At 34.1% G+C, this 72,089-nt stretch overlaps 3 protein-coding genes and 1 long non-coding RNA gene across 4 annotated transcripts; 3 read left to right on the top strand and 1 right to left on the bottom strand.

Moving 5' to 3' along the window:
- Positions 1 to 14,879: 14,879 nt before the first annotated feature.
- On the bottom strand, positions 14,880 to 16,169 carry LOC117911983. Its single transcript, XR_004650958.1, has 3 exons — positions 15,906 to 16,169; positions 15,668 to 15,741; positions 14,880 to 15,148 (listed from the first exon to the last, which is right to left on the bottom strand). It is a non-coding gene; the product is annotated as an uncharacterized LOC117911983 (long non-coding RNA).
- Positions 16,170 to 17,808: 1,639 nt separating this feature from the next.
- On the top strand, positions 17,809 to 20,697 carry LOC117912136 (GDSL esterase/lipase At5g33370-like). Its single transcript, XM_034826618.1, has 5 exons — positions 17,809 to 18,128; positions 18,288 to 18,415; positions 18,528 to 18,770; positions 19,397 to 19,649; positions 20,247 to 20,697. The coding sequence occupies exons 1-5, from the start codon at positions 17,876 to 17,878 to the stop codon at positions 20,477 to 20,479; spliced, it is 1,110 nt and encodes a 369-aa protein (XP_034682509.1). The 5' UTR covers positions 17,809 to 17,875; the 3' UTR covers positions 20,480 to 20,697.
- Positions 20,698 to 24,770: 4,073 nt separating this feature from the next.
- Positions 24,771 to 29,455, top strand: LOC117912156 (GDSL esterase/lipase At5g33370-like). Its single transcript, XM_034826646.1, has 5 exons — positions 24,771 to 25,257; positions 25,372 to 25,499; positions 25,603 to 25,845; positions 27,367 to 27,619; positions 28,998 to 29,455. The coding sequence occupies exons 1-5, from the start codon at positions 24,960 to 24,962 to the stop codon at positions 29,228 to 29,230; spliced, it is 1,155 nt and encodes a 384-aa protein (XP_034682537.1). The 5' UTR covers positions 24,771 to 24,959; the 3' UTR covers positions 29,231 to 29,455.
- Positions 29,456 to 45,745: 16,290 nt separating this feature from the next.
- LOC117913568 lies at positions 45,746 to 53,782 on the top strand. Its single transcript, XM_034828567.1, has 3 exons — positions 45,746 to 45,782; positions 51,456 to 51,742; positions 52,913 to 53,782. The coding sequence occupies exons 2-3, from the start codon at positions 51,474 to 51,476 to the stop codon at positions 53,547 to 53,549; spliced, it is 906 nt and encodes a 301-aa protein (XP_034684458.1). The 5' UTR covers positions 45,746 to 45,782; positions 51,456 to 51,473; the 3' UTR covers positions 53,550 to 53,782.
- Positions 53,783 to 72,089: the final 18,307 nt, after the last annotated feature.

The raw sequence follows: 72,089 nt of genomic DNA on the forward strand, positions 1-72,089 counted from the left end.
TAATAAGCTCTAATTAACTAATTAACTCATACTACAAAGACAATTCATAAAATCTAATGCTCCTTGACATTTTTATCAAAATGCCTTTATGAATACTTATGAACTAGAAACCCAAATCCCTTAAAATAAACATGTCTTTATGTAATAGGAGCTCAAACAGGGACTATTGGGACCCAGAGAAAAATACTAGGTCCCTCAAAATCCAATTTTGAAGTTGATTTAACTTCAACTAAAGAGACTTAATTACATTCTAATATCATATGAAATTACAACGAACATAGCTTGGGTCCATTATCATTGGATCTTGACTCCCCTTGAACTGATGATTGTAATATAATAAGGTAGTGCTGTCACCCATCAAGATTACCACTCTAATCCATGAGTTCTACATCCTCCTTATTATGTGATCAATTGACATACTTTAGTTCAAAGGAGCATTTGACAGATTTCCACTAAAGAAAATGTTATGACCATTGTCTTCTTGATCACATGTCATTTGGATCACCTAAGAGGATACATCGTCTTAATATCATGAGATATCATGGTGTCTCTATTAAGAATCTCTATTATCACCAGCCTTCATCAACAGTGATCCAATCCATAAGACATATGACTACTTTAGGGTTTCAACCATAGGTTAAAGATTTCTGTTGATTTTGGCATATGCTTAATACTCTCTAAGGTTAAGAGTCCATGTGCTATAGTAGCTTGGTGAATCATGTCAAATGATAGTCTTATGTCATGAGACATCATAGGTCCTGCCCATTGTGCACCACATACACTAGTACACTCACCATGGGAAAACCATCCTAATGACCAAGACAAGTCATCTCTCAAATTAGGAGGTCATGCACTACATTTTCAAATGGATTGTCCAAATCCATGAATCGAGTGTGGACTACTCATCACTCTGCAAGGAACTTTTGGCTTGGATTTTCTATGCAACTCCTAATGTGCCCAAGTCATGTATAATGCAAGTGATGTGAGTATGTATGCTCAAATAACCAATTAATGCATATGTGATAATAAATAGGAAACCAAGACACAGATAAATAAATGTATAAATGAATATCAATTTATTATATCATGCCATTCTTTCTAGGGTTCAATCCTAACATCAACATCAATTGATGTTGCAATCAAAAGTTTCCCTATTTATGTTCTATATAAAAAAGTACCATGCATTTATTTACATTATTGGTTTATAATGCTTAAATCCTTCAACACATGCCTTAAAAGCCCAAAACATATGCATGAAACATACATTTCCATTTCAACCTACTAGTGTTGAGGTGTTCTAAATGACCTTAATCCCGAGTTTGGTTAGTTTAAGAACACTCTTCAATGTAGGTAAAGCTTGGTAAGATTCATCCCAATTACCGAATATCCTTATGATTGTTTTTCCTCTTTCCTTCCCTAATCCCCCATAATGAACATTATAACCAAATTTATTTTTCACTATTTGATGCATGTAATGCAACAATTGAAGTGGTGTGATCACCTTGGACTACATCTTAAACTTTTGGTGCAATTAATATGGAGTCTAATTGTAAGTGGTCTTGTGATAGTTTAGGATAAACGTAAGTATGAACACCTATGTACTTGGTTATCTGAAAAAAATCATGAGTTTTATGTTGACGTCCACGAAGCCTCTATTTAGACTTCATTGCCCACATATCTAGCTCCAATTCAATGACAATCAACTATTGATTTCTATGCATGAATAACATTCAACAACATATTGTAAGTTTGTCATGCTCTCAAATTGCAAACCCTTAAACAATTCATTTAAATCATTCCAAAATCTAATGGGTGCTATCAAATCTTTATTAGTCATGGAGTTAAATATCACATCCTAATTCAATTGTCTAAATATTAAGGAAGGAATATCATATTCACCACCACCTTGCAAGCATGCATCATTTTCTATATTTTCATTATTCTTATTACCCTTCATATCCACAATATTCTTCTTAACACCATTTTCATCAAAGAGCTCCACATTGTCATCATCATTTCTAGGTAAGATATCAACATAATTATCAACTATCATCATAACTAATTCAGTTATCCTTGAAAAATCTACCTTAATTATAGGTTCCATTGTTGGCATCTTAGATCTAAGCAACGAAAACAATACCAAATTTTCAAAAAATTGATCTTTAGGGTTAAAGTATTAACCTTTAGGTTTGGATGTTCTAAAACCTTAAATTCAAAGTGTTGAAGACAACCTTAAAGTTATTGGAAGTCTTGTAAACTCACGATCTTCTGCTAAATGACTCAACTTTGTTTTTGGCACACTTTCGATAGGGAGAAAAAAAATGGTGAAAGCTATCTTTCTCTATTTCTCTGTAGATGGTGGAAGACAAAAGTGATGGAAACCCTCACTCCTATGGGGAATTTATAGGGTTCCTAACTAGGTTTAAGTGACTTGAGCCTACATGGGCTTAGGTCACTTAATCTAGCTCAAATTCGATCATAATTTATTAATTAACCTAATATGACCTACTAATTAATCAATTAGCCTAATCTAAAGACCTTATTCACTTACCCCTGTGCAATCTTGCATAATTACCAAAACACCCTTATACACAAAAGTGAACCTAAAGTTAATTTGACCTTCATAATCCAAGCCAACAAGGTATATGAGCTCATAATGGGGATCACTAGGACCTATAAGAGTACTGACCCATTTAAAATCCAATTTTGAAGTTGATTCAACATCCCACTATAGAGAATCAATTGAACTCTAATATCTTATATATGTAAATAACAACAAGAAACTATGTGCTCAGGTTTGTGACTTGCTACCCATTGCATTCAGTATCCTCATGAACTAGTGTTTGCAATTTAACAAGGTGAAAGCTATACCTCTACTGTCCTTGAGTTATAGATCCTCCTTTGTGTGTTCAATTGACATGTCTAAGCTCTTAAAGAGCTTATGTTAAGTTCCACTTAAGGAACTACTATGACCATAGTGTCCATGAACATGTCTAATTAGGATCTCCCAAAGGGATACACTATCTCAATCCCATGAGATATCATGCATGATGCCTTTATTAAGAACAACTATTGTTATTAGGGTCAATCTTAGATTGTGGTGCACTTTTAGCATATGCTTCCCTCACTTAGGTTCTTTTTGCTCTGTGAATTGCCAAGTAGGTTGTAAATGCATCAAAAATGCCTTAATCCTACACAAAATATCACAAAACGAATCAAAATAATTTTTTCTAAGGCACTAGCATAAAAAATGAAGCATTGGAGTTTTTATGAGTGCTTCAAACACACTAAAATAAACTCTTTAGAGCCAGAGAGAGGCATAGTTCATGCAAGAATGATAAGGTAAGAATCAAAAGTATCCTACTTGGCTAGTGCTCTATTTATAGTTTTCTTGTTTCCTGATCTTGTTTTTCCCTCAAATCTTTTTAAGGAACTCTTACTTGCTTTCAAGAGTTCAACTAGCTCCAAACTTTGAGGATTATCTTCTTCAGGTTTATATTTGCCTTTGGATTGTGAGACTACTGATCATTTTACATATTATTGTTAATTCTGTTTCCTTTTATATTCAGAGATGGGGTTAGTGAGGGCATGTTTGAGATGGTGTTGCTGAAAGGAATGAATGTCATAAAAAATATGAAGGTTCTACTTAAGACTTAAAAAGCATATAATATTGTTGTACAAGGTTCATGTGACTTCTATACGTATTTTGCAAGGTTGATTGAGAAAATAATTGTTGCTTGTTTTCTAGAGAAAATTAGAAGCAAACTCATTTGTTCAAATTATGGCCATTATTCTGAACATAGCCACGAGCTGTAAAGAGAAAACTGAGAAAATCATGAAGTTTAAATTTCCATATCGATAAGTAATGAGAAATGCTAAATCTAAGTTTAGAAAGAAAAAATTTTAAAAATTATAATTTTAATATTTATAATAAACTTAAAAACTAGTATTTTTGAAGTTGTTGCTATCATTTGGTAGTGGTGGTGGTGTTGTAGTTCTCCAACTTCAAAGCTAATATTTTTGCCTTTATTTATTTATTTATTTTTATTTTTGGGTTTTTTTTTGGCTGTTTGCATTTGTAGAGAGGAAAAAAGACAAAGCTTTTCTTTTATTGTTGGATTAGATTTGAATGAGTTAGCTCTAGGACCATTCAACGAGTCCTTGATCTCTTCTTTGAGTAAACTTTTTTCTTCACTTCGTGATTTCTCAATGTATGAATGATTATTCATTGTTGTGATTGTGTATACCACCTTGTCACAATTCTATTCCCTTTATCTCAATCCACTTTTTAGAAGTTAAGGCTCAAGAACTTGAGATAGGAAATATCCTTGGAAAAGAAATGCACCTTAAAATTAAAAAAAGACTAAGATGTGTGACATTCTATATGTGACTATTGCAACCGACTTCAAGTCACTTCTTATGCTACACTATGAAATGGAGATTTTTATTTTTAATAACCAATTTTGATTTCATTTTGGGCATCTTTCAAGTTCATTATTCAATTATCTATTATCTTTTTATCATTAATGAAACTAAAAAACTGGGATAAAATGAAATTTATATTGATCATGCAACCCACTATACCTGCTTTTGGAATAAAGGCACCATGAGTAGGAAACCTTGGACACATTACACAGATTTCTAATAAGCTTGTTTAGTTGGGAAGCAACAATAGTTGCATTCAAGCCTTTATCCAAGTTGGCAATAAAATACAAAGAAGGTTTCGAGTTCAAGCTCCTCTAGTGAGTCTATGTGGTGTTTATTTTTACTTTTTATGGTCTTTGAATTTTTCAATTCACTCATTTTCGGAGATACCCAGATGAAATTCGTATTGAATGTGCTATTTTTTGTGAGAATTTTTGGAATTTTGGGAGCATGTGCTTGTGGAGATTGAGTGGGTTTCTTTCTTATAGATACCTTTGCTCTAACATCTTCTTTTGCACAAACATGAGACTCTTCTTCATCCAATGATAATTGAATTGACTAGCATATTTTGTGAGTTTCAAGAATTTTTATTTTCCACATGAATGTCTAGACGTCTTTGGTTGACTATAGTGGTAAATTGGTTTCAATTTGTAAAAATGAATGTTTCTTCTATCCATGGCTTGAATTTTTCAACTTATGTTTTTGTAAAGAACCATGCATACAGGAACTACAACTCACACTTTTTTTTTAATCTTTTGGAGTTTCCTCATTTTCACTGAATTATTTACATTGGATGAGTGATATGGGCTTTAAAATTGATTCATGTGGATTGGATGAGGTTTAAAAATTAATTAATTTTTTTTTAAAAAAAGTGTCCTATGGAGGTGGCCAAAATCAAACCCGTTATTGAATGTGTGTGTATGTGTGTATATATGTATATATGGATGACCTTATGGAGGTAGCCAAAACCAAGACCATCACTAAAAGTACTCTATGGAGGCGGCTAAAACCAAAACCACCATTATATGTGACCTATGGAGGTGACTTGAATGAAAACCACCATTGAATATAATCTATGGAGGTGGTGCCATAAAAGCCCCCACTAAATAAGACCTATGGAGGCGATTAGAACCAAAACCCACATTAAAAATTCTCTATGGAGGCGGCCAGAACCAAAACCCCCATTGAAAGTTCTCTATGTGGGCAACCACATACATAACCATTGATGAATGTTTGATATTTCGTAGTAGGAAAAACACACCTGAAACTATATACTTCCCTTCTTCAAGTAATTATAATAGGGGAAAATGTTCATGGCTACCCTTATACCTTTTGTTTGTACCACCTATTGAGATGCTTTATTGTGGCCAAATTTACTGCAACAATAAGGTATGATGGCAACAATTTTATCTATAGGTGCGAGTCTTGACCACCTCTATAGGCACCACTTCTTGTAGTGCCTTAAAATCACCTTAAATTGAATACCTTTGTTTTGTTTAAGATGTAGAAAAGACTCGTTACCTTGTAAAGGATCAACTCTTGGATCTCCAAGTTATTAAAAGTAGTAGAAGGATATAAGAGCAAATAATGATTAGCGTTGTCAAACACTATATATAGAAATAATGTTTCCTTCAAATTTTTATTACTTAACACTCTTAAATAATACATATTATATTATAATATGTATGAAAATAATATGGTATTTTTTAAAATTATAAGATAATAAGATATACAACTTTTAACATGTAGATAAAATTAAATATTATAAGTTTTCTTTCATCCTAAATATAGCTTTATATTAAAATATCATACTTGTTTTATTTAATAAAAATTAAAATATTAATATATTTATATTTATCCTTATCATTTAATTTGATACAAAAATGAAATATTTTTTAATCTTATTTTTTTTATAAATAATTTTAATTTTGTATAAAATATAAATTATATATTTATTATATCACTGGTTTGATCAAAGTTTTAACTACCAGTTCGACCATTAAACCATGAATAAATAACTTTTCTAATTCAATAACCAATTCGGTTCTAAAAATAATAATCATGATTACTCATAATAATTATATTAAGTTAATCTTCATTCTTTCAAACATAAATCTAAAGTCATTAATTTAGATAAACCTACCTAAGACATAAACTCATATAAAATCAACCTCACGCAACCTAGATTAAAGTCCTCCCAAATTTACCATTAAAGAAAGAAATATTTTTAAGTTGAAAAGAAGTGAATTGGAGACTTGTGGAAAATTCTTCTTTCTCACTCTTGATCATTATGCACTTATTATACCTTCTCATTATTTTTATTTTATTATTATTTTTTATTTGGACCAACTTTTAGACTCTACCAAATTTTTACTTTTATTTTTAAATAATAGGTCATGTACGTAAAATGGTGAAATTACCCTTTTCTTCACCCTCAATTTAAATTCACCCTAGTTTTAATTCTTCATTTGTTTCTTATTTCTCTTTCCTATCTTTTTCCTTCCTCTAACTTATTTTCTTTCTTTCCCTTCATTAAAAATTCTAAAAAAAAAGAAAGATAAAAGATAAAAAGAGCATGAAAAAAAAAAGAGCAACTATATATGCCGATAGGCTATGACTACAAATTGTACTAGTGGCTATGGTTGCTCCATTTTTTTAATTTTTTATTTATTTTTGAATTTGAAGTGGGTAAGAAGATGGGATGAAAGAGAATGGGAAAAAAGGCAAGGGAAAGGAAATGGAAGGGAATGATTAAGCTTAGGATTTTCTAGTTCGTAGTTGTGGATTAAGATTGAAGAAGGTAATTTCATCATTTTTCGTTCTTGTTTATATTTTAAAAAATGGATGAGCTCTAAAGGGGGTTAACATGGTGTTGAAAGATATTTTTAGTCTTTATGAGAATGCATAATTCCTAAAAACAAGGAGGAAAAAGTCGGAAAATATCGGCGAAATATCGCCGATATATCGCGTGTCAACGGGGAGCGAAACGACATATGGAGGAGATAAATCGGCGGGGCGATTTTTCGCCAAAAATCGCCAAAAAATCGGTGATATATCGGCGATATATCGGCGATAGGCGATAAATCAGCGATTTTATGAATAAATCACCTGAGAATCCTGTGTATCGCCGATTTTTGGCGAAAAATCGCCCCCATATTTGAATCCCAACATTAACAAAGAGATCCAACGACCAGATTGCTTCCAAATTGTGATACAATGACCAAAATTAATTTTGAACGGTAACTTAAGGTTCCAACGACTATTTTGGCCCAAATTTCATCTATAAATAGCCAATTTTGCATCAATTTTATCCATTTTTGCTTTGATTCTTCATTTGCTCTCTTATGACTCCAAATTTTTCCAAGATTGCTCAATTATTCAATCATTTTAAGGTATGTTTGTTTGAAATTATAATTAATTTTGTTTGCAATAATTAATTCATGTATTTTTAATTAATTAGTATGTTTACATTCAATTGTAATTAATTTGTATATTTTTATTGAATTAATTTAGGTTATGATATATTTATTTTAGATGATTGTTTGTGATTTAAATTCGCATTTAGAATTACATTAAACTAATTAACTTAGCTAAATTATTTAATTAATTTAATTAACATAGTAAATTATGTAATTAATTTAATTAACATGATTAATTATGGAATATTAAATATGCTCAATTTTTTATATTATCGCGATTTATTTTCATATTCAATTATGATTAATTTCAATATTTAGTAAATTTGTCATAAAATTATATTTAGATTTAAAAAATTAACTTAGCTAAATTATTTAATTAGTTAAATTAACATGAACTACTATATATGGAATATTAAATATGCTCAATTTTTTATATTATCGCGATTTATTTTCATATTCAATTATGATTAATTTCAATATTTAGTAAATTTGTCATAAAATTACATTTAGATTTAAAAAATTAACTTAGGTAATTTATTTAATTAGTTAAATTAACATGAACTACTATATATGGAATATTAAATATGCTCAATTTTTTATATTATTGTGATTTATTTTCATATTCAATTATGATTAATTTCAACATTTAGTAAATTTGTCATAAAATTACATTTAGATTTAAAAAATTAACTTAGGTAATTTATTTAATTAATTAAATTAACATGAACTACTATATATGGAATATTAAATATGCTCAATTTTTTATATTATCGCAATTTATTTTCATATTCAATTATGATTAATTTCAATATTTAGTAAATTTGTCATAAAATTACATTTAGATTTAAAAATTAACTTAGGTAATTTATTTAATTAGTTAAATTAACATGACCTACTATATATGGAATATTAAATATGCTCAATTTTTTATATTATCGCGATTTATTTTCATATTCAATTATGATTAATTTCAATATTTAGTAAATTTGTCATAAAATTACATTTAGATTTAAAAAATTAACTTAGGCAATTTATTTAATTAGTTTAATTAACATAGATTTAAATTTAAGTGTATTTTTCTTGCAATAGATTTAGCATGGCTAGTGAAGGTGGTTTTGCCGTGCCAGGGCGAGATCCGGCTTGGAAGTATTGTTCACCAATTGAGGGTAACCAAAATGGAACAATTTGTAATTTTTATGGGTTGGTAATGAAAAGTGGAGGCATCACACGATTCAAGTCTCATTTAATGCATAAGGACCCGCATAACAACACCAAAAAGTGTCCAAGAGTGCCGCCTGAAGTGAAAGAAGAGATACGATTGTTGGTGCATGACAAACAAAAAGCAAAAGTAAAGAAAAATGCTGATATTGAAGACATTCGTAGTCAATTACGTGGCACAATGGGGACGCATCATACACATTTGGTAAACGAAGATGCTGAGGATGAAGATGTGTATATGTATCCAACAGATATGCACCCAGATGAGCGAGATGCATATTGATCTGCAGTTCATGCCTCGAAAGCATCTAATTGGGAACGTGAACAACATGAGAATATTGTAGGAAGCAAACGCAAATCGGGAGAGTCTTCTACTGGTATACCGTCGACGATGCGAAAATCACAGAGTATGCGACATTCGCATCATTCACCCCCTATTGCCTCTTCGCTTTACAAGTCTTCTACAGCAAAACAAAAAAAATATCAGAGATATATTCAAGGGTGGTGCAATTAAAGAAACGATGGGATGCTTAATCAGCAAATTCTTCATTTATGAGAGTGTCGCACTCGCAAAAGCAAAGTCTCATCACTTCAAGAATATGATTATTGGTGCACAACAAGCAGGTAATTACTAATTTATCAAATGTTATATTGTGTTATACTTTTAGTAAGTATAGTATTTTGTGACATGTTTTACATATGAAGTAAAAGAATGGGAATCGAACCTCCATCTCCATATGAAATAAAGAACAAATTCTTGGAAATGGAGTACAAAGAAATGGAAGCTTATGTGAATCAACAAAGGGAAAAATGGAAGACATATGGGTGCACAATAATGTCAGATGGATGGACAGTGCCCACGAAATTAAGTATTATTAATTTCATGGTTTATTCTAAAGGGACCACAGTGTTCCTTAAGTCAGTCGATGCATCGAACTATATCAAAGACCACAAGTATATATATGAGCTTTTGAAGACTATTATCAAAGAAGTCGATAAGGAAAATGTGGTCCAAATTGTCACAGATAATGGGTTAGCATTCATGAAAGCAAGGAAACAATTGATGAAGAAGTATAACTTATATTGGACTCCGTGTGTGGCACACTGCATCGACTTAATCTTTGAAGACATCGGTAAAAGACCCAATGTTATCGAGGTGATAAACGATGCTCGCAAGATAACTAACTTCATTTACAATCATCGTTGGTTACTAGCACAAATTAGAAAGTATTGTGGTGGAGACATTGTTCGACCAGGAGCTACAAGGTTTGCTACCAATTATATTGCTCTTGACAGTCTTCTAAAAAAAAGGGTTGATTTGAAAAAAATTGTTTATGAGTGATGAATGGGCACAACACAAACTCAGTCGAACAAAACTTGGACGAGAATTTGAGCAATTATTGTTTGACCATACGTATTGGGACAGATTGACAAATATAGTTTCATTATATGAGCCATTATATGTGGTGCTTCGACTTGTGGATTCTGAAGTTGTTCCCACAATGCCATTTGTGTACGAGCTTATGCACGTGATGAAAGAGAACCTTATTCGTCAAGGAGCTGGAGATTGGATGTTCAAAATAATAGAAGATCGTTGGGAGAAAACACTAAAACATCCATTTCATGCAGCAGGTACTTAAATACTATATATCTTTATAAGTTTTTACTTTGTATTTAAGTTTCTTTTAAAAAAAATACTAACTCTACTAAATTTTATTGTAGCATACTTCTTGAATCCAAGATTTCAATATAGGCGTGGAGTTGGTAGTGATCCGGAACTACTTCAAGCTGTCCATGATGTTTTTGCAAAATTAGATCCAACTACTGAATCGCTTGGTCAATTTGGAAATGAGGTGAATAAAAAAATTGTTATTTTTGTCAATAAAACAATAATTTCATTCATCAATTTATTTGAACGTTTACTAACAAATTAAATGTTGAATACATAGCTTGTACTTTTTCGAGATGCAAAAAGAGGATTCGGTGATCGAGCGGCAATTGCATCAAGGTCAACCATGGTGCCCGATGAGTCTTTATAGGAAAAAATTGATTATTATTATTGTAAATTCACCACATAAGTATTTATATGATTATCAAATTTGTTGCAGCTGAATGGTGGTTTATGTATGAGAATCAAACACCTACATTGAGAAAGTTAGCCATCAAAGTTCTCTCACAAACTATGTCATCTTCTGCATGTGAGAGAAATTGGAGCATGTTTGCTCTCATCCACACAAAGCAACGAAATCGTTTGGCTTACCCTCGATTGGAGCAATTAGTGTTTTGTTACTATAATATGAGGCTCAAGTTACGTGATATGGAGGCAGAAAATGATTGAGTTGCTGAAAAAGATTACCTTGATCTTCTTGACATTTCAGCCGAGGTGGGTGAAGAAGAAGATAATCAGTTGTTCCAGTGGGTTAGGCCTATACACTTGGATGTCGAAGTTGGAAATCCTGATCCACGAATTGCCGCTCATGCTCGAGAATTTGGAGTTAATGTTGAACGTGTGTTGTCCGAAGAAGTTCACTCTGAAAGTTTTAGCAAAGATACTGATGATTCACTTCATGCGACATTGCATTCCCACCAAGAGATTGACTCCACAAGTGTTGGCCATAGTAGTAGACCTAGTGCTGCAGGTACTTCTACTTCTGGTTACGATGGTTCAAGAGGTGGAACTGATGATGGAGGTGATAATGGGGGAGGAGATATTGATGAACGTCGACATACTCAATATCCAATCAGCTAATTTACTTGTGAAAATGATTTCACACATTGCACATAGGATGAAGACCATGGCTCTAGAAGAGCTGGTCCAGGCATAGGAGCTATTGGGAGGCCTTATAGAGGAAGAGAACGAATGATGGAACCATATAACGAGGAGTTACTTTCAGGGAGTTTTGAATCTATGAGTATAGGGACTCAATTTAGTGACTCCTCGAATGAGGCTAACGTCTACCCTCCTCATGTGATGAGTTATGGTCAACCTTCAAATTCAACAGATGAAGAGTATGGTATGTCGCATTATTCCCCTTCCAGAAAAATACCATACCAAATTCCATATTAGATGGAAGAAGGATTTGGCGTTAACACATGGGTGAACTTTGAGTATCCTATCCATGTAAAGGCAGTAGGCAGGACTCAAGAGATATATGCATGGCATGTTAGAATTTATAACCAATATTATCGAGGCTCATTGAGTTGGTACCAATATTGTCTCCAACAGCAAGTCGAGGTTCCTTCATCTATCAATCCCATTGAACCACATCGATCCTCATTTTGGTACTAAAGGGACATTGCAATGTAATGTGTACAAATTATTGTTATTTAATGAAATGAAGTATTTGATGTGACTTTATAATGAGAACAATTACGAAATTAACATTTCTTATAGATCGACATGATATAATTACATCTAATATCGCAAATTATATCATATGTATATCAAATTTTTCAATAAAACAACTTTAAAATGTCTATTATACTTCTAATTATATTATTGTGAGGTTTTTCTTTCATTTCCATGAGTTTTTAACAATTTTAAGCCTATCAATAATATCCGTCGATATCTCCGTAAAATCGAAGTACCGATATATCCGTGATTACCGATATTTTCATCATTGCCTAAAAAGACCATAGGCAAACTCGTAGGAATAATTGTTTTTTTTTAACAAAAAATAATTTAAAGAATAAATTAATTGAGAAAAGGAAAAAAGAATTGAATTTTCTTTGATTTTTACTAAAGGAAATATAAAAAGGCACTCTATTAAGACTTTTTTGGTACTATAGTTGTATCTTAGGAAAAAAAAACTTGAGAAAATAGAAGTACAAGGAAACTTGTAGATAATAAAACAAATTGCTTTCAAATAGTACAATTTACAAATACAAATTCTTTCAATTTCTGCTCCTCCCAACTCTCCTCTCCAAATAATGAGCCTCACAAGGTTTGGGCTAATAATTTCTTGAAATAATTTGTTAAAATGGATGAAATACTTCTCATATTTGTGAATTTATCAATTCTCATGTTTTTGTTTTAAGAGTAACCCATTTTTGATATAAATGCCATTGACTATTTTAAGTATTTACAATATATTTTAAAAGAAATTGTTAATTTTACAAGAAAATAATAAGAACATTTTTTATTAAAATAAGACCAAAAAATGATAAAGGGTTATATTTGTAAAATTGGGTTTTCAATGACCATTTTAATCAAATAATCCTAATTTCTTTTCACTCTAAATTCTATAACATCGAAGGAGTGTCGATCATATTGAAGTTTTATATCTTCGTCACATTATTCATATTCTTATCACTTTTTTTGTTATACCTTGAGCATATCCATTGTATCTTAGCAACTTATTTCGTATTTTAGTTATGTACATTCTTTTCTCTAGTTTGAAACCTTTAATCATATTTTTCATATCTCAATCAAATTCATATTTTACACATGTTCAAGTAAAGCTAAAATTGGGCATTCAACTTTGTCCAACAAATGTTTTTCCTGCTCCCAAATTCTCCCATCCCAAAGTGAAGCATTTATAAACTAAACATGCTTTCCAATATACTTCATTTAGGATAGTCACCAAGCAACTCTGAGGAGGAATCTTAACCTCAAATAAAAATTTACAGATAATTGATGGTGGACAGCCTTAACCAAAAAAAAAAGAAAAAAGAGGACAACATATAAGAAGAAATTAAAAGCTTACATGAGAGTCACTCCATGGAGGGTTGGGTACATCTACTGGTTTCACATGAGACTCTATTGTATCCAATAATATGAACCCATGGAAACATGCATACATGAATATTTTCTTTTCAATAAAATGTATTTATAAAAAGAAAACAATATCTTCAACCTTCATTTCTCAATTTCTACTTTGGCTCAAAACCATGACAGCCTAGAGCTAATTTTAACATAATTTAAATAACCATTACAAAATTCTGTTTAGCCTTGTTTTATACACATAATATTCAGACTTAAAATAAATTAACACTTAAATTGAGGTAGGTGAGGTTGTTGTCTGCCTACCAAGAAAAGAGGGGAATCAATTTTCCTACCATCACCAGTTGAATAATTATTAATTAATAGCCGAAAAAGGTTGGAGTGTTTGACTTCCACCATTTAAAGTGAACCTTACAGCCCTGTTTGGCTGTCCCTCTCTTGACAAGGATCTAATTTCCAAACAACTTCCTAACACTTTGTTTTTCACTTTTTTTCATTTTTAGTTTACTACCTTGGATTCCAAAAGAAACAACTGAAGGAAAAATAGTGAATAATCCCTAGTGGCTCCAGTACATGTTTGGAATGCAAGAAAATACAATCAGTACAACTTCATGCTTAATTGTTCTTAAATGCTAGGGTTTTTAAAGTTTGGGAATTATTTCTTTTGTCAGACTATTTGATGCAATTGTAACTTCTAACGAACCTTTTTTTTTTTTTTGACATAATTTATATATAAAATGTTTATTGCTAAACAGGAATGATCTTCATAATCCCCCATCAAGCCATCTTTAGAAAATAGTTAACCAAAGGGGTAGGCCCACATTGAGATGCTCAAATGTGACTTTGCATATACAAAAACAACCATTGCCAATTTATTAATGAAGGGGGTCGGGCCAAAAGTTCATGCATGGGATATTACAGTGCATGATCTATGATGTTTTCCCCCAATATGTTTCTTTGTTGTTTCTCTTGTCGATAATGAAAAGAAGTTTTCCTTGAGTGATTACAGCTATGAATTTGGAATTAAATATGGTCTAACCTGAGTTGATGTGAACTTTGGGTCCATGTATCTCTATGGTGTAACTTAACCACAAAGTTTGTCGAGCCTTAAGTCGAGCCCAAACCCTAAGGTATAAGCACTATTTATTTCGATTCCAAAATATGGTTGTGGTTTACATCAATTAGGTCACAACCATATATAACGTTCAATCAATCCACATCCTGTTGGCGCACAACCTTTCTGCCACCCAACCCGAGCAAGTAGGCAGACCCACCGGTTGGCCATCTTCTGTGGTCGCTACCTCCACATCCATGTCAATGCAAGTTTCATTCATTCAAATGCTTGTCACCTTTCCGCCCTTTTCTTCTCTCATTATCAAATAAAATCAGTTCATAATCCAAAATTATAAAGAAAATGACATGATAGGTACCCTATATATATGATCATAATAGTCCCACAGAAATTTCAAAACATTAATTTGATCCATGACCAATAAAAAATATTGTTAATTTCTGCTTTGTTGTGGAATAAGTTGATCATAGGTGGGGAAGAAAATATTCTCAACTAGGTACTACATTATAACCATGTCCATATTGTCTTTGAACCACACAAAAAGAAAATGTGGAAAATCAATCATACTGTAAACAAATTTGCATGCAAGGCATTGGTGATTGCATGGTCAATTCAATTGAATCTTGAATTCAACTCCCTAAAAGGTTCATATTCAGGTGTTGGAAATTTTCCAATTAATGAAACTTTGAACAAGTACATATTCAGAATTAATCTCAATCATATGAACATATAACCCTAATTCAAGTGACAGAAAAAAAAATTAAAAAAATCCCTCTCTTAGACAATTTTTGTCCTTTTGTTATTCATTACCTGTCCTATTTCTCAGTGTGAAGACAAGAAATGGCATGGACATGATCCATGCTCTTCAGTCTATGCACGAAAGCCTGCAGTTTAACCATATAGATGTAAATGAAATTTCAATACCAGCAAATAAGAAGAGAAAAAAACAAACATGTTAACAATGCCAATTTCATTCATTGAATTTTGGCTAGATACGTGTTCACTGAACCAATAGTACTGAGTTCAAAGTAAATATTTCTGTACTTACCTGCCGTAAGAAAGAAGTAAAGAACTGCTGTACTTGTCAGTGAAATACAAGATAGACGAAAAAGATGTTACATTCATTTCTTCATATCCTAGTTGTTGATGAGAATTTAAGAGCCTGAAAATTTGGGTTCAAGTGAGAGACAGTTGAACAAGTTTGAAGACTGTTTGTTGATCAACAATGCCTGCGTGCAGCTCAGCCATTATGTCTGTTGGCAGTTTGGTGGAGAGAAAAAGGGGTGGGGGGGTGGTTTCCTTCAAGTTCCAATTTTTACAGTTTCTTTGCAGTATGGAAAAAGTTTTTGATCCTAGTAGCTATTGATTTTTGTGAATTTGGGGTTCATGGACTTTGAATTATGCCATTTACAGAACCGAGTGGAACAGATGGAGTAGGGATTTGAATTTTAAAGCTGCAATATTTCTTGCAACCAAATATAGGTGAAGGGGTAGGTTGTAAGTTGCTGCCTATTTGCTATGCCGTATATTTTGGACACAATGCTAAGTTGTCCAAGTTACCAAATCTTTTTTCTTATTGAAAATACACATACTATGATTAATAAAGAATGGAATCATTGTGGAGTTAATAACTTGGGCGCATAAAATATTATTGTTGAAGATGAACAAAAATTGGTTTGAATCATATGTTGAACCGAAGTTAAAGCGTGGTTTTGAAAACGTACGAAAATATAAGAAGATAATTAACGAAAGTATGTTACGAAATTTGAGGACATCTCCATAATGTTTTCTTAAATTTTTTTTTTTTTTTAGGGTTTCTAAAAGGTTTTCCTAGTGTATTTCATAAATTTTCAAAAAGTTCCATGCTAGCTAGTCTCAAAAGGGGTTTGAGGAATCTGGATTTCCATCTAAAACTTTCTTAATTGCCAACTGTCTATGTTGACTTCCATAAGTTAACTGCATCCTTTATTAGATTGCTTTTTCCCAAATAAATACATGAAATACAAAATGACATAAAATTTCAATTTCCATAAGCTATTATTACATTCTTTGCAGTGTGATATTATATACATATGTATCAACTAGAATGCACCAATGGGGAGGAAAGTGATGCTTGAGAGTTGTTGAAATGGAGCCCCACCCTATTTATGTTGATCACATGGGCACTTTATTTACGGCTTTCCCATCTGTAATCTCTTGGTTAGAAGACCCTTTAGCCAAATGATATTCATCTGTTTATTTAGTATGCATGGGAGAGTTTAATCAAATTAAAATTTGTGCTTGTGCTGCAACCCTAGTATGAAAATGACAAATTTGAATCGAAAACCCAACATATGGAAATAGAGAAATATTTTGAAAATGTTGCATGTTTGATGAAGGGGAAGAGGATGAAAATAAAGAGACCAACCATTGATTTTTTTTTTTTTTCTTTTGTCCATCCATTCCTGGCCTAATTGCAGAAGAAACACAATCCAAATTTAAGGAATCATCACATTTTTTACTGAACTTTGATGTGTTACAAACATTAGAGAATTTTAAAATCATCATATATTTGGTTGCATTTATGGTGACCCTAGATTAGATTTAATCGGTGGATATATCTTCAATTTAATTTGTAGTCACCAGCATTCTCACCAAAGAAGCAGGTTTAAGTCACAAAGAAAGCTGTCATAGAACTGGCTGTATCAGATGTATATGCACTCTTATCAGCAGTGTCACGCACAACTGTAAGCCAATGTAGAGAAAATTCAACTCTCCTACACAACCCTTCACTACAACAAACTGTAACTACTTGTATCAGCTTTCATTTGTTTGGTGGGCCTCTCCTCTCTCTCTCTCTCTCTCTCTCTCTCTCTCTTTCTCTCTTCAATGTTGGTAGAAAATAGTCATTAATACAGTCTCAAGTGACGACAATTCTAGATTTTATATAAACCCCTCCACCCCCCCATGTTCCTTAGTCCACAGCACCATAGGTGGTAATTTGTTTACATAACAGAGCAGCTCTAGGTTTGCACAACCATGTCAATGGACAGCTCAGTGGTTTTTTTCAGTTCTTGGACGATTCTAGCTCTATTGCTTGCATTAGGAACAACTGCTCCTCAAGCCCATGCTCGAGCTTTCTTAGTGTTTGGAGATTCGCTTGTTGACAGTGGCAACAATGACTACTTGGTGACGACTGCCCGTGCTGATTCTCCTCCTTATGGTATTGATTATCCAACTCACCGACCCACTGGCCGCTTCTCTAATGGCCTCAACATTCCAGACATTATCAGTTACGGTTTTCATCTGTACTGCATTTTTGTTTTGAGTGCAATCTCATTCTTGGTACTGAATGGAAAATTTGTGCCATGTTAGACTAGAATACTTGGTCATACAGATGGCATGAAATTAATTTCTAGTTTATATTAATGTTGATCGCATGTATTTTCAGGTGAACAAATCGGGGAACAACCCACATTGCCCTACTTGAGTCCAGAGCTTACAGGAGAAAGACTACTTGTTGGTGCCAACTTTGCTTCTGCTGGAATTGGAATACTTAATGACACTGGAATTCAGTTTGTACGTCTAATTTTTTTCTGTAAAAAAAAACATCTTGTTTATTTGTTGTCTAAAAGTATTTTTCTTACTTTTGAAAACGGTCTCATTTTTCTATTTTATAAACTGTTTGCAGCTAAACATAATTCGAATCTACAAACAATTGGAATACTTCCAACAATACCAGCAAAGGGTGACAACTCTCATTGGAGCTGCACAGACTGAACGACTAGTAAACCAAGCGCTCGTCCTCATTACTCTCGGTGGCAACGATTTTGTCAACAACTACTACTTGGTGCCCTTCTCAGCGAGATCTCGCCAATTCTCTCTCCCAGATTACGTTCGCTATCTCATCTCTGAGTACCGAAAAGTCCTAAGGGTAAGTATAGTTTCCTTATCACCATTGCTGGGTTTCAATCAAGTAGGTCACATTAAGCCTATGCACATGTTTAAAGTAGTGACAATCCTGCACATCCTTCTTCATTGCCCGAGTCGCCCTCATTCATAAATGACCCGACTAGCATCACCCGTTTTGCTCAAGCTTTACCCGGTCCATCCCCATCAGCTTCTTATTTTAAACCATGCCAAACACTCTTCGTCTTTCCTGAATCAGCATGGTTGACTCTAGTGATGATAGGTTGCCGTCCTCTTCTTTTTAGCTAGCTACTCTCTTGCCACGGTAGCTTGTTATGTACTAGATGAAACACTTAATATTTAGCCTAGCTACCTTCCATTCATTCAATGTGGTTAAAAGTCAATATCCTACCAACATTAATAGTAAAAATAAATTTTATGCACGACTCCCTAAACAATTAAACCTTTTATAATAGTGCATAAATTTCTTTAATTTTAAAGAAAAATAATATATACTACGAACACATTTTTCCTCTACTTTTCAAAGCATAGGTCACCTCAAAAGCATGACCTATTAGAAAATGAGAGATAGGAAACTAATGTATATCAAGCTTAGCTAACAAAATAATATTACTTATTATGCTATGACAGAGGCTATATGAGTTGGGAGCACGAAGGGTCCTGGTGACAGGGACCGGGCCAATGGGCTGTGTTCCAGCAGAATTAGCTATGCGCAGCAGAAACGGGGAATGTGCAGTGGAACTGCAGAGGGCTGCAGATTTGTTCAACCCGCAACTCGTCCAAATGATCAATGGACTCAACAATGAAATTGGTGGAGATGTGTTTATTGCTGCAAATGCATTTAGAATGCACATGGACTTCATCAGTAACCCCGGAGCATATGGTACGTTGAACGTAGCTAGCTCCATGGCTTAATTTTTTGTTTCAATTACTTTTCCCATATAGAGAAAGCCAAAGCAAATTCAGAAAGAGTTAAAAAGATGCAACAACACAGCCATAATAATGGCAACTGCTCTTGAGAAGTGGAAGCTAGAGGCTGATTCGGATGCTAGGACCACCATGAGTCTCTGATGGACCCTCTACCCTCTACAGTTAGAGAACCTTAGGCCCTTCCTTTCATTGCTAACATTAAAGGACTTAATACTATATAAGCATGTGCAAACAAATACTATATAACATTAAAGGACATACCAAAACCATCTCTATTAATTAGGCCGACCCTACACAGGCCAAAACAGCCTGTAATTTGACTCTGAGCTTTTACATTTTACCATGGAAAGCATTAGTAGAGGGGCCTACTCAATTGAATACATGTACATAATTAGCTTGATCGAGCAATTCTCCCATCATCTTAAAAGTGCTAGTTCTTTTTTGTAGACACATCAACATAAGTCTATAGGTGTTCTTCATACATTGGTTAGATAATGAGTCATGGTCTTATTCAAAATCTATACCAACGAGTGATGTTTGGCTTGGCTAGGGTTTGTTACATCAAAGATAGCATGTTGTGGGCAAGGACCCTACAATGGGCTAGGGCTGTGCACCATTGCTTCCAACTTGTGCGCGAACCGAGACATATACGCGTTTTGGGATGCATTTCATCCATCAGAGAGGGCCAACAGATACATTGTGCGACAGATCCTGAGCGGCTCAACGGACTATATGCACCCCATGAATCTCAGCAACATCATGGCATTGGATTCAAGGACCTAATATATAGTTGTTAATCTTCCTTTAGCTTCTATATATTTATATATGGATATAATTATGTCTTTTTATTGTCGTTTTGTGTGTTTGGATGTTAAGAAACTTGAAGTGTGATGTCTCAAAATTAAATGTATTGACCGGTGGGCAAGCATAAGGTTAGATTCTTCATCAATAACTTGTATGGAAGCAGTTATATATATGAGCAATTTCAGTTTGTTTTTGCATGTGAAAATTTTCAACGCATCTCATCATGAATCATGTCAAATTTTTCATTCCTACACTTCACCCAAAAAAAGAGAAAAAAAAAAAGAAAAAAAAAAGAAAAAAAAAAAGAGGAAATTAAGAAAATGTCGATGCCCATATGATATAAGGTTTCAAACAACTAATAAATGAAACAAAATCTTGGCTTAGAATGAGTTTAATAGTGATTTTAAAAAGTGTTTCTAATATTTTTTTATGTTTAAAAGATAAAAAATTTAAGTGTTAAAAGAAGTGTAAACACTTTTTACGAACACTTCAAATGTACTTTTAATAATATGCATCAACCATCAATTTTCCTCAGTACATTGATAGCTTAAAAGTTGAATACATACGAGTTTTCCAAATAATTTCCAATAGTATGTTTTCTTATTCTTGTGCAAATTGAAAGATATGGTACAGCTACAAATGCACCCTTAAGAATTTTTTTTAATTCTCTAATAATTTTTTTTAGAATTAAATATAGCACCCAAAAGCAAATACTTACAAATGGCAATTTCATTATAAGTCCGGCCTAAGGCTTCATATGGTACTGTTCTTCTAAAATTATGGCTTTGATCATTTTCTACTTCAACTTCTCATCTTACTAAACCAAAAGGAGAAAAAAATATCCCCAAAGACCCAGATATTTCTGAGTCCACAGCCATTGAAATGAGTTAGGCTAATAGTATATAAGATGCTCAAATCAGACCTCATTGACCCCTCCATTGATTTGATCTATAACTATAGGCAAAAATATTAATTAGGGCACAAGCCAAAACTTCATATGGGACCATGAATAGCTACTTCTGTGGCACGTCACCAATATCATCAATGTGTATGTTCCCTGACCATTTATTTCTTGTTTCATTATTAATGGTATGATGACACAGCTATCTATTCATATAAAAATATCAATTTTCAATAGGGTCTAAACCCACAAAAATGATGTGATTTGGCTCTATAAATTTCATTGAAAATGAAATTTAGTTTGGAATTTTTGGGTATATATGATTCCAGTTTACATCTGTTTGGTCACGATCACAATATCTTATACTCAGTTTCTATGATTTTTCAAATGTTTGTAGTCTCTTCTCCTCTTTTTCTATCTTTTTCTTTGTCTTTTTTAATTTATAATTGAAATAAATGGACCCATAATGTAGAATTAATGCAATAAAGGTTTGTGGATATATGTCAAGACTATGACCTATGGAAATAATTTTATTATTTTTTTGAAAAATTAAATTAAATTAAATTTCAATATATGGTATTACAATTTACAAGTATACTACTTGTGGCCCTATATATAGTTCATCATTAAGGAATGAAAGGTGGGTGAAAGAAATACAAGTTCTAGATAAGTTTTAGTGAAATAAATTTTGTTACATTATTTTTGAGTCCATTTAAAGTGGTACAGATTAAATCATTTTTAATTTGTATTTTTTTTATTAATAGTATTTTTTAAAAAAAATAAAAATCATTTAGGTGGTGTTTGTGTTTTTACTTAATTTTATATAGAACTTAAAATTAAATAGTAATTAATAGTGTTAAGTATTAAGTGGTTTATTTTTGTAATATTTTATTTATATTAAGCATTAAAAAGTTTTTAAAAAAACCAATATATTACTTTTTCAAATTAGAAAAAGTTAAATATTTTAAATTTTTCTATTCAACAAAAAATTTACAATAAGTCAATAAAAAAATAGAAAAACAAGTAACTTAAATTTTAAAAACAAATTACTTTTAACAAAAAATTATAAAAACAAACGCTCTCTTAGTATTTGAATATAAACAAAAGATATATAATTAATAAATAAGTAAAGTGTACATTTCATATTAATTAAGAAAATTGCAGTCGTGTGTCAACCAAATTTCACCAACATTTTGTAAATATTCCGAATTTTAAAGCCACTGAGGAGGTATAAAATTTTGTACTCACCAAGGTAAAAGTATTCTTGTGGTTGCCTTCAGTAACAGTAACAGCAATGGTCTTAAGAACAGAAATATGAAGACATTTGCTAGGTGAGAATTTATGAGCCTCAAAGTTAGGCTGTTCCAAAGTTTCCATGCATATATGCTTTGATTACATTCACTAGCTCTTTAGAAATTTTTGCACAACCAAAATGAAAATTTATTTGAGTTGTAAAAAACTAGTAACTTTCATTTGAGCTTCTAATATTATTTTAGAAAAACAAATCGACAAAGAAAATTTAATTACCATTTTCACTTATATCCAAATTCCTTTAGGTTGTGTTTGGTTATGGGAAAAGTTTGAAAGAAAATGTAAGGAAAAGTAAATAGAAGGAAGGAAAAAATTGATTTAAAATCAATAAACAATTTTTATATACTTCTTCAGATTTTTTTTTTCTTTTATTTATTTTTTTATATAAAGATTAAATAATTTAAAAATATAAAAGTGGAGATAATAAGGGTCTATTTAGGAACTATTCTTGAAAATAGTTTTTTGTTCTAAAAAAAAAATGTTTGGCAACCAAAAACTATTTTTTTTTTCTATTCTTAAGAATAGAAAATATGGTGCTTTCAGATAATATTTTTTAGTTATTTTATGTTTTTTTATTTATTCTCCAAGGACCATTTAAAAAAAATAATTATACAAATATGTAGAATAATTAAAAATAAAACACTAGATATAAAATTATTTTTAAAACATATTTGAAAATATTAAAAATAAGTTAAAAACATTTTAAGTTTTTAAACAAATTTTTATTTTACAAAAATCATAAAATAGTTTTCAAAAATTATTTTTTAAAATTATTTTATAAAATAATTACCAAACAAACCCAAAAAAATTAGGAATTTTTTTCTTACATATCTACTCTCAATTAACTAAGATATTTTGGTGTCATTTTTTTTTTTAAAGTCTAATTTTATTTTCAAATGTTTCATTGATGATTCATGAGGGTAGGTAGATTGAACCCCACCCCATTTATGATCATCACATGGCAACTTTATCTCAACCCATATATCTGCCTCCCTCATAAATAATAAAGTTTCCCTGGAACCCAAAGAAATCTCTATGCATCTAATGAGTCTTTATTTAGTTCAAAAATGACAAGGCTGATAGCTTCATTTCTTCTCATAATCCTAGCTATGAAAGTGACCAATTAAAAAGCAATACCCCAAAAAATGTATCATTCAAAACCCAAAAGAGAAATAAATTTCTTTAAAAAAAATATGTTGAAGCCTAGGTTTGAGACATGTCTTTGCTTTTGCAAGTCATTTATGTGTGATTGTCACATTAGGCTAAAATAATTTTCAAGTGTTTAGGTGGAAGCTGTTGATGATGACTCAAGGATGTTGGAAGGCATTTATTGTGGACTTAATTATAGGAGCATGAAAGATGTGCTGCATTTATGCTGCCTCTATGATTGATCAGGATGTGGAAAATGATATCTTTTTTGAACTATATATTTGCTCTTAATTTCAGATAGATATTTGAACTATCTTTTGTTTTATCCTTCATTTATTTTCAGCTTAGATTAATTAATTAAATATGAACCGTCCATCCCCGTTCCAACTGCTCATTACCTAACCCAAATCTAGAGTCTTAGTTCTTGTTTGATAACTGTTTTTAAAAATAATTTTTAAATATAATTTTTAAGAAGAATTTTTAAAAACGGACTTTAATGTTTTTAATCTATATTTAAATATATTTTAAAAATAATTTTTATATTTAACATTCTATTTTCAATCATTCTATATATTTATATAATTATTTTTTAAAACAACCTTAAAAATAAGTGAAAATAAGGTAAAATAAATAGGAGTTCCTAAAAACATGTATTCTGTTTTTAAGAGTAAAAAACAGTTTTTTGGTCATTGAAAATCTTTTTCTATTTTTTTTATTTTTCATTTCGAGAGAACCAAAACTTTTTTCGAAAACAATTGTTAAATAAAACCTTAATTTTTGGTTGTAAGATTCGTCGGTGACAATCAATGGAGCATATCAGTTATCACCGTCAAACTGCTGTCTCAAAACCAGGCTAAGAGTTGATTTTTCTCAAGCATTTTCGAAACGGAGCATAAGGGCACCATGCATGGAGAATTATCCAGCTAAACAACCTACCACCAGGCCATACTATTGAACACAACTTGCTGGAGTTGCCTAGCTAGCATCTTCATGTCTGGGTGGCCCTCATCTCCACTTCAACTGTGGTAGAAGAAGCCATTAATATGGGCTTTAATTGATCAAGCCCTTATATATATCCATCCACATTCTCTTCACAACATGCCAGAGGTGTCTCTACTGACAAACCCAGTTGTTTCTAACGGTTCCCCCATGGACAAATCCTCAGTCTTTGCAGGTTCCTGGCTGGCTTTAGGGCTGGTGCTGGCATGGGCACTTGTTGCACCTCAAGCTGAGGCTAGGGCCTTCTTCGTTTTCGGTGACTCGCTTGTTGACAGCGGAAACAATGACTACTTGTTCACCACCGCCCGCGCTGATTCACCCCCTTATGGCATTGATTACCCTACTGGTCGTCCCACTGGACGTTTCTCCAATGGCCTTAACATTCCTGACATTCTCAGTAATCTGTCATTTATTTATTTTGGTTTATCTTACGTTTATATATACAGCTTGTTCATGATGTTTCAATGTCGTTGCCATGCACTTTAATGCTGATATCGCGTGATTCTACTAGGTGAGCAAATTGGGTCTGAACCAACTTTGCCATACTTGAGCCCTGAGCTCACCGGAGAAAGGCTACTCGTCGGTGCCAACTTTGCATCTGCAGGCATTGGGATCTTAAACGACACTGGAATTCAGTTTGTGAGTCCACTTTGTTTTCAAAATATTACTTCAAAAAATAAGAAAAGTACTTTTATAATATGACACTAGACTAACAATTGCCTTAAAAATGGTACATTTTCAGCTTAACATAATCCGAATATGGAAGCAGTTGAAGTACTTCCAACAATACCAGCAAAGGGTGAGTGGTCTGATTGGAGTGGAGCAGACTCAGCGACTAGTAAACCAGGCGCTGGTCCTCATCACCCTGGGGGGCAACGATTTCGTCAATAACTACTACTTGGTTCCCTACTCAGCCAGATCTCGCCAATTTTCTCTACCAGATTACGTCCGATACCTCATCTCTGAGTATCGAAAAGTTCTAATAGTAATTCTCTTCATCTCTTATACTTCGTTTTATGTCCATTGTTGCTTGATCTTCACAGAGTTAACCCTTGTTTTCAAGTTGGCCAATTTGGCTGGACATGGAATAAATAATTGAAAAGTAAACATATCATACTTTATGAATTGATTTTTAATTTGCCCTTTTTACTTATTATTTTATATGTCATTTTGGAGAAGTACCTTTTTGTTTGACCCACTTGTTGACTTTTTGGGGGTAAAACAGTCATTTTATAGAAAAATAAATACAGGGGAGTACCTTTTTTAGTTGACCCGCATTTTGGGTTTTGGGGGGTAAAATAGTCATTTTATAGAAAAAATAAATATAAGTGAGAAGTACTTGTTTTAGTTTGACCCACTTTTTGGAGTTTTTGGGGGGTAAAACAGTCATTTTATAGAAAAAATAAATATAAGGTTTAACCTGTTCTCAAAACTTATATTCAAATTAATCTCTCTATTATTAATAAGTCATATCATAAAAGTATTTTTAAAAAAAATTTAAGTTAAAGTCTTAATTACCAATTGATATTTCATTTTTTTATAACTAAAATTGTAATTGATAATTAAGGTTTCATCCATGAATTGAAACTTCAATTGTCAATAGATATTTCATTTTTTTTAACAAAAATCAAAATTAGAAATTAAGGTTTTATTTTTTTTTTAACTGAACTCTCGATTGACAATTGAAGTTTTATTTTTTATAGAGAGAGTAAAGTAAATTAAAAGAATAAAAAATAATAATTATTTAGTTAACATGGATCCAAAGGGCTACTTTACGTATTATAAGTTTCAAAAATAGTTCAATCTCTATATTATGCATGCAAAAAAGGCTAATTTGACCCAAAATTCCCACTTATTTATAACAAAAAATATATTTAACATAAATTAAGGATATGACTCAGAATAAATTGGCTTGAATAGTAGCCAGGTTGAGGAATTTGGGTACTAGTTTGATAAAGTCAACATTAAATAGTTTGCATATTTAATTGATTTTTGTGGATATATAAAGTTTTTAAATACGTGCTACCTCAAGAATGTGAAAGCATAAAGTAGTGAGAAGGCAGACTACGACAATTCAGGAATCAATGGAAGAGTCATGTGTGGTTGGTGAAACCATTAAGCATCGTGTTGGACATAAATGTGCATTGAAGTCATTGTATTCATGCATTTATGATCATTTCTTCAACATGCCTCTTTAATTTTATTTTTTTATTTTCTAATAACATACTTGGTAGGTCTTTCCTTATTTTCCTCATTAAATATAAGACAATGATGTGTTTTGCCATATGTTTATTTCAATTATTTTAATTAAAAAATAAAGAAAAACTCGGTTTACTTTTAGCATTTAAGAAAAGTCAAATATTTTATTTTTTTATTTAATAAAAAAAAAACAAGCAAACAAACAAATTACCCGAAGTCTGAAAGAAAGTTGCTTCCCGCAAAAAGTTACAAAACAAATAACACCCAAGATGTAGTAGGTAAAGATTAACAAGCTTGGACATTGCAGAGGCTATTCGAGTTGGGAGCTCGCAGGGTTCTGGTGACGGCTACGGGACCATTGGGGTGTGTTCCGGCAGAGCTGGCCATGAGGAGCAGAACTGGAGAATGTGCCATCGAATTACAACGTGCGGCAGGCTTGTTCAACCCACAGCTTTTTCAAATGTTAGACGGGCTCAACAATGAAATCGGTTCACAAGTATTTATTGCTGCGAATGCATTTGGTATGCATATGGATTTCATCAGTAATCCTCAAGCTTATGGTATGTGTAACAACTAGTACTAGCCTTATTGCATGCATATTTTTCTAGTTTTTTTGCATGGTTGGTTCATTGTAGGGCAAGAAGGGGTCAACTTGGTAGCTAGCCATCTTAATTATATATGGGGCCATCCCTGTATTATAAATAGGGTTCAAAGTTTTATGGGGAATGGGACACCTGTGAGTGGATCACTCTCATGAATTTCTCACCAAACAAACATTAAGAAGAAAATTTAGGAAAATTATATACCCTTTTGGACAAATATTAATGTGTACCTTTTCACCTTGGAGTTTTATGGGCCATGGGACACCTATGAGGGGGTTACTCATGAATTTCTCATCAAATAAACATTAGAAAGAAAATTTAGGAAAATTATATACCCTTTTGGACAAATATTAATGTGTACCTTTTCACCGTCGAGTTTTATGGGCCATGGGATACCTATGAGGGGTATGGGCCATGGGCCATGGGACACCTATGAGGGGGTCACTCATGAATTTCTCACCAAACAAACATTAGAAAGAAAATTTAGGAAAATCATATACCCTTTTGGACAAATATTAATGTGCACCTTTTCACCCTGGAGTTTTAGGACACCTATTAGGGGGTCACTCTCATGAATTTCTCACCAAACAAACATTAGAAAGAAAATTTAGGAAAATTATTACCCTTTTGTGTACCTTTTCACATGTTTCTTCTTCCAAATGCAACCATGAAAAATAGCATTTTTAGTATTATTTTATGAAAAATGTGAAGTTAATGGAGGTTCAAGGGAAAAAATAGAAGAAAGAAAAAATGGAGAAAAATAAAATATAGTTTTGGATTAAATATTTTTCTTCTTCACACGCATCTTCAATTTTATTTCTCTTATTTTATTCTCTCTAAAGAAAATGAAAATCTAGAAAGAAAATAATCTTTTAAATAATTTCATATTTTTCATGATAAATCAAATGTGATATTTTAGATGTCTTTTTTATTTTATTTTTCTTTTTCCCAATACTTTTTATGATCAAACAAAGCTTAGAATTATGTTTGTTATTAAAAATCAAACATTGATGCAAATAAAATAATACGACTTATATTTATGGACATATGCTAAAAAAAATGTTGATTGATTACTAATCAAGTCTACCTTGATCTAATAAATTCAACTATTTACTAGAAAATGTAAGGGCTTAGCATGCATATAACATGATAAATATTTATAGGTACTTTGGCATGAACTTAATAATATATATATATATATATATATATATATATATATATATATATATATATATATATATATAAACTATTTTTCTTTTTCTTTTTTTTTTGTTTGGTAAAATTAGAAATGTATCCGTTAATATCATCCTGATATGAATGTTATATATATGAGCAGGATTCGTTACATCTAAGGTAGCATGTTGTGGGCAAGGACCTTACAATGGGCTCGGACTTTGTACAGTGGCCTCTAGTTTGTGCCCAAACCGAAATTTATATGCATTTTGGGATGCATTCCACCCCTCAGAAAGGGCAAATAGAATCATCGTACAACGCATATTGACAGGATCAACCGAGTACATGTACCCCATGAACCTAAGCACCATCATGGACTTGGATTCAAGGATCTAAAAGATTATGGGATCTTTATGATGTTATTTGTAATTGATTAATATCATATACTTCCCTAGAGTTGTAGGTTAATTTGATGTTTATGCATGTATGGTTGTCTTAAACTTGCTCTTTTGTTAGATGGTCTAAGCTCTCCAGCCCAAATACTTAGTCAATAACAAAAGGCTAAGGGGCAATTGCAATTTATTTTGGACATTGTTGAATGTTAAGTTTCTATTATTATTATTATTATTATTATTATTATTTTCGAGCATAAATTAGTAAGATGTAATATTGCACTTCTAAATCCACCATTTGCCAAAAAAAAGCCTTTAGACATGTCATAAAGCTAAAATAGATTCTTCAATTTCTCTTTTCAAAATTTTTTTTCTAAATATTATTGGGCCTAATTTTAATTACCTAAAAGCTCTTATGAACCATTAGATGTTTAGGATAACCCTAAAACATTGAAATGTAAAAGGATTTGAGATCTAATTAAACTCTTCTTTTGATAAAATTAAGAACGCTATTGAAGGACAATCTTAGGAAGAAATTTATGATAAGTCAACCTTGACTAAGCCCTAAATGATAATTCAAAAGCTCAAAGGAAATCAAATCTATTAGAGCTTAATACAAGCAATTTTAGTAGCCTCAATATCAACATTCCAAGTTTGACAATGGTCAATCATTCCATAAATAGAGAAGTGTAACCATTAGTGTCAAACTTTAAAAAGTATATGGCTATAAGCACGGGGATCCCATATTTAAGGCTAAATAAAGTTTAAAACTCATTGTTACCTTTTGCAATGTGTGGGAGAATAGAAATCTCATGTCACGTGGTAAGATCTAAAGAGCAACATCCTATCTCTATATGCTAGTTATCCAAGACAGAATCAAGAGACCCACCCTACTATATCACAATGAATGTGATTAGACAACCAACATCATTGTTTCACAAGGGATGACCCTTAATTTATTACGTAACAGTCAAATCCTTAGGGACAGACCAAAGCCTTAAATGAGACCTCTTATTGATTACGTAATTGATATTCAAAGCTTATGTCATTGATACCATTCAAAGCAATGCATAACTAATTCCTCCACTCACAAAAGAGGTTTGATCTCCAAAACAAGTTACATACACCAATTCATTTTTAACTATTGATCTCACAATTCAAGTCATGGCTAACTTGATCCTCATAGATGGTTCAACCTAACCATTCTATCCCCCTCACTTCCCTATCTATGCAGATCCACAAGAGAGAGAGAAAAATGTGTTAAGTTTGATTGAAGCTAAAAGAGGTTGCAACAAATTGGCTTCATTTGTGAAAATCAAATGTAAAAGCCATCATTCTCTTTCAATCAATTTGGTCATGGTTCAAAGTTGAACAAATAGTAGGCGTCCACTTGATGACCCTCCACAATCATAAATCTAAGAAAAGATTGAGGAAATGAAAGAAGATTCTTAAGGAAAAAAAAATTGTACCAAAACTCAATAAGTTAAACAAACACAATTAAGAACTTGTTCATGAAAATGCTTGACTCATGGAGAAATTACAAGAAGTCAATCAATGGACAAGCCTCCCTAGTAAGTAGCCATCCCCCACAAAAAGTTGAGTTAGAAAGACTAAATACCAAAGAAGTCATCTTCCTAATTAGCGAGAGTCCACAAACTCTAAATAAGCGCAATGGAGTCCCACCAATGTTGTTGATCTCTTTTATTGGCCAATATGCAAACATATTGGACTCATAAAAGAAATTATAAAACCACCCCCATATCCCTTCAATAGGTTAGATGGAAAATCAATCTGACCCCCATAAGAGAAATCACCTTACTCATAGTAGTGAGACCTATCATGTATTGCACATTGTTCATGATGGTAGATAGATCGTCCCTATAAAACATCAACATGGGATGTCCTAGATACATAACCTACAAGTGGCTTTCTCTTCATACTACCAAAACATCAAATTCCCTACCAAAGAAGGAATGTATGTCCTTTAGAAAGATTAAGAAATGGCCTAAACATGTTGCACAATAGCCATCGCATTTGCCTCTTATTGGTTAGGAAGGGATCTCAGGATCTTTATCACTTTTCTCGGATTTTATGTGGACCTTTCATAATGCTCGAAGGTTGTTTACTATTTCTATAAACTTAGTAAACATCTCAACAATGTCTCATTATATTTCATGTTAACAAATTCATAACTAGGCATAAGGATGCTAATTTTTTACTCTTTAACTTGGTTAGTTCCTTCATGAGTACTTTCCAACAACCTGTAAATATCCTTGGTAAATTCACATTGGTAAACACAATTATGCTCATTCCTATCAACTACATAATATAAATAGTATATACCTCAAGCATGCAATTGAACTTTCTTTTTGTCAAACTTATTTCATTCTTGAGTAGATTTTGGAATAGCCACCCCATTCTCAATTTTAGTTGGAACATTTGGATCATTTTGGATGAATTCCAATAAATCATCATCAATGAATATTAAAAATTAAGTCATCCTAATTTTCCAATATGAAAATTAGTTCTTGAAAAGAATGAAGGTCTATTGATCAAGAACTCTTCCATATGGGATGAGTGTGAGGATTAGTCATATCATCTTCGATTAAGTCTTCTATAAGAGGTCTATCTTTGATACCAAATGTGAAGTCTAACTAGCCTTACCTAGATTAGTCACTTTAGAGGAGAAAGGAGAGGTAAATTGAGTGAAGGCCAATTTTTATTAAATTTTAATTAAATGAATGCAATGACAATTTAATCAACTATTAGGCAATAAATAAGACAACAAATGTAAAAAAGAGAATGAAGAGAAATTTAAACACAAGATCGTTGGGATTTTGATAAAATAAAGTTTAAAACTTTAGTTATTTTAAAAAATAGAATAAAAATATTTTATACAAATTAATTTGGTAAGTCAAAATCTTTTAATTAATAATTAATAATCTTTAATATTTGTCACCTTTAAATAACAATCTCTTCTGAAGTCTACCTTTAATTGGAAAGTCTTCCTTACCTTTTGGATTGACAAAGAAAAATTTTGTCAACTCTCTAAAACCTAAATGTTCTCTTTTTATGCTATTTTGTTCTCTTCTTGAGAAATGAGATGTGGATGGTTTAATCAATCTTCTTATGAACATACTCGTAGAGAAGGCATAATTGTGGGATCCTCCCTAAAATATGCCACGTGTCTCTCTCTTCCTTGCGACATGTGGCATCGCTCATTCCACCCGGACGGAAACTCTCACTCATTCCACCCGGATGTCTCACAACCACAATTATATCCGGCCAACATTCCACCTCATTTGGATATCTCACATCCGGATCCGGCCGACGTTCCATCTCATCCGGATATCTCACATCCGGATCCGGCCGACGTTCCACCTTCTCTAAGTATTTCACATCCGGCGCCTGCCGCCGGATGGGAGAGGAGGACGATTCAACTTTCCCGGTCAGGCATGTCCGGATACTCTGATAGCGCGTACCCAGAGAACATTCGCAGCCGCCATTTCAGATTCCCCGGACAACTTAGCTCGTCAGACACTCGCGATTCGCCGGATCCATTTCCGCCTACAATCAAAAAGCAAACTCGGATAATATTGACGACCAAGTCTCCTGAACTATCACTCATCTTCAATGCAAGATAAGCTCGACAGGATATTCCCAAATCTTATCAGAGTGCTTGACACATTCCCGATATTTAAAAAGGCAAGATATTCCTAAATCTTATCAAAGTGTCTGACACATCCCCAATATTTAATGTCATAATTGAAGTGGCAGCCGCCACCTAGCACCAGAAATGTCATGATTGCTTTGCCACCTTATGAGCCGCAATCATGACGATGAGACTCGCTAGCACAGCGAGGCCATACTTTCTGACACTATATAAAAGGGTCTTCACACAAGGAGGAAGATAGGCTAACTATCCCTGAAAAAGCCTGATAGCTTAATCTCTTGAGCCATGGCTAACAAAACCATCGGAGGGCGTGTCCGGACATCCTGTCCAGACATCTTTTTGCAGGAGGAAGGAGGAATTACTACTATGCGTTGATCGAGATTCCGTTGTTGGTGACTACTATTGTAGTAGGGGAATTTTGCCATCAACATTGGCGCCGTCTGTGGGAACATCTTTTCTTCTCGGTAAATCCTATACCTTCCAACTGTAAAGATGACTTCACCCTCAAGGAGTCGTTCTTCCGCCAGAGGTGGCGAAGGTTACTTCGAATGGCGAGACACCATGGAAAGACGACAGTGAGAAAACGAATGGCAGACGTAAATTCTGCTCAAAGAAACAAGGAAACTTAGGGAAGAAAACAATGTCTTGAGGATCCAAGGCTCTTCCCAACATCAGCACTATCAGCGGAAGCAGGACCTCTATCACAACCAGGAAGCTCCATCCCCCCGAGAGGCAAGCCTAACCCTCGAGGCGCATGAGGCATGGCCTAATGAAACCCCGGTGCACCCTCACCATGTTTGACGAGACAAAAGTTCAGGCTCTACTCGGGTTTCATCCAAGCGACAACGTGAGAAAATGCCCCAAATATTTGACGCGATGTGCGCGCGTCTGGGACCCCAAACACCCTGCAGAAACAGGCCTCATACCACCATATCACTGGAGGCACACTTTGAGCCTTCAAGCTCGCCTACTTTACAGGGACATGCCGCCCGCCCACCCGTGGCGCGGGTTGGTAAAGATCCCTCGCACACAGCCCCTCCGGGCTCTATCAGCAGGCGCCTGGACGATATGCTCTCCACACCTTTCAGCTCTCGTATCATTAAATATGAACCCCCACGAGGGTTCATCGTCCCGAAGTTCTGCACATATGAAGGATCTAGCGATCCCTTTGATCACATAATGTATTATCGGCAGCTCATGACCCTTGACATAGGGAATGATATGCTATTGTGCAAAGTTTTCCCAGCCAGCCTACAAGGCCAGGCTCTTTCGTGGTTTCACCGACTGCCCGCGAACTCGATTGACAATTTCTGGGATCTGTTCGAGGTCTTTGTGGGGCAATACCTATGCTCAGCCAAGGACAAGCAAAATATTAGCACCTTGCAGAACATCAAAATGCAAGAAAATGAAACTCTGAGAGAATTCGTGAAACGTTTCGGACAAGCTATCCTACAAGTCAAATCTTACAGCATGGACGCAGTCCTCCAAATTTTTAAACGAAGCATATGCCCAAGGACCCTCTTCTTCGAGTCTCTCGCCAAAAAACCTACTACAACCATGGACGATTTATTCCGGCGTGTGAGTAAATACTCCATGCTAGAGGATGACATACGTGCCGCTACATAGCAGGTCTTAGTAGCTGGCCAAGCCGCTAAAAGTGAAGCCACCAGAAGCTTCAAAGCACCCAACCATCTTGGGTCATCCAACATGGGGTAAGATGAGCGACGCCCGCCACTCATTCGGACACCTCTCACCAAGTCGTATGAAAAACTGCTTCCTATAATCCGCGATCTGCCCGACTTTAGATGACCAGTACCAATAAGATCGAACCCCTTAGAAAGGAACCGCAACAAAAGATGTGATTACCATAAAGATCATGGGCACACAACTGAAACGTTCATAAGCCTCCATTACATGGTGGAGGATCTCCTAAAGGCAGGACACTTGAAGCAGTACGTCCGAACAGTGCCTAAAGGTGAAGAATCTCCCCATGGTTGAGGCCCACACGCCCCAATAGCTCCTGTTAGGGCAATAATCAACTACATAAATGGAGGACCCTTGGATGACGAGTACAGCTCCAAAAGGAAAAGACAGAGACTGCTGCGAGCAGCCATGGTTCGAGAGAACGTGAGCTCCATTCAGCCGGGATTAGCCAGTGGGGGCATCTACCCTATAGATGGAATCATTGTTTTCCCTGCTGTGGATCCAGCCCGAGTGCTGCAACCACATCGAGATGCTCTCATCCTAACATTAGGGGTTAGAGACTTCGATGTGAAAAGAATCCTGGTCGACCCAGGTAGCTCCGCGGACCTATTGCAGGTGGCGGTCATCAAACAAATGGGTTTCATACCCTCCAGCTTGGAGAATCCCGGAAGAACCCTGTCTGGATTCAATGGTTCTTCCACAACCTCACTTGGGGATGTAACACTGCCGGTTCAATCCAGGTCAGTCATCCTAAACGTTCTATTTTCTATGGTTGAGGATTTATCCCTTTTCAATGCCATCTTGGAACGCACGTGGTTGCATGGAATGAAAGTCATTCCATCCACATACCATCAAATGGTCAGCTTCATCACCCAAGATGGGCAAATTAATTTTTTACGGAAGCCAGCTCACTGCCCGACAATGTTATCAGATCTCTCGCGAGGCCGGACCCAGCGTCGACCGCGAGCACTCCCCCAAAGAAGCAAATGCTTCTGACCAATAGCAGTTACAGCACCCGGGAGACAAAGATCCCTCGGCAACAGACCCACTGGAAGCTGTACAGATGTCAGAGGGAGGTGAATGCTTCACATACGTCAGTATCCTCCTACCGCCAGCCAAAAGATTCGAGCTTCAAAAGGTGCTCCAGCAAAATCGCGATATCTTTGCTTGGGCCCACTCGGACATGCTTGGAATACTTCCGAGCATTGTCTTTCACCGGCTCAATGTGTTAGCCACCTCCAAGCCCATTCGACAAAAAATCCGACGATTCCACTTGGACAGGCAAAAGGTCATTCAGGAGGAAATGGAAAAATTATTGGAGGCCGGATTTATAAGAGAGGTGGAGTATCCAGAATGGTTTTCAAATGTAGTAGTGGTCCCCAAGAAGGGAGGAAAATGGCGGGTGTGCGTAGACTACACCAATCTCAACGACGCGTGCCCCAAAGACAGTTTTCCGCTACCGCGGATAGACTAGATAGTAGAAGCCACCTCCGGGCATGAAGTGCTATCCTTTTTGGATGTTTTCTCCAGGTATCACCAAATTCCCATGGCACCAGGAGACGAAGAAAAAACAGCCCTCATAACTCCTCACCGGCTCTACTATTATAGAGTCATGCCATTCGGACTCAAGAACGTTAGGGCCACGTATCAGAGGTTAATGACCAAGATTTTCAAGCCGCTGATTGGCGACGTTGTAGAAGTATACATTGATGACGTGGTAGTCAAAAGTAAAACCCGAAGCGAACACACTCAGCATTTGCAAAAAGTTTTTTATTCATTGAGAAAATATGGCATGAAGCTTAACCCAGCCAAATGCGCATTCGGTGTAAGCTCGGGGAAGTTCCTGGGGTTCATGGTTACCCAAAGAGGAATCGAAATCAATTCAGATCAAGTGAAAGCGGTCGCGAACATGCTTGCACCAACAAACAAGAAGCAGTTGCAACGCCTCACTGGCAAACTCGTCGCTCTCAGACGGTTCATAGCTAGATTCACAGACAAGATGAAGCCTTTCTTCCTGACACTCAGAGATGTCAATAAATCCGAATGGACGCAAAGCTGCCAGAATGCTTTTGAAGAAATCAAGCGGTATCTTTCTCAATCCCCCATTCTAAGCAGTCCGCAACTTGGGGAAAGACTATACCTGTATCTAGCAGTTACCGATTGGGCTGTTAGTGCTGTCTTGCTCCGTTCCTTGTCGCCCCGAGAGCAAAGACCCGTATATTTCATCAGCAAAGCGCTTGTCGATGCAGAGACAAGGTATTCAAGGATGGAACAGACTGCCCTGGCGTTGCGCACGACCGCTCAAAAACTGCGTCCCTATTTCCAAGCTCACCCCATAACCATACTCACCAATCAACCCCTCAGAAACGTTCTGCATAAACCAGACATAACAGGAAGGATGCTACGATGGGCGATAGAGCTGAGCGAATATGGGATAGATTATCAACCCAGACCATCCCTTAAGGGACAGGTCATGACATATTTTATAGCAGAGTTGCCCGAAGAGCGCGCCCCGGACAAAGAACCGACTCCGGATGATTGGTGGTCTTTGCATGTTGATGGAGCCTCCCGCTCGTCCGGATCAGGAGTCAGACTCCTCCTCAAAGCGCCAACCGATGAACGGTTGGAGCAATCCATCCGTCTAGATTTTCCCGTCTCAAACAATGAAGTTGAATATGAAGTCATCCTATCCGAATTGGACCTTGCAACCACTTTGAATGCCTCAAAAGTCAAAATCCACAACGACTCCCAACTGGTCGTGGGGCAAATACTAAAAGAGTACGAAGCCAAGGACGAGCGCATGGCCAAATACTTATTGAAAGTACAAGAATCACTCAGCCGGCTGGGAAAGTGGGTCATTGAGAAAATCCCAAGGGGAGATAATGTGCAGGCCGACGCTTTGGTAGGAATAGCCGCATCATTTCCCGTGAAAGAATCAACAATGATACCTGTATACGTTCAAATCACTCCCACCATCGCTGAATCACACGTTTGCAATGTGGGCCCAAGGGAAGACGACTGGGTGATTGACATCAGAGCCTATTTACAAACGGGGGCACTACCTGAAGATCCCAAGCACGCCCACAAAGTTCGGATACAAGCATCCCGCTTTACCCTAATCGGGGATGATCTTTATAGGCGTTCCTTCGGAGGTTCGTACCTCAGATGCTTGATCCAGCCGGAAATCCAATATGTTCTATCCGAACTTCATGAAGGCAAACTTTCATGAACCTTTCAAATTAAATTAATGAACTAAACTATAAAAAAATATCTAAACCAACTATAATGAATCAAATTAAATAAAACAACCTAAAAACGCAAACTTTCAAACATAAAATCAATTTTATCAATGAACTAAAACTATAAATGTATTTGAATTAAATAGATGAATTAAACTAAATCAGAGTAAACTAAAAAAATGAACTTTCTAACATGAAATCAATTTTATTAATGAACTAAACTATAACAAATATCTAAACTAAATATAATGAATCAAATTAAATTAAAGCAACCTAAAAACGCAAACTTTCGAACGTAGAATCAATTTTTTCAATGAATTAAAATTATAAATGTACTTGAACTAAATAGATGAATCACACTAAATTAGAGTAAACTAAAAAAAATGAACTTTCTAACATGAAATCAATTTTATCAACAAATAAATGAATGAATAACAAGTAATTAAAAGAGTAGCAAGTACATGAATAACTGAATGAATAAAATTCAAACGTTTTCAATCCGTAGTAATCAATCAAAATTAAATAGGGATCAAATCAAAATAATCGAAATCGGAAAAACAATATGCAATCTTTCTAAAGGTTTAATCAAACAATTGAATTAAGATTATGAGTAGAATAAATTAATAAACCAAATCGAAACCTAAATTGTACCTAAAAAGATTAATTAATTAAACTAAGAAATCAAAATCAATAGCAAAACTAAATTGAGTAAATCAAGACAAAACTAATTAAATTAAACTCACAAACACATTTTAAATATCATATGGATTAAAACAAAATTAGCATGGACTTATGAATTACGAACAAAAATAATCAAAACTATTTAAAAAAAAAAAACTCACTTGTATTCTCAAAAAATCTGCTTTTGATGCGTTAAGGTGGCTCCCCTCTCCGTGTGGATCTCTTTGCTCCTCCCTATATTTTTTTCAAGAATATTACGACCCCCTTTGTTTATATGGCGGCACCTTCCTTCTATATGGCAGAACCTTCCTTCCATTGAAAATTCTATTTCCTTTTTTTTAATGGACATGTATAGGGAAAGTGCATACACGGTGGCTCATTGGAGATCTCCCAAGGATGCAGCCGCATGTTGTTTGGTAAGTGATTAGATCAGTTGACTTTTCTTTCTAAAAAAAAAACCCAAAGGAATCTCCCTTACAGCCCACTATATGCGTGCTGTGTGGCCACTTCCTTCCTATTTTGGTTTTCCTTCAATTACAACTTTTGGCCTATGCTTTCTCTTCTTTGGCTGTTTTTGCTTAGGTGTCTTGTTCAGGTCGATGCCTTTATCACCTTCCTTTGCAACTATATTTTTTCCTTTGCATAGACTGGGAGGGACAGCACTGGATGATGCCACAATGTTGTGTAAGAGTTCATCACAACGATTTTCAATAGCTCCATTTGTTTTCAACTCTTCGATAAGTATTGATCCAGCCGCATGTAGCAGAAGCAAGTGAAAAAGGGTATTGAAAACTGTTGGCATACTTGAAGGAGATGGTAGAACCCGCGGCTAAAGGACTTCCACCATTGACAAGGCAATCATCAACATCCTGACGCCTGAATATTTTAGGGTTCACCAGAACTGCCGAAGCAAACATACTGCATTTCAAATGGAGATTGGAGATGGAGCAGCCTCTGGCGCATGCATTTGTGATCTCCATACTAAAAGACGATATCCCATTTGGTAGAGTGCCGACTCTTGACTGTGCAATCACGATATCGCCATTTGAACAGTTTCTCTCTGCTGCTACCACAGTGAAGATATGTTTGTAGGTGCTGGTGTCACCATTGACAAGGTTTTAATTGTAGGAACCCGCAGCAGCCAAAATTGTGCACGTTACAGCAGCAGATAGAGCTTGCTCCAATGCTTCCTCGTCAATCAACTCATCTCCTATTTGTCGTTTCTCAACCATGGGATATGTCATAATATCGTAATGCTGCATCCAAGAACTTCCTTTTCAAGTCTAAAATCCTAGCATAACAAACCTTGTACTGTAAGTTCAATACTTCATGCTGACTGTTGCTAACTAGGAATGAGGCTTCATTAATAAAAGCTTCCGCATTAATAGCATCATCATCCTCAAGATATAGACGAACTATTTGGACACATTTCGACAATCTGAGTGTATCATCAATAACCCTCGTTGTGGAGTCTAAATCCATGCCACTGAGCATTTGTACTGCCCTTGACCACTGCTGCTCGGACTCATACAACTCAGCAAGCTTCTCTCTGATAACTAACACCACATTGGCTGAATCTAAGTAAGGGTATAATGAGCAATTTCCTTTTGGGCTTTCGGCTCCCAAACATGCAATTCGTCTCCTCATGCAAAAAAAAAAAAAAAAAGTAATAATAATAATAATGACGATGATAATGATGAACAAATAAAGGGTAAAAAATGAAAATGAATAAACAAAATAAATATAATTATCGAATGCATGCAATAATAATAATAATACTAATAAAAGTTATATATATATATAAATTAAGCCCGATGAAGTGTTTAAACGGGCCTAAGTGAGTGCTTAATGAACTAAGTGTCCTAAAGTGATCGGGGTATTGTCTAAGTGGCCTAAACATGCCTAAGAACTATTCTAAAAGAATAAAGAAAAGCTTAAGTCTAAATCAAAACTGCCAAGGGTCACAATAAAGGGCTAGGCAATCCCTCAACCAGAGTCTCCGAGGTGGCTCAAAAAAGGTAAGTAGCGTGAGTAGATATGGGCACCAAGGAGCTAACTGTAAAGTATCGAACAAGTATCTAATAGGACATGCGCTAGGAGGACAAAATTGATGGTCTACAACAAGCCCCATCTAAATTCTGCGCTGCCTTCCCTTTATTTTGATTTCTTCCTGATGTAGACTTTCGCTGTGCTTGATTACCATGAGCACCATCACTCCTATTTCACTTCCTTTGTTGTTCCCTATACTGATGAAGCTCTTCATTATCTTTCTCTGCTATAAGGGCTCTATCAACAACCTTTGAATAGACACCAAGCTTCAGAATAGATATCTTGTTCTTCAAATAAGGCTTCAATCCATCTTGAAACTTTAATGCCTTTTCCTCCTCTGTAGCAATCAACTGTGGGGAAAAACGTGATAACTCTATAAATTTGGCCTCATATTGAGCCACAGTCATATCCCCCTGTTCCAAACGAATAAACTCTCTCATCTTCTGCCGTCTAACACTGTCAGGGAAATACTTCTTGTAGAAAGCCTCCCTAAATTGTCTCTATGTTATGGGTCCCTGATCCTCCAAAAGTCTCTTAGTCATACGCCACCAATGATCTGCCTCTTTATCTAACATAAAAGCTGTATAAGAGGCTTTTTGCTCCTCAGAGCAATCTATTACACCAAAGAATTTCTCCATCTTAAGGATCCAAACCTCTGCCTCTGTGGGATCTGTAGCACCAAAAAAGTAAGGAGGACCCAATTTCTTGAAGTCATCAAAAGAGCTACCCCTAGAAGATGAAGACTGTCCCTGAACATTAGTCCCAACAGCTTGAGCTTGGCGTTCAACTAAACCAGCTAGTGTCCCAAGATACCTATAAATCTCTTCTGCACTCATAGGAGGCAAACCCTCAATTGGAGGTACATCATCACTGACCTAACTGTTTTGTGAAGAAGATGCTCTTCTTGGTGGTATGATGTCCTAAAATAATAAGGCATAACTAAATTAGTCACTAAAGAACCAATTAGAAAATTTCCAAATAAAGAAAGAATTGGAATTTATACTAAATGAAACTAAAACTTAAACAAATGTGTCACTCATCTATCCCCAATCTAAACCAATTCAAATTCTCATCAAGATCAAAACCTAGTACTCTGATACCACTCTGTCACGCCCCAAGACCCACTCCAAGGGCGTGACGGTCAATTCACACTTTAAACCCGAAGGCTTACAGTGTAACCTACCCAAACAATTATCTTGTAATTGGAAGTTACCAACTACCAAATACTTGTTCAGAGCAGCGGAACAAAATCTAAAATCCTCAAAATTCAATTTCAAAACTAAAACATCCACTATCCAAAATCCATTGTCCAAATATTTGCAAACTTAAACAATTCAAGTACTAGAACAAATTTCAAAATCTCCAAAACTCAACTTTGATCTAACATAAAATTTGAAGGATCAATATCCAAATAACTTCCAAATACCAAAGGATCCAAATGAACATAACTAACAGTTAAACAAAATCCAACATAAAATCCTAAGTCAAATCCTAATGATGACCATTCCTCAGCCTAGCCATCACTTCTGATCCGAACTAAGAGTACCTAAAAAGTTTTCAACAATTGGGAATGAGCTCACAGCCCAATAAGAAATATTAATGCAGTTCATGGATCAAATATTTTCATTTCAAATAGGAGATATCATTTTTTTTTTCTCATCAAATATCAGAGTTTCAAAAATACTATATATTCAAAATTCAACCAACCATTTTCATATCAAATTCAAACACTTTCACATAAGATTCAATCAAATCCATTCAATTTTCATTACTCTGGTTATCAAATATCAAATGCCCAGTTAGGTGGGACTTTTCAAATGGGTGGCTAGCCTCAAACTGTTCCTGGTGGAAGGAACCAAACACTACTAGTACTAGTAACCTCTAACCAAACCCCTAGAGGCTGGGGTCCAAATTAATTACATTCCCACCATAAAATGTAAAGGTCAACTATTATATCCCGTTGACAGGGCCGAATAGTCAACTATTATATCCCGTTGACAGGGGCCAAATAAATCAGAGTGATGTTTTTGTTCAAGTATTCAAATTTACACAACATAATATCTCCATATCTTGTGTCATAAATAAAACAAAATATTCCAACATAATATTTAGTGTAAAACAGTTTGATCCATGCATGGTAACAAAATATCATTTTCTTTTCCACAATTCAAAATAACATATAAAATAATTTATTTTTATAAATATTGCATTAACTTCCCTTACCTCAAAATATGCAAAGACCTTGAAGGAAAAATAACCCTGAAAAGTCTACTCCTCACCTAACACAATAAAAAGACCACTATTACTATTTACCTCAAAATATAAATCTGATAATCCTAAAATTTCTAAATATTAAGATTAATATTTTTTATTAACAAAGTAATAATTTAATTACTCTATTCCTTATTTAATTATAATTAATAAATTCCCAATTTGTTTCTAATAACACATTACTAATTTAATTAAATTACAATTTTATTTTATTATAAAATTCTATATATATATATTGCTAAATCTCTCATTCTATTTATTACAAAAAAGACCATTATTACTATTATCTTATTTATTAATCTAAAACTAAATATTATTATTATTTTTTTAATTAACCAATTCAAAAGCCACTCAACCATTACCTAGTTGTCTCGGGTACACCAAACCAAAAAGCAAGTTTTTTTTTTTTCCATTGCTATCATCATGATTCATTTTATATGTATATATATATAAAAGGCTTCCTTCCATTTGGCACACACCTTTTTTTTTTTTTTTCTCCTTGCTTTCAGTAGCATAGTACACGCGTACGCCCTTTTTTTTTTTTTTTCCTTCCTTCCTTCCTTCCCGTGCTGTGCACACGTGTTTTTTTTTTTTTTTTAATAAAATTAACCCTAATCTAAAATCGAAACTTTCCAAGGAAATTTTGTTTTTTTTTTTTTTCCATCTAATAAAACTTAAGATCTCCCAAATTTCAATAATAAAATCAAAATCTTAAAATTTTTTTATTATTTTGATATTAAAACGAATTACAAATAAAATAAACTAACCATAATCTAGATTTGGGTTTTCCAAAATATATCTAATGTATTTAAAATTAACCAATGAATCCAAAATATTAAACTAGGGATTAGAATCTTACCTATAGAGATCTGTTCTTCAACCCTGAAATCTGACTTCAACCTACGTTTTCTGGAATTCTGCGAACATGAACTCTATTCAGAAAAAAATGGAAAGAATAAAATTTTTAATTTATACCTAGGGTATTTATTCGTAAAATTACACTTTTACCCATCTTCCTTTTTATTAAATTAATTAATTAACTAATTTAATTATTAATAAAAAAATTCCTAAATTACCCTTAAAAGAAAATGCTTGGGCGTTACAAGAAGTTTATTTAAAGAATCTATAATTAAATAGGATTACCGTTTATTTGATTATCATATGTTTTTATGAGTATAAAAAAATGTTTGTTACAGTCATGTGTACCTGTTATGGTAGTCGAAAAATAAAAAATGTAAGAATATTAATTTAGGCTATGTTTGATTGACAGAATAAAATAGGATATGATAGGTATATCTTAACATATTATATTTGATTAGATGAAAAATAAATATTTTAAGATATGATTTCTAATAAGATATGATAACCTTAAATATACATATCTTATGAATTTTAAGGTGGTATATCTAATGGGATATATTACAATATATTATATTTATATTTAATTTTTAAAATGAATAAAAATATAATATGAAATATATATTATTTTTAATATTTAAAATAAAAATTATGTCACATACCAATATTTTTTATTTAAAAAAAATGAAATTTCTTTCATATTTAACAATATTCATGATTAAAATATTTAAACTTTATAAAAAAATAAGATAATGTTATTCAATATATAAAAATAATTTATAATATCAAATATTAATATTATTTTATTTTATTAATATTTTTTTAGTTTTTTTAACCATAAATTTAATTTATAATAAAATAATTATTTTACAAAATAAGAATATAAAAAAGAAAATTTTGATAAAAAAAATAAATTTATGACACATGAGATTTGCAGATCTCATATCTTAGTATGAAATTAACATATCTCATGTGGAGCGGATTAAAAAAAATAGATAATGTATTCCACCACTTATCATATCTCATATTTTCTTAAACATAGGATATGATAAGTAAGAATAACTTATAATATCACATCACTAAAGTTTAAAATAGAGGTAAATATGGATATATCGGTATTTGAATTTTACTCGGAAAATATATGTGGATATTTTATATTGGTAAAGTAAAATTTTTTAAAATTCATGAAAATATTTGAAAAAATTATAAAATAAATAAAAATTTACATTTTTAAGTTATTTTAAAAATTTAATTGACATAGATATTGTTATGAAGAAAAATATTTATATGCAAGGATATATCGGTTTTAATATATAATTTATTATTTATCTTATCAAATTAATTTTAATTTATAAAATATTAGAACTTTATTATAATCATTATTATTTATATTTTAGTTTTTTTAAATAAATTTATATTTTTAATATTTTAAAATAAAAACATTCAAAATTAAAATGATAAATATAAAAAATTTAAAAATGAAATGATAATAATTTTTTAGAATAAGATTAATGAGATAAATTATGACACATTTAATATTAAAACTATAATTTATTTAATTCAAATATATTTAGAACCCGTTTGATAGTGATTTTACGAAACGCTTTTAATATTTCTAATACTTGAAAATTTTTATCATTTAAGTGTTAAAAATGCTAAAAACAGTTTCTAAAATCACTCAAATAATTTTATATGATTTTTTTTATATTTAATTATCATATAAATAATATAAAAAAGACATTAAAAAAATTATAATATTGATTTTTATATTTTTATTAATCAATTAAATATAATTTAAAATAAAATAATTAGAATTGGTTTTTTTTTTTAATGATTATTAACATTAACAAATTTAAATTGAACATATATTATCAATTATTAAAGAGCATTATAATCCAATGGTAGCCAAGGACTGAACCCAAGGGTTCGAACCCCCAACTGCATTTCAGAGGAAAATTGTTCTCATGATTTGTTTCCTTCTCTCACTCGAGGCATCAAGAAGCCCTTTTCTGAAGTTGCCCTCCACACGAGAGAATCCCTAAAAAGGCCCTATTTTCCTCTGCCACTCTCAATCCTCGCAGGTACTAATCTAATCATGTTATTATTATTTTTTTTCTGCAACCCCGTTTGATTCCCAAGAAAATCCATCCCCCATTCGATTTCCGAGAAAATCCATGCAAAACCCCCAAGGAAAATTAAAAAAATTGCTTTTTTTTTTGCTTCCTGTGTTTTCTGGATCTGTTCTAGGGATCTCTTTGCTTTTATGCCATTGGATTTAAATTTCACGAACCCCAAATCCACGATTTTTGAGCCAGGCTGAAAAACACAACCTTTGCCTGCAAATCATGATCAGATTACCAAATAACACCTTATGTTTTTTTTTTTTTTTTTTTTTTTTTTTTTTTAAATTGGATAGATTTTGTATCCTGTGCGTGGGCTGGACGAGTAGGAAATATAGGGAAATTTCCCGAAAACTCGGTAAAAATACCGAAATATCGACGATATTTCTGAAAAATTACCGAAATTTCCGTCGACCGATAATCGGTGAGGAATATCTTATCGGAGCAGAGCGAAATTTCTTTCTCCGATATTTCCGAAAAATTACAAAAATTTCCGTAGAAATGTCGTCGAAATTTTTCGATATTTCAAACACTGCACATACTTACCAAACACAAGATAGGATATAATATTCCCATTCTTATGTTATCTCATCTCTTGGTATATCCTGCGAACCAAACATGATCTTAGACTACTTTTTAATAATGTGAGTACTACTTTGACCAGTAAGTGTGTGAAACTCTAATTATCTGTAGAGCTTTGCTATTTTGTAATTATTTTTAGATAAGTGTGTGAAAACATAACTTTTCCTTGTTTTCCTCCATAATTTGAATAAGTTAAAACTTTTTTATGTTACTTCTTAAGTTGGATTTATAAAGTAAAGCTAAATTTAGGAGGAAAAAAATATAAATAAATTAATAGAATGATTATTAATATGAATTTTTTTTTTATGAAAATATAAATATTCAAAACAAATATAGAAAGTAATATTGCATATGCTAGATTAAATATTTCTTTCATAAATAAATAACTATAAAGAAAATATTTTTGTGATTGTGATATGATGAAAAAGAAAGGGTTACTTGTCAAAATACGTTAAAGAATCCAAACAAGACAATTTTTTTTTTTTAAGGAAAATTTAATTTAGTGATTGATTAATATTAAAAGAGAAACAAGTATAAAATGACAAACATTAAGAAGGAAAAATGTTTGAACATAAGAAGTAAAATATGCTTAATGTTATGATCTTCTTATATACTTGTTTACTGAATTGGGCTTGATAGGAATATCTTTATCCTTACATTGTTTCCGTTATTTTTAATGAGACAATTCCTCGATAGGAATTTATTGAGATAATTTTGGAATATATAAATATAATTGAAAAAGAAAAGTGATTTATATGGTGATATGAGAATTATTTTGTGGTAATGAAACAAAAAAAGTAATTAAAGATGCAACTAAAAATATTTTTATTACCTTGAAAAAAAACTTCTAAATGAATAGCTTTAAGAAAATATGTTTGGTACTAAAAATGGTAAAGGCAATCTTGTTTGTGCTTTTTTATATGAAACACGAGTAATAAATATCTCAGATGTAACGATTGCATATGTGTAATGTCAATGTATTTATAGAAATTGAAGAATACTAGATACTTTGTGATAATTTTTGTATGTGATATCTTACTAATGTGTTCTTCAATGTGCAAAAAGTTCTAATACTATAATGATGCTAAGAAATTGGCATAAGTATGCAAGATGAGAAAAAGAATCATTCTATTAAGGAGTGGTAGTTCTCTCCGGACTAGCAAGTAAGTTAGATCCATATTCATTGAGGAGGATGGACCAAACTCACAAAAGATTTACCTTTAGGGGTAACCCAACCTTTGTGATTGGAGATCCTATGAAAAAAGGTTTAATGGGTAGAAATAATTTGCACTGCGTGACTTGTAAGTAGCATTAGCTTTGAAAATAGAGTCTCTTCCCTATTCCTATGACAATAGTGCTACCAATGTGATGTTAGGAAGGGTTTTGCCCTGAATTAACCTGAGGTAAAAAGTGTTGTAAGGTGCAAGTTGCATGTGCCCTTAGAGGACTCGCCTAAGTGAGAGAGGTTATGAGGCCACGACTATGGGATTGGGCTATTTCATAGTAACTCTCATGAGAATCAAGATACTAGCACGTGACCATCAATAGTGCGGACCCACTTAGAACAAAGGTTTATATCAATACTATGTGTGAGACATGTTTGAAATTTGGTTTAAGGGTCTAGTTCAAGACTTAGTTCACTACCCTACACCAATTACATAGAATAAAGTTAACTAATCTTTTTTTTTTTTTAATTTCCTAATTTATTCATTACTATTATTATTATTATTATTGTTATTATTATTGAAGTTTTAAACTTTATGGGAGATTGTTGGAATTTTGATAAAATAAAGTTTAAAATTATTTTTAAAAATGAAATAAAATATTTTATACAAATTAATTTGGTAAGTCAAAATCTCTTAATTTATAAACGATGATCTTTAATATTTGCAATCAATAGGATGAGAGTTATGAGTTTTAAAATAGAATCATCCATTACATTTATAAGACTCTTCTTAATTCTCTGAAATCTAAGTTTTTAAGGAAAACTTCATTGATTATTTATAAAACTAATACATTATATATGAATGTAAAAAATTAAGGCCTATTTGGTAACTGTTTTCAAAAACAATTTTCAAAATTAGTTTTTGAGAATAATTTATGATGTTTTGTATAATAAAAGTTTGTTTGGAATCTAAAATGTTTTTTATTTATATTTAATATTGTTGAATATATTTTAAAAATAATTTTTACATTCAACGTTGTATTTTTTAATTATTCTATTTGCTTATATAATTAATTTTTAAAACATTCATAAGAAAATAAGTGAAAACAACTAAAAGACGCTATTTCAAAACATCATATTTTATATTCTTAAGAACATAAAACCGAAAACAATTTTTAGTTGTCAAACCTGTTTTCTTATTATTTATTTATTTATTTATTTTGAAGAACATAAAATTATTCTTGAAAATAATTTCCAAACAGTCTGTAAATTGTTTATCCAATATGTAAAAACTTGACACCAACTTAAACATAATTAAATTAAGCATGAATTGAAAATCTTAAAAACGAAGGTGGGGTTGGATTGAACTTGAATAAGGAGATGATACGCATTAGAAATCAGCCCACTTACAGCCTAACACTTTGAAAATTGGACCAGCCCAGTCAAGGCTATTATTACCTGTCTTAACTCATGTAGGGCCCGTCTCTATTTACCCAAAAGAATTCAACCACCCCTTGTCCAAACGCTGTGTTCCCTAATTCTCTGCCTTCCTTCACACACTTTCTGAGTTCAAGGTACTGTTCCAATCTCTATTCTCAATCCAATCGATTGTCTGCTACATTAGATATAATTTAATAGTTTGGTTGCGGAGAAAATAATGAGAAAATTAAAGGAATTTTTTAATAACAAACTTTTTGCCATCTAGGGTTCAAGCAGAAAATTGCACTTTATCTAAAGCTCGTAAGATTTTTAATTTTTTAAAATTTCTTTTTTGTTTGTTTTGGATCTTTGGCAGCAAAGAAAGTGAGGGAGATAACATAGCAATTAAAGTGTGGTTTTCTTTTTCTTTTTTTTCTTCATTTTCTTGGTGACCAAACAGACTGTTGGATTTCACACTGAGTGTCTTTTAAGTTGATATGTATTTATATGATGTATGTTTGTTTCCTCTCAATGAACTTGCTGTCCATGATGAGTAAAATAAAACCTGTTTCAAGATTATATTATAGCATAAGTAACAAAATCAAGTTAGTAGGAAGAAGGTTCACTAAAGAATGTAACACAGGTTACTGGTTTCTGGTGAAGTTAAATTGCTTTCATGTGGATGCCTTGTTGATTTTACTACTCTTACAAGAAACTACAGACTGTACATGGAAAATTTTACACTCTGTACATTACTGGTGAACTGGGTTTTCTGCTGAGTCCAGGATTCAATTCATTTGATAATCTTTGGCAGTCATCAGTCATAATGAGTATTAGTTTATTTAGGTCAAAGTGATGATCTTTATGAATTTCTGTTTTTAATGTGTGTTTTCTCAACTATTTGATGAGTGCTATAAGAAGCTTCCTCTATTGCTTTCTAATCTGTGTTATTGAGAAAGCAACTGGTGGGGATGCTAAAATTGATGGTTCAATAATAATCTCTCAGAAATTCCAGTGTTGAGTTTTTCTTTCTTTTTTTTTTTTTTTTTGGATAGGTAAATTTTTGTCCCTATTGGGACTTGAACCTGGAACCTTCCACAAACCCTCCCCATCCCTTTACCACTTGAGCCAGGCCTCAAGGGCGAGTTTTTCTTTCTTAAGTCCCAGGCCTCAGGCCTAGGAATGCATGAGAGGAAGGAAAAATAAATAAATAAAAAGCAGAAAAAAGGAACAGATAATATGGAATATATGATTTGATCCTTTCTTGTTTCTGTTTTTTCTTTAAGCTTTTGTCTCCACCCACACAAGACTGAAATTTGCTTGTTTTTGTTTTTTATGTTTTTTGTTTCTAGTTCTTTTTCTTTAGACCCCTCATGGAATGGAATTACCTTCAGATAATGTACATAGAGCCACATGGGTAGTGGAATTGGTTTTTGTTCTTTCTATTTTAAATTTGATTCTTGTATAAATTTTTCAAATTTAATTCATGCATAAATTCTTTTATTTGAAAATCACTTGCCCCACCTCTTATGTTTATTTTTGTTCAACTCTATAATTTTGTGATGTTAATGCTAATGCTGCCATGGAAAATGGTCACCGTTAACATATGTTCATAAATCTATGCTATTTTTTTTTTTTTTTCACATTTCCATGTTTCAAGAAGGTTTTAAAGCAGTAAAATAGGTTTTGTTTTAGTGAATTGATTACCTGAAAAATATTCTATTAATGTGTGTGCATGGTGTGGTTTTATGCATTTTTTGTTCTATTTGAACCATTTATTGCATGTTTTGAGACTTTCCAATAAGTAGTTGCTGCCATTCTAAAGATGTTTTGTTGCATCCTTTAGTTTAAGCCTCTCTAAAAACACCAAATTTTCATAGATGGAGCACAAAGCTGAAAATGTATATGGGATTTATATGTATTTACTGAATGAATTTGAATGTTCATCGATTTAACCACTTCTATTGCTAGAAGTACTGATGGATGCATGAATGGTGCAACTGGTTCCAATCTCTCATTTGGGGTTGCACAGAAACTCGAGGAAAGCAATAAAAATTAAGCTCTTTTTTTAATATTATTTTTAACTTCTTTCCATACTAAGATGTGCCAAAATTTGGGTCCAAGAGAAGATTTTTCTTAATCAAGCTTTTAGTCAAGCTCAAGCTTGGCATATCGAGGATACTAGACCATCTCTTGTGTCCAGTTTTACCTCTTTAAGAGAAAAGAACAAACTAAAATGTTCTTTTCTGTCAATTTCAGGTGAGAAATTTGAATCTTAGCAACAACACCCAGTATACCGGCTACTTATCGAAAAAAAAAAAACACCCAGTATACCGGGGATTGAAGCTCTTATCTTTTTTATCCTTCATCCTGTTGTTTGACTTCTCACAACACTACCACACACTTCTGTCATTCATTGTCATCCTTTTTTTTGGTCCACCCATCAATCATTTTTCAAATTGCCACAGGAAACATCCCAGCAAGGCATGGCTAAGAACCGAGACAAGAGGAAAGGGTCAGGTCTTCCTTCTGCATCCCACGCTTCAATCACACTGAGAGAAGAAAACAGTGGGCGAAAGCAAAATAAAGCCAAAGGAGGTTCCACCAATATGAAGTCCATGTTGAAACTGCAGCACTTGAAGAGTCTGGCAATGTGGGCTAGTCAGGAAGCATCCATTCCTTCTCTAGGTGCCTTTTTTGGGCACCATTTGATGACATGTGGAGTCCCAGATCAATCCTTGTTTCCTTGCCAGAGGTTTGACTATTTTTCTTTAAAGTTCTCTGTGTTGTTGTGACTGATGGTTCATTGTTTTTCTATTGCATGTAGTTTTCAATTTTGTTGGAATGGTGGTGTTTTGAACGTTTTGTAAGTGTTTTGGAAATTGGGCTTCAGCCTATTGATTAATCAATTCTCTGGAATGGTTAGATCAATTTTGATGCAGTTTTATTATAGAATATATATCTGTATTGATTATATTATATTGTTGCAAGAATAGTTGGGTTTACTTGTGAAACCTTAGCTATTTAAGCAATATTTTATTTTATTTTGGCCATGTACTATACTACTATCTTGACATTTAGAGTAAAGATTTGGGTTGTCATGGGTTGGTTTTCTGATTAAGGTGTTTTTGTATTTAGCACAGTTTATTGATTAACTTGAGAAGTTTAATCTTCTTGCCAATCTTATGGTGCTTTCAATTTCCTTATGTCTTTGTTTATGTTGTGAATCAAGGAACAATCCTGAGCTGAAAATAACTTGTTCCCCCCATATTTTGAGTGATCTGAATAATTAAGAATGTGAACTCTGGGCCTGTTACAATCAAGTTTCATCTAGACTTCTGTGTTTTTTCTATTTCTTTTTTAACCATTTCTTGGGAGAGAAATCTGTTTCTACCTTGTATGATCAAAGTTCATCCAGAATCGTTTTATTTTTTTTCTAATCTTTTATGGAACTATATTAGACTTGTCGAGTTCATCTAGAATCTTTTAGCACTAATATGACTTGTTGGGTAGTTTGTCGCACTTGGTGCTTTTCAAGGATTGTGTGATGTAACACTATTGCTGCTGATTAGGTAGGAGTGGGTGCAAGTGCCGGTTATCAGTGTTTGTCTTGGTTTGAAACTCATTTAATCCCCAAAATCTTAAGACACAGAGACATGACTAAATAACCCAATTTCATTTTTAATACGTTTTTCTCATCCTATATATATAGTATAGGATGTCCAAAGTGGGTCAATATTTTATGTGAACGGAAAGATAAAAAGAACAGATTAGAATATAAATTGCAATGACTTAGGAACTCTTTCTTCTCTCTTTGCTTGCATGCTTGGTTAAGCACATAGTTAACCAATAGTACATAAGTTGAATACATCTGCCATATATGTTATGTCTGACATTGGTAGTTGGCAATTTTACCATTCTGCAGATGTGAAACAATTCTTCAGCCTGGCCAAAACTGCACTGTCCGAATTGAACCAAATAGAGCAAGAGCACAACATGGAACCAAGAAATCTTATGCTTCAACTCAAAACAATGTCATCTACTGGTGCCATTTCTGTTCACATCATAACGTGAAGAGGGGAACCCCAAAAGGCCATATGAAAGAGATATGTCCAAAGGTGAAGCCATCTCCGGTCTCCAAGCATACTAATCCAATGCCTCAAAATGCTGCTGACCCACAGACAGTCCATCAAAATGAAGTTGAAGTCTGTAAAACAGATGAGATAGCTTCATCAGCAACAGCCCTAGATATTCCCATCACAGATAGTCCAGCAACTCCAACAGTAGCTACAGATACTCCCATCACAAATAGTCCAGCAACTCCACTTGTGAGAACAGGTAATACTCTGTTGGGGGGAAAGAGGAGAAAAAGAAACAAACCGGGATCTAGCAAACAAGCTGAACCTGAAAGCAACTCTGCCTCAGCTGACACACAGAAATCTGTCAGCACATCAAACAAACGAAGGAGAAAATCTTGGACAAGCCTGAGGGAAATTGCCGAAACCAGCGAGCAGGGTAACACTCGGAACATTGCAAATCTAACAATCCCTTTTTTTCTATAGGTAGAACAAGCCATTCATTGACAAGGAATACAACCACAGATGAATGAGGAAACCCAGGTTTCTAGGCTGTAGTATGGTGGGTTGTTCAATTTGTGATGTATGGATGTTTGAGATAAATTTTTATTTTCAGGAAGGAAATATTACACCCCTGATTAAATCTTTCCAGCATTGATTTCATTATTTGGTGCTGTCTTCGAAGAGAGTAAATCATTTCTCACAGTGGTGTTTGAAAATTTTTGTGGTATATATCTGTGTTTGTCTATATGCGTATATGAATATATGAATCCGGCTAGCTCTATTGGTCAGGGTGACCTTCTTAATTAATAAAAAAGTTTAGGCTTCTTGAAAAGTTAAGAGGGAAAAAAAATGTAAAGTAAAATAAGAAGTGATTTTAAATAGAATAAATTTTTATAAGATGCTTATCATATATTCTTCTTTTGTCAATTTCTAGGCATATAATTTAAAATGTAAATGTGTAAATTTTAAAATATTTTTTATTATATTTTGTAAAGAAAGTAATAGAAATGAGAAAGGAAGGTAACAGAATCTGATATTGGTAAAGTGATTTTCTGTTTTTCTTTTTCTCTCTTTATTTTGTTGTTTAGAGAGTAATATATATAGTAGACCTAACTAACAAATTCTCTAACAATCCATCCAACTATAATAGAATAAAACCAATGAGCATATGACACATGTACATCTTGTAACCATATGAAATTATCTCTTAACATTCTCCCTCAAACTTAAGGTAGAAAGATTTTCTACTTTGAGTTTGTTTCTTAGATTTACAAATTGAGTGCTTGAGACAGCTTAAGTCAAGACATCTGCTACTTGATTAATGGAAGGCACATGCTGGACTGAAAACCTTTCTTTGCGGAACCTTTTCCCTGGCAAAATATAAATCCAATTCAATATGTTTTGTCTTGGCATGCAATATTGGATTAGTAGCTAACATAACAGTGTTGAGATTATCACACCAAATAACTAGTGGTGTAGGCAAAGTGATTTTAATTTATAAGAGAAGAGATTGTAACCAAGTGATTTCTACAACCAAACTAGCTAGGCTTCTGTATTATGCTTTTGTACTTGATCTAGATATAGTATGTTGTTTCTTTGACTGCCAAGTGACTAAATTTGAACCAAAATATACACAAAATCCTAAAGTTGATCTTCGGTCATCAGGATCAGAGGCCCAATCAACATCACAAAATGCTACAAGATCAAGAGTAGGAGACTTTCTTAAATATAATCCATGATGAAGCCTTTCAAGTATCTGAGAATTCTTTTGACTACTTTCCAATGAGATTCTAATGGAGCTTGCATATATTGACAAACTTTATTAACACTATAGGTAATTTCAGGCCTAGTAACTATTACATATTGAAAGCTCCTACAATTGATTTGTACAACTTCACATCCTGAACCGATTCACTTCCATAGCCTAAAAGTTTCGGTCTAGTGGTCATAGGACTAGAAATAGGATTGGCACCTTGCATTTTGGCTTTGCATAATAGATCAGTTATGTATTTTCCTTGAGAAAAGTGGATACCTTCAGAAGTATGATTCACTTCAATCCCTAACAAATAGTTAACTTCTCCAAGATCTTTTTAGGCAAACTCTCTATTCAAATTGGTAATAAGATGCATCACAACTTGTTTACCAGTGATAAGAATGCCATCTACATACACAAGCATATAGGTAGAATGACTTTTTGTCACATGAATGAACAAAGACTGATCTGACTCGGCAGAGATAAATCCAAAGGAATATAGGGTTGTACTTAACTTTTCAAACCAAGCCCTTGGTGCTTGTTTTAAGCCATATAAAACTTTATGCAATTTACAAACAAGATGAGACTGGTTGTGCTGAATAAATCCAGGGGGTTGTTCCATAAAAACTTCCTCATGCAACACTCCATCAAAAAAGGCATTATTAACGTCTAATTGATGAATTAACTAACCTCTAGACAAAGCTATAGTAAGCATAACCCGAATAGTTGCAAGTTTAACAACTGGACTGAAAGTTTCTATGAAATCAAAACCAGCAACTTGATGTAACCCTTTTGCCACTAACCTGCTTTGTACTTCTGAATTGAGCCATCGAGGTTTTCTTTCACTTTAAATACCCATTTGCAGCCAATAGGTGTTCTTCCCAGTGGTAATGGGACTAAGGACCATGTATTATTCTTCAAAAGAGCCATCAATTCATCAGTCATTGCTTGTTTCCAATGATGTACATGTAAAGCTTCCTTAACACAAGTAGGTTCACATGTGGTAGCCAAAACCTTTGGTTTAAAATTTTCAACTTTAGACCGAGTGACCATAGAATGAGTATTTTTGTAAGGCTGCATTGGAACATAAGCTAAATCTTCTTGTATTTGGTCCTATGAAAGAGCTCTATGACCAGCAACATTGTTATAAGTATTAGTAGCAAGAGGAGAGGCAGTAGGTGTTAAAGCATTAGTAACAGATTGGAAAATTTCTGGATGAGCAAAGCTACCAAAGGAAGAAATTATTGGGGGAGCAGTAGAGAAATGAAAAGAGGGTGAAACAGAATTAGATAAGGATGGCTGAATTTTATGAGCAAAAGGAAATGAAGACTCATTAAAAATGACATCTCGAGAAATAATAATTTTGTCATTAGAATCAAGACATTTTTAGCCTTTATGATTGAGACTATAACCTAAAAATGTACATTTAGTGGATCGGAATTGAAGCTTGTGTTTGTTAGATGAATGAATGTTAGGAAAACAGGAGCAATCAAATATTTTTGATAAAGAGTAATCCAGTAGGGTTTTGAACAAAACTTCCAAAGGAGTTTTATGATGAAGAATAGATGTTGGTAATCTATTTTTGAGATAAACAAAAGCTCTAAAGGCTTCATCCCAATATTTCATTGGCATTGAAGCAAATGCTAACAAGGTGAGACCATGTTCTACAATGGTTCTATGCTGCCTTTTAGCCAAGCCATTTTGTTCATGAGTATAAGGACAAGAATATCTATGAAGAATGCCATTTGAAGTTAAAATTTTTGTAAAAGCTCTATATTCTCCACCCCAATCTGTTTGTATGGCCTTGATTTTAAAACCTAGTTGTAATTCAACTTGAGTTTTGAAATTAAGAAAGGCCTGAAATGCATCCGATTTACGTCTAAGTAAGTAGATTTAAGTAAATCTTGAGTAAACATTAACAAAGTGAATGTAGTAGTAATGACCACTAGAGGATTGAAGTGGAGAGGGGCCCCATAAATTAGAGTGTATAAGTTGTAGGGGTTGAGTGTAAATAGTGTCAGAAGAATAAAAAGGAAGTTTGTGAATCTTGCCATAACAACAAGCTGAGCAAAAAGAAAACTGCATTTTATTAGGAACATAAATATTGCAGTTAGACAAAACAAACTTTACAATTTTAAGGGATGGATGTCCAAGTCTGTGATGCCATAGATCTAAAGTATTCAAAGAACCGGAAGAATCCTTAATTGCAATACAACATTTAGGATTATATTGAAAGAGGCTAGAAACATGATTTTGAAATAAAGAGGTGGATGACTCACAAGAGGTTGTAGAAGATGGAACTAACAGTGGCTTTGCTGAAGGCAGAAGTGTGAAATCATCAAATACATAAAGTCCATTCTTAACTCTCCCTGCCATGAGAATTTCCTTGGAAGCCTGATCTTTGACATAACAAAAGTTAGGAAAGAACTCAAAATACACAGCATTATCTTTGGCAAATTTAGAGACACTGAGCAAATTTTTGGTAATAAAAGGAACATGAAGAAAATGATTTAAAAAGAACAATTTCCAAGTAAATTGAGATTGAAAAGATGATTATCCAATATGTTTAATGTTCAAACCTGTTCCATTACCCATCATGATCTTATCTTGCCCAGCAAATTCAGTTTTATTCATTAGATTATGAATGTCTGGTGTGATATGATTTGTAGCTCCAAAATCTAGGTACCAGCTAGAGTCATAGGCAAATTCAGGAGTAGTAGCAACCATGGTAGTCATTTGTGATGAATCTTGAGCAGAATGAAATCCATTCTGAAATGAAAATGGGACCTGAAATGATGGATCAAATCTGTAGTAACATTGTTGCACCAAATGACCAACATGACCACACAATTGGCATTGAGGTTTATTGAAATTCCAATAATTTTGACCACCATTGAAGCCTCCACGACCTCTTCTACTAGAACCTCTAAATGTATTGAATCCACGACTACTAGAACCTCCTCTACTAGGAAAATTATTGAGACCACGAAAATTTCCTGATCAAAAGTAGAAAAGCCATTTTCAAATCTTTGTTATTTTGGCTCTGAGTTGCTAAGTTAGCACTCAAATTAGAATCTAAAGCTTTAGTAGCCTTTTCAATGCACCTTTCTTGAGCAAAAGAACATACTCTATTTCATCAACAATATATGAATTTGTGCGTGTGGTAACAACAGTAATCAAAGTGTCATGCTCTGAGGGTAATCCTTCAAAAATTGTGTCAATCTGATTTGAAGTAGAGATAGAATAGCCAACTGATAATAGGCTATCAACAATGCTTTTGATTTACAAGAGATAATCATTCATGGATGATGAATCTTTCTAAGAGCTCTTGAGTTGCGTCTTGAACTGATCAATCTTGGCACGAGTTTGCAGCAAAGAAAACCTCCAATTTCTCCCAAATTTGAAAAGAAGTTACACATCCAACCATTATCGTTAAAAGCCCTTTGGACATTGATGAAAGAAGCCAAGAGACTAGTAATTGGTCATGTTGTTCCCAATAAGAGAAATCTTGATTGATTTTACCACTTGTTTCATACGTGGAAGAAATAAATTTTGGATGAGCGGTATCGATTCCATTGATGAACTTTGAGAGCTTGTAACCCTTGATTGCAGCTTCAACTTGTTGACACCAAATCAAAAAATTATTCTGATCAAGTTTTATGGAGATTGAGTGATTGAAGGAAATCAGAACAAATTGGGATGAGAACGAAAAGGTGGGGGTGAGGGAATCAGCCATAGATCTGAGCTCTGATACCATGTAAAGAAAGTAATAGAGATGAGAAAGGAAGGTAACAGAAACTGAGAATGGTAAAGTAATTTTCTGTTTTTAGTTTTCTCTCTCTTTATTCTACTGTTTAGAGAGTAATATATATAGTAGACCTAACTAACAAATTCTCTAACAATTCATCCAACAATAATAGAATAAAACCAATGAGCATATGAGACATGTACATCTTGTAACCATATGAAATTATCTCTTAACATATTTGATTTTTAAAATAAGATAATTTGGATTTGGAGATTGTTTCCCATTTTTTATTTTTTATTTTCCAATTTCCTCCTACTTTCCCATAAGTCATTAAGCTATGTTTGATTTCTAGAAAAGGAAAAATTGTTTTGCAATGCTTGGTTTTCTACAAAATATTAAGAAAAATAATTTTCATTTTTGGGTCTTTTATGAAAATATTAAAACAAATAAAATTTTATTAAAATTAGTTAGAAAATTTATGTATTTTGAAATTATTTAATCTTATATAAAACCTTTAAAAAAAAAAAATTCAAAGTAATATATAAAAATAATTTATTAACTTTAATTTTTTTTTTCTTTCATTCATTTTCTTCTACTTTTTTTTCTTTATTTTCTCTCTTTCACATCTCCAAATACAAGTAAGAAAAATAGTTTTTTCATATTTGATATAATATGAAAAATTTAAATGAAATTAAAATGTTATTATTTAAGTAAAGTTGAATATATTAATGGAAATTAGTCATAATATATAGTATAAAAATAATATAAGAGATGCATAGAATAGAATCGATTCCCTCAAATCATTTATTGTACCTATGGTACAATAATATTTAATTCTCTTAATTTTACCATATTCATTATTATGTTCTTTGTATATTTCATACACTATCATATAAGAATTCAAGTTTATAAAATATAAATTTTAAATAATTATGTAAAAATAATTAACATTTTATATACTTTTTGATCAAAATTACTATATTTTAATGATATAAATACTACATTTGACTATTCTAAGTAGTATCTTTGACTTATGAAGATATAAAATTTGAATTATTTTTAAAGAATTCTATTTTATAATTATTTTTATATAAATATGCAAAAATTTACTTTTTCCAATTTATTATCATTCTTTTTAAAAGGGAAAAGTGAGTTTTGACTTACCACAAAAATGTATGAATTGAGATTCCCCTATTTATATATTATTTTGAAAATATCAAAACCTATGTAGTGCAACTAGAAAAAGTGAGTTTTGACTTGCTAGGAAAATGTATGAATTGAGTATATATATATTATTTTGAAAATCTCCAAACCTATGCAGTGCAACTAGGGTGCTAGGGTTATGGGTTTGATGTGATACATGGCTAGTATGGGTATGGGGCTGTTAGGTGATGGCCAGTTATGGGGGATTGGACGGCTAATGGGGCTGAGTTCAGGTGTCATGAGCAACTAAAGAAAAGCTATAGCAAGAGAGCTTTGACCCAAAATGCCACATTTAAAAAAAAAAAAATTCCATAAAGTAGACCGAATTTGAAAATAATGCCCAATCTAGTGCATTTGTGCCACGTAAATTGCCCCATCATAAAACCATAGTCACCAATTATGGTTTTGAATTTTTTAAAATCAGTCAAAACCGTAGTTACCAACTACGGTTTTGAATCCTTTATCATTTTCTGTTCCTTTCCCAGTTAGGTTTCTTCCTTTCCCAATTAGGTTTCTTCTTTTCCCAATTAGGTTTCTTCCTTTCCCTGTTAGGTTTCTTACCTTTGGGGTTTCGTCCTTCCCGTTGCATCCTTGGCTCAAATTCAAAATTTGAAAGTCATTGTTCAGGTAAGATTTATGAGTTTTTCAGTTTATGTAAATTTTAATTTTTTTTTTTTTTTGTAAATTTGTTTGGTTTTCATATTGTTGTTGTAGATGTGTTTGGTTTATGTTTGGTAAAGATGTGTTTTATTTTATTTTATTTTATATTTTGATTGTGAGCTTAGAATAAAGAAAAAGGTTTTTTTTGGTAAATAAAACAGATATGGAATGGGGGGCCAACATGGATTTTTTTTTTTTTTTGTTAAAGATACCAAAATGGAGGGGACCACTGTAAAAAAACTCCAAAAATGAACGGGATAGTGATAATTTTTGTTATAGGAATAGAAAAAATAGGAGTACTCCACTTATCAAGGGCCAGATTTATCTTAAGCTAGGAGATTGAAGGTGTGGGGTCGGTTTCTACATCATTCTCCAAATTTTGGGAATGTTTGGTTGCCCAGAAAATAGAGGAAAGTAAAAAAAATAGTCCCAAGATGACAAATCCTCAAATAAAAAAATGTTGTTGGAAGAAACTAGAGATTCCCTTCCTCACACCATACTGACTATTTTAATCTGACCCCTCCACGAAGGAAATTCTTAAATAAATTAGCAACCAATCTGACCCCTTTATGAAAGCAATTGTTTTCAGATAAGCCTCATTTGAACTCTGTCCTTTGCTTCTTGCTCTAATATGTGAGGAAGGATATCTAAGAATGTGATATAAGTGAAAATAAGACTGTGCCCAAATAAATTTCCCAGATATTTAGTAGTAGTTTCATTCATAATGCATTTTTTCCCAAGGTAGACTAGAACTCATTTTCTGTCCTCTTTTATGTAATTTGCATCCTCCATCCTACATAACAATGTATTTTATTTGAGCGATCTTTGTGTTAACACGGGATCAGAGGTATTCTACTATTACAATGGCTAGAAAAACATTAACAATATGATTGTTGAACTACCAGTAGATACTATGAACTTTGATAGCAAATATATTGGAACAAACACATAGAGAACAACATTATATCATATGGTACAATAGTTTCAAGGATAAGAATGGTTGACCAAGATTGTATTCATGCATTATTGAAACTTCCTAAGGGTAATTTTATTGTCTTTTATACCACTCCTCCCACTCCCACACCAGAAACATTGATAAAAATAAAAAAGAAAAATCCGACATACTAGTCATTGATAACTTGGCAACTGTGATTGCTCCTCTTCTTGAATCCTTGAACTCTCAAGCATCGCCTTTTTTCTCTTTCTGGTTGCGGTTGAGTCTGCAGATAAGAGCAACCGGTTCTGCATCAAATATAGTAAACATTATTACAAGTGTTTGTTCATCTCCATGACGTGCTTTGTCATCCTTGTTACAGATATGGAGTATAAAGGACATAGTTCTGATCCAGATCCAATAGATATGTCTGTTTTGGTTCTATAGGATAGACACAGGTCCCATTTAGTTGACTTTAGTCAAGTATGTATATGAAAGCACATAATATCTCTTTAAAGAATGAAAAAATCTGCAGTTTATTATCTAAATGGTTTATTTGTATTTTTACAACTTGCTTCAGTCTTGACTTGTCGACAACATATATCTAGGTTTATGAGGGAATGAGAGATGGATCCTTGTCTTCGACCTTATATTATTCGATCAAGATTTTATGGTGTATACCGTATTGGACACATTACACTAGATTGGGGATTGATCACTAGTTTAGTTGAGAGATGGCGTCCTGAGACACACATTTCACTTACCTGTTGGGAAGATGACCATTACTTTACAGGATGTTGCTATCATATTAGGACTTTGTATTCATGGGCTTCCCATCACTGGCACATGTGACATAGATTGGTCACTACTATGTTATGAACTTTTAGGGGTGACTTCCCCTATATATGAGATTAAAAGATCAGCGATATTGACACGATGGCTATGTCACCAGTTCTCTCATCCACTAGTTGATTCAGATGATGCCATATTAGAGCGGTTTGCACAAGCTTTCATATTAGGACTCATAGGTTCAGCGCTATTTACAGACAATAAGGGTACCCACATCCATATGTGTTATCTCCCACTACTTGGAGACTCGACTCAAACATCTATGTATAGTTGGGGCAGTGCAGTATTAGCACACCTATATAGGGAGTTATGTCGAGCGAGTTTGGATGGTGCCACCGATATTGCTGGATGCGTCACACTATTACAGGTATAATTAATTATTCACATTAGATTAAAATTTCTAGTTGCTTCAAGTTTATAATTTAAGTAAAATTTTAATGTTACATTTTTTCCAATTGTGGTCTTAGGAGAGACTCCACCAGGGTCAACCTGATTTTGGTCGACCACCAGCCCTTCCAACAACCCAGCATTTAGAGCATGATGCAGCCGATGATTTACCAGCTGAGCATTTAGATTAGGGATTACAGGATGAGACATTGTTAGATGAGGGTTTACTAGCTGATCCGTTCGGATGTAGGTGGAGAGTAGCTTTATTATGGGCTCAAAACCCATCACGTGTGTTGACATTTTATTGAGACCAATTAGATGCAGAGACCCATGACCAGGTACATATAAGATGTAATGTGCTATTGTTAACCATATAAACGTTAACATTATTAATTTCAAATGTTGATTTTAACAGGTTTTATGGGAGCCTTACATGGAAGACTTAGTTGCCCATCTTTTGGCGATATCTCTAGCTGACCAGGAGATTTGGCGGATGATGTCACCTCTTATCTGCTTTGACATTGTCGAGTGGCATCGATCGGAGCGAGTATTGCGACAATTTGGCCTCCAACAAGGGATACCTCCATCTTGTTCCATAGAACAAGACCTCCATTCCGTGGATAGGTGAGGACGACATAAGTATGATTAGAGGGCATTCCATGCACAATATATTATCTTATGGGCTAGTCATGCGGAGTGTATTGCGACGGCACCACCTATGGTGGGTGCTATGTAGTTTCATGATCCATATATGGAGTGGTACCGACGTATTACACGACGTTTGATCACACCCTCTTTCCATATAGATCAGATGGAGGTATCATAGTACAGCAGCAACTACTCAGTTGTTGGTAAGATTTTTTAATTTATAAATGGCTTATTAAATTATAATAAATTAAAAATCATCTTTGTCTATTTTAATTTTTTTATTTTAATTTTTTTTTAATTTTTATAGATCACTAGTATGGTTGAGATTGCTAGTCGATCTGCTGGGCCTACTTCAGGTGCATTAGGCTACATTCATCGGATTGCTATTGATATTTTGCATGTTATTGGAGAGAACCATCGCATACATTCTGCTTGTCAGTTGCCTACATCATCATTCCCATCCATGAGATCACTTGTGTCAGCCACTACAGTTAGGATGCAGCCTATTCGAGGCCGAGGGAGAGATAGTAGGAGAGATGGTGGGTGAGCTGGTTGACAGCCTCGACGATCTATGCATCCACCCGAGACCATGTTAGCACCATCCATATTATCTACCCCATTTGCACCTGAGGCTTCCACACTTCCCCCTTCACCCCTACCATTACCTTCACCTAGTTCTTCTCTCTTAGAGCATGTCGTATTAGATACCACTGTACCATCACCTGTATTTCCTCCCACAGAGGCCACTATATCTGATGTCATTATACCAGAGACTACCCCACTATCTACTAATCTACCATCACCTTTACCTTGTCTCGAGAAGACCACTACACCACATGTCACCTCACCATCATCACTTATATCTCCTCTCCTCGAGCCCACTATATTAGATGTTATTGCACCAGCTACCACTACAGTAGATGTCATTTTTCCATCTCCTATATCACATTTCCTAGATGCTACCATATCATATATCACTATACCTGAGATCGCCCCACCATCTACCATCTTACCATCACTTACACCTCTTCCCATAGAGACTACCATGCATCATACCCTTACACATTGTAGACCCTCAATTTTGTCCTCCTAGCACATGTCCTATTAGATACTTGTTCGATACTTTACAGTTAGCTCCTTGGTGGCCCATATCTACTCACGCTACTTACCTTTCTTGAGCCACCTTGGAAACTCTGGTTAAGGGATTGCCTAACCCCTTTATTGTGACCCTTGGCAGTTTTGATTTAGACTTAAGCTTTCCATTCCTTTTTAGGATAGTTCTTAAGCATGTTTAGGTCACTTAGACAATATCCCGATCACTTTAGGACACTTAGTTCATTACGCACCCTAACTTTCCTTTATTGTGATTGATTTCCTTATTTAGCATGCTACTTTTTGAAATCACCTAGCTTATTTAGGTATCAACAATTAATCAATTAATTGCCCCACTTCCCCAATTTAGTCAGTAAAGACCTCTTTAGGGCTTAGAGGGGTGCTACCTCCTAGAGGTACCTTCCCAATAAGTAACCTGATTCCCGGACCTAGACTTGGGTTTTTCAAAGACATGTTTTTTTCCAAAAACTATGGAGTCACATTTTAGGGTTTTTCTTTCTTATTTTATTTTCCCTTTAAAATAAAAATAAAATAAGTGGCGGCTCCAACTTTTCCAAAACTAAATAATTTTTTCACAAATAAAAAAGCGAGTCTCGCCGATCGAGTGGGGACGCACGTGAAAAATGCGGGTCCACAAATTGGCGACTCCGCTGGGGACTTTGAGGATCAAGCTTGAACACTAGTTGAGGAAAATGTGGCGTTTAATTGGTTGATTAGTGGGTACCTCTTTTTTTTAGGCAAGGTGATTCGATTTGCTTGCTTGTTTGGTTTGCTATCTTAACATGTTTGATTGCCTTGGATGATCACTTGATTGTTTTGCTCACTTTAGCATGATTCACTCTCACATATGTTAGATAGGACTTTGTTTGTTTGATATTTATTTGCTTCGCATGACTATTTGATGTGATCACTTAACTGTTTGTTCACTTTAGCATGATTCACTCTCACATATGCTAGATAGGACTTTGATTGTTTGATATTTATCTGCTTCGCATGACTGCTTGTTGCATGACAACCTTTTCTCTTGCATGTTCGTATGATTGCTTGTCTTCGTTCACTATCTCACTTTAGATCTTAGGTTTTTCGGATGCACCCACATCCTTCATTGTGCACTTTAGATTATCCTTGAGTGTTGAGAGATGTGAGAGCCTTCACCATTAAGAAACCCCTTGGGAACGCGAGGAAGTGCATGTGTGGAGGTGATGACCACCTTGCATGGAAGCACCCCGTCTCCTTGGAGGCGTGCAGAGGGTTGCGTAGCGCCGGAGGGTACGATCGTTTCTGCTAGGGATCCTTTAACCCACCCATTTTATCCTATAGAGCCACCTCAACCTTGTAAGCTAGCCTAGATCCAATTAAGATTTCATTCCTACACGTGTGTGCATCTGTGGACCTTCAGAGCTGCCTTGGTCATAATTGGGTTCAGTTATCCTCTTCATGGTCTCCTTTTGGTGTGCTCAGATATTGGTACATGTTTGAGTTTTAGTTTGGCCACCTTTCCGCATTGTGATTAGTACGTTTCCACATCTTTTGAGATTCCTTCATGTCATTTCTCTTTTCATGCCTTTGTACCTTATAGGAGAGTTATTCTCTTCAGTTTGGATTCGACTTCTTAAATCAGAGTTGGAGATAGATTGATCAGGGTTTCAGAGCAGCTAGGTATGGATCCTCAGTATATTACAGTTGATTGACTTACAGTCACCATGACTCTATTCAAGAGACATTAGTAGGTTTGAGCCAAGAAATTGATGGACAGTGAGATAGATAGCATCCAGTTCAGGATGAGATGTCGTATGATTCATTACCACCCACCCCCACCACCCAGTTAGCCAGTGACATTGTTGAGGGTGACTTCGTACATATGATGAGTTTAGTGGATTATGAGTCAAAGTTTATCAGATGAGAGTTCTTATAGAGGACGTTAGTTTTTCTCAGATGGGATATTTGATTGACATGGTTTTCTTCATGATGGCCCTGAGATGGACCTATTGGATGATAGTTGGATGGTTAGCACAGATTAGCCAGAGATAGTTCACTCTCTTGATATGCTTGAGATCTTCATTATTGAGAGTTCAGAAGAGATTCAGTTTATTTATGTTGGGGCATCCCGCTTATGTTGATGATATGTTTGAGGACGCTATTAGCCCGGTTATGGTTATGGAGATTCATCTATTCTAGGAGACCCTAGGGACTTACTTGGAGTACACCATTTGTCATTAAAGAGTTGACCTTAGAGAGGAAATATGATTGACATATCTGGATAAAGACCAGTTCTCAAACCCCACCAATGTGGATTAGTTGAAGAAGTATTACATTTGAGACCATGGTCGTAGGATGGGTGACCATCATTTCGGTTAGCCTTACACCTTATCACCTTTATTGATATATTAAACCGTTGCTAGCCCATTGAGCCTCACGTGGTATATTATAGCCTTATTTCTTTCTTATAGCTTTGATTACCATTTCTACACCCGGGTTGGGGCCCTTTGATGTATATGCATGCTTTGCTATGAAAGTCTCATGAGCTTTAGACTTATAGGCCTATCTTCTCATTCTTGTCATCATCTCCTTATCACTCCATTTGTTCTATTTTGCTATCATCACATTTCCATTCTCTTTCTTGTTTTTATCATTATTTGCTTCATTCTATCTCTTCTCTTCCTTGGGCCGATGATTCTTCACATCTTAGTGCAAAGAGGGCAGTCATATCACTCCATTCATCCCATCATTTGGCATTGATTAGGAGATTTTAGTTTGAGAGATTGTCTCATGGGTAGGGTTCATGTATTCATCAGTGATTTGAGAGAGTTTATTCATTTCTTGTATCTTTCCCATTGGAGTTTGACTTATTGATGATCAGAGCATGCGCTAAAAAAAAAAAAAAAAAAAAAAAAAAAAAAAAAAAAAAAAGAAATAAATAAAGAAAGAAAAAGCTCAATGATATGTTTGAGTATGGAATCTTGCTCCATTGGGCACTTATGTCACCTTTTGAGGTCTGTTTATTGGGTATATTTGTCATTGTGGGTTCTTGCGAGATTTTTATATGGGTTTTCACTACTTGAGCCATTCTTGTCATGCATTTGGAGTCTCGAGGGTTCATGTGAGAGTTCTATGGTATCCTATGCTTCTCGGGTCATGGTAGATATGTGTTAGGTATGAAAGATGAGTGACCTTTTACTAGGGTCTCCAGATCATTGTCTTATCCACCATTCCATCATTGGTGATATGACTTTCCTTTATTGTACTAATATGAGTTGATCATCATTCATTCCACTTTCTCATTGCCTTCTTTTGTATCTCATCACCTCTTTCCAGATCATTGTTCCATATTTTATCTATTCCCTACATATTGATACACATTTCTGATTCAATACCTTCTTCACATCACTCACATGTTTTATTGATGGTTTGACCACTTATCCTTTCTTTTGTTTCGCCATCAACATTTCCTTTGGTTATCTTTAGGTTCATGGCTCATGAGATTTTTTCTATGCATTACATTTTCTACATGAGGGTATGGGTTTGATCATTGGGTATTTGAGCCTAGTTTCTCTTCATTTCTTTCACCCTATCACCCTGGCCTACGTTACGTCCCGTGTCTTAAGACCACCCTGAGGCCATGAGATCAGATGTTATCTTTGACAGCCTCTGCTTAGGCTGGTGTTTGGGATTTGGTTGATATATAGACGTCGTTCTATTTCTTCTTCTAAGAGATGCTTCTTTGATGCTTGGAGATCTAGTGTTGGATGTAGACGATTGCTTCATTTTTATGGATGATATTTGACGTTGTTGGCTTTCCATTCTACTGCACATCAGATATCCATACTAGGGCATATTCCCCTTTCATTTGGTTGAGATGAGCCCCTAGTGGAGCACTTTCTTTGAGCCTGGGCATTTTCATCGATCAGAGATCCCTAGTGGAGCATGTTGAGATGATATCAGTTCTAGTGGAACATTGTTGAGTTTATTGACAGTTTTTATGATTCTAGGTTCCATTTGCGAAGTAGTTTTGAGATAGACTAGTGGATCATTATTGAGTTGCAGGCAGTTTTTAGTGTAGTGTATAGATCTTGTACACTGGGGTATTTTCCCCTATTTGGAGGTCACCAGATTCCCATAAGATTTAGTTAGGGATTCATTAAAGAGGTGCTTCTACTCTCGAGATTATCATATTCCTCATCATTTTGATTATTCATTTGAGATCAGATTTAGAGAGTCTTCCTTGAGGTATCGGCTGATACTTCATTATGATTTCTTAGCGGATTATTGTTGAGTTGGAGACAGTTGATTGATGATGTTGGATTCATCCTTTTGATTGTGCGTCAGATATCCACACTGGGGCATATTTCCCATTTTCTATGAGGTTTCTAGTTGTTGTTGGATGATATGACTATTCCTATCCATGGTTATAGAGATATTTGATTGATTTTGACGGATTCTTTATTGTACATTAGATATCCATACTGGGGCATATTCCCCTCTCCATGATGAGATTATGTTCGGGCAGTGGTACATAGATGGATGATCATTATTGGTTGTTTATCTCACGACTTTGACATCAGATATCATACTGGAGCATATTCCCCTCTCCTTTGTGAGATTAGTTTAGGCAGTGGTATGAGGATGGATGATTAGTGTCGGTTGTTTACCTCATGACTTTGATATCGGATCTTATACTGGGGCGTATTTCCCCATTTTCTTTGAGTATCCTTGAGATTGAGACAGTGGCCAGCTTGGTTTTAGATTGAGATTAGTTTGGAGCTTTCGGCGATTGGTTATATTAGGACCTCCCTACATGGATTTGTCGAGATAGAGATGGATCATATCGGCTTTCACCAGAGGAGCATGGGTGGATCCTTTAGCCAGACGTTCATAGGATAGATTTGTTTTCATCATTGTCACCTTGCAGATTGGATTACCCAGATGAGTAGTATTTTGTGCGCTTTGAGATTTACCTTTTGAGATCCGTCGACAGGGCAACTTTTCAGACATAGAGAGTTCTTTCAGCTTAGACTTTTCAGAGGTTTGTCATGATGCATCAGTTTCTGACCTATTGATTTCAGTGGATGATTGATTTACTGGTTGTTTTAGCAGTGTGAGCACCTTGGATACTGGGGCATATTTCCTTTCTTGAGTTCAGTAGTCCGACTCTTGTCACATTGAGTATACGACTTTGAGCCCATTTACTTCATATCCACTTTTGAGTTGGTCTTCTTTATCTGTTCCTTCTAGGCCCTGAGCCTTATAGCCCTGAGCTATCCACTCCTTCTAGACCCTGAGTCTTATGGCCTTGATTTATCCGTTCCTTCTAGGCCTCGAGCCTCATAGCCTTGAATTATCCATTCCTTCTAGACCCTGAGTCTTATAGCCCTGAGCTCTTTTTCTTCCCTTAGGTCCTGAGCCTGGTAGCCCTGAGCTATCGTTTCCTATAGACCCGGAGTCTTTCCAACCGTGAGTTGAGCCTTCATCATATGGTCACCCATGAGTGGTTTGATCAGGAGTTTGCGTATCTCATTCTCCTTCTAGCCGATCAGTCATAGAGCCCGGAGCTCATAGCCCTAAGCTATTCATTGTAACCCCGAGTTACTCATTGCATCATGACCCAGAGTAATTTATGTCATCCATAGCCTTGAGTTGTTCATCATAACCCTGAGTTACTCATCGCATCATGACCTAGAGTCATTCATAGCATCCCGAGCCCTGAGCTTATGACCCAGAGTCCTTTGCATCATTCACATCCTTGAGATGTTTCGTCTTCATCATTCTAGCCACTTGTGAGTGGCCTCGACCCGGCACCATGAGCCGGAAAGCATCTTGATCGGCTATTCATTTAGAGCCTTGAGTTCTCGACCCAGAGTCGATTTTCATTTATGACCAAGCGTCATTCCTTCCATTTAGAGCCCTGAGCTCATGACCTAGAGTCATTCACTTCATCTATGACCTAGAGTCATTCTTAGCATTTATAGCCCTGAGCTCATGACCCAGAGTCGTTTACCTTATTTACGACCCAGAGTCGTTCATCCTATTTCCGACCCAGAGTCGTTCATCCTATTTCGGACTCAGAGTCGTTTGTCCTATTTTTGACCCAGTGTTGTTCATCTTGTCCATGATCTAGAGTTATTCATCTCATCCATAACTTTGAGTCATCATTTTCATCTCTTTCCATCTTTGTGCTACTCATCACATACCTTTCTCTCTTTACTGCCATTCCCCCACGTAGAGTTGTTCCATCCTTGTCGTTGCAGACCCATGTTCCGACCTTACTCTCGCCATGTGCTAAGACAAAATCTTTGGTCCTTCTTTAGTTTTTCGATATAGTTCACTTCGTTCCACTCATTATTCGTTTTTTTTTACTCACATTCCTTACACTCGTGATCTCTACCGAAGAGGGGCATATTTGTAGACCCTCAATTTTGTCCTCCTAGCACATGACCTATTAGATACTTGTTCGATACTTTACAGTTAGCTCCTTGGTGGCCCATATCTACTCACACTACTTACCTTTCTTGAGCCACCTTGGAAACTCTGGTTAAGGGATTGCCTAACCCCTTTATTGTGACCCTTGGCAGTTTTGATTTAGACTTAAGCTTGCCATTCCTTTTTAGGATAGTTCTTAAGCATGTTTAGGTCACTTAGACAATATCCCGATCACTTTAGGACACTTAGTTCATTACGCACCCTAACTTTCCTTTATTGTGATTGATCTCCTTATTTAGCATGCTACTTTTTGAAATCACCTAGCTTATTTAGGTATCAACTAATCAATTAATTGCCCTATTTCCCCAATTTAGTCAGTAAAGACCTCTTTAGGGCTTAAAGGGGTGCTACCTCCTAGAGGTACCTTCCCAATAAGTAACCTGATCCCCGGACCTAGACTCGGGTTTTTCAAAGACATGCTTTTTTCCAAAAATTATGGAGTCACATTTTAGGGTTTTTCTTTCTTGTTTTATTTTCCCTTTAAAATAAAAATAAAATAAGTGGCGGCTCCAACTTTTCCAAAACTAAATAATTTTTTCACAAATAAAAAAGCGAGTCTCGTCGATCGAGTGGGGACGCACGTGAAAAATGCGGGTCCACACACATGTTACATGGTTAGATGTATGTCTACCTAGGAGACGTCGTGGTCCACGTAGACGTCAAGTCTTGCCTCCATCAGCTCCATCTCAACCTATATATACTAAGACATGGCAGATTGCACAAATAGATTCCACAAAGATGTCTCTGTATCATAGGCGTCCGCAAAGAAAGAGGAAGACCCCATCATGTGGCACTCATTGAGGACTGTTTTTTAGTTTTTGTGTTTATTTTCATTTGCATTATATTGTTAACTTTTTTATTTTATTTTTTATTTTTTTATTTTTTTATGAACAAATTATTATATATTTAAATGAAAATATGATAATTTTTAAACTTAAATTGAACTTATATATATATACCACTTACATATAGCAATCCGACAATCTAAAATTTTGGTTTTAGGTTTAAATTTAAACTAATTATATTTATAACTAATTAGTTACAACAACACTCTATTAATATAGAAAAAATAATGCATTAAAAAAATTACAATCTTAACCTCCAATCAAAATAATTCTTAAAAAATTGAACATTCGCTTGACTTAAAATTTGAACTTAAAAAATTAGATTTAGGTTTAAATTTAAAGTTATGATCACCAACTACTATTTTGACTATTTTTTTAAAAAAATTCAAAAATTGTGATTACCAAT

Source organism: Vitis riparia, chromosome 4 (assembly GCF_004353265.1).
Source record: "Vitis riparia cultivar Riparia Gloire de Montpellier isolate 1030 chromosome 4, EGFV_Vit.rip_1.0, whole genome shotgun sequence".
NCBI lineage: Eukaryota > Viridiplantae > Streptophyta > Magnoliopsida > Vitales > Vitaceae > Vitis > Vitis riparia.

Coding starts and splice junctions, on each gene's coding strand:
- LOC117912136 (XM_034826618.1), top strand. CDS start 17,876: ATGTCAATGGACAGCTCAGTGGTTTTTTTCAGTTCTTGGACGATTCTA. Junction 18,129..18,287: donor CAACATTCCAGACATTATCA/GTTACGGTTTTC, acceptor ATGTATTTTCAG/GTGAACAAATCGGGGAACAA. Junction 18,416..18,527: donor ATGACACTGGAATTCAGTTT/GTACGTCTAATT, acceptor AACTGTTTGCAG/CTAAACATAATTCGAATCTA.
- LOC117912156 (XM_034826646.1), top strand. CDS start 24,960: ATGCCAGAGGTGTCTCTACTGACAAACCCAGTTGTTTCTAACGGTTCC. Junction 25,258..25,371: donor TAACATTCCTGACATTCTCA/GTAATCTGTCAT, acceptor TGATTCTACTAG/GTGAGCAAATTGGGTCTGAA. Junction 25,846..27,366: donor AGTATCGAAAAGTTCTAATA/GTAATTCTCTTC, acceptor TGGACATTGCAG/AGGCTATTCGAGTTGGGAGC.
- LOC117913568 (XM_034828567.1), top strand. CDS start 51,474: ATGGCTAAGAACCGAGACAAGAGGAAAGGGTCAGGTCTTCCTTCTGCA. Junction 51,743..52,912: donor TCCTTGTTTCCTTGCCAGAG/GTTTGACTATTT, acceptor ACCATTCTGCAG/ATGTGAAACAATTCTTCAGC.